Source organism: Coffea arabica, chromosome 6e (assembly GCF_036785885.1).
Source record: "Coffea arabica cultivar ET-39 chromosome 6e, Coffea Arabica ET-39 HiFi, whole genome shotgun sequence".
Taxonomy (NCBI): Eukaryota; Viridiplantae; Streptophyta; class Magnoliopsida; order Gentianales; family Rubiaceae; genus Coffea; species Coffea arabica.
Window position 1 is genome coordinate 16,074,928 of NC_092321.1, and position 72,089 is coordinate 16,147,016.

The 72,089-nt window shown below is 34.7% G+C and overlaps 5 protein-coding genes across 6 annotated transcripts; 2 read left to right on the top strand and 3 right to left on the bottom strand.

Annotated features, from left to right (window-relative positions):
• Positions 1 to 5,393: 5,393 nt before the first annotated feature.
• LOC113694842 (uncharacterized) lies at positions 5,394 to 10,054 on the bottom strand. Of its 2 annotated transcripts, none has more exons than XM_027213737.2 (9): positions 9,918 to 10,027; positions 8,154 to 8,352; positions 8,019 to 8,068; positions 7,851 to 7,920; positions 7,670 to 7,775; positions 7,217 to 7,283; positions 6,973 to 7,048; positions 5,991 to 6,289; positions 5,394 to 5,825 (listed from the first exon to the last, which is right to left on the bottom strand). In XM_027213737.2, the coding sequence occupies exons 2-9, from the start codon at positions 8,308 to 8,310 to the stop codon at positions 5,742 to 5,744; spliced, it is 909 nt and encodes a 302-aa protein (XP_027069538.1). In that variant the 5' UTR covers positions 8,311 to 8,352; positions 9,918 to 10,027; the 3' UTR covers positions 5,394 to 5,741. The 2 variants fall into 2 exon arrangements, with proteins under 2 accessions (XP_027069538.1, XP_027069537.1); XM_027213736.2 differs by having other exon boundaries at positions 5,492 to 5,825; positions 8,154 to 8,334; positions 9,918 to 10,054.
• A 1,654-nt stretch (positions 10,055 to 11,708) lies between these two features.
• LOC113695278 (dolichol-phosphate mannose synthase subunit 3-like) lies at positions 11,709 to 14,828 on the bottom strand. Its single transcript, XM_027214310.2, has 4 exons — positions 14,529 to 14,828; positions 12,658 to 12,764; positions 12,452 to 12,559; positions 11,709 to 12,155 (listed from the first exon to the last, which is right to left on the bottom strand). The coding sequence occupies exons 2-4, from the start codon at positions 12,757 to 12,759 to the stop codon at positions 12,096 to 12,098; spliced, it is 270 nt and encodes an 89-aa protein (XP_027070111.1). The 5' UTR covers positions 12,760 to 12,764; positions 14,529 to 14,828; the 3' UTR covers positions 11,709 to 12,095.
• A 20,244-nt stretch (positions 14,829 to 35,072) lies between these two features.
• LOC113695840 (uncharacterized) lies at positions 35,073 to 38,250 on the top strand. Its single transcript, XM_027215012.2, has 2 exons — positions 35,073 to 37,413; positions 37,755 to 38,250. Exons 1-2 carry the CDS (start codon positions 35,187 to 35,189, stop codon positions 38,168 to 38,170), a joined length of 2,643 nt encoding a protein of 880 aa, XP_027070813.1. The 5' UTR covers positions 35,073 to 35,186; the 3' UTR covers positions 38,171 to 38,250.
• A 7,518-nt stretch (positions 38,251 to 45,768) lies between these two features.
• On the top strand, positions 45,769 to 48,880 carry LOC113696457 (uncharacterized). Its single transcript, XM_027215867.2, has 2 exons — positions 45,769 to 48,178; positions 48,353 to 48,880. The coding sequence occupies exons 1-2, from the start codon at positions 45,769 to 45,771 to the stop codon at positions 48,742 to 48,744; spliced, it is 2,802 nt and encodes a 933-aa protein (XP_027071668.1). The 3' UTR covers positions 48,745 to 48,880.
• A 15,355-nt stretch (positions 48,881 to 64,235) lies between these two features.
• LOC113696458 (uncharacterized) lies at positions 64,236 to 66,179 on the bottom strand. Its single transcript, XM_027215868.1, has 3 exons — positions 65,232 to 66,179; positions 64,804 to 65,140; positions 64,236 to 64,642 (listed from the first exon to the last, which is right to left on the bottom strand). Exons 1-3 carry the CDS (start codon positions 66,177 to 66,179, stop codon positions 64,236 to 64,238), a joined length of 1,692 nt encoding a protein of 563 aa, XP_027071669.1.
• Positions 66,180 to 72,089: the final 5,910 nt, after the last annotated feature.

Sequence of the window (72,089 nt, forward strand, 5' to 3'; positions counted from 1 at the left end):
AGAAAATAAATTTATTAAGATTTTACCATTTTATTAAATTCATAGGCATTAATCTATGAAAATTGCGTACCATTTTATTATATTCATCGGTGTCCATATATGGAAATTGTGATGTATAGATAAGTGCAATTCTATATATAACTCAAAAGATTTTTTTTTACTGTCATCCAAACTTTTTAACCTTTTACAAATTCAAAAATAATTCAAAATTTATAATATGACAAATTATTCTTACATATTTTATAAGGTCATATGCAAAAAAAAAGTTTTCATAGTTTATTTAAAATGCTTAAAACATATAACATTTATAAATGATACGTACAATTGTGTATCATACATTTACATTACGAGTAATTACTAACTATAATACTAAGTTTCAATTATTAATAAAAAATCTTAGCATTATTTCAAATAAACTTCCTAATACTTGTTCCATATAAGTTTCTTTAAGTAAAATAGTAAATTTATGCCATAAACTAGTAAGTTTTGATGATTAACCCAAATTTACTATTCTATCAACAATATTTACTATTAGTCTATAAAAACTTACTATTATTTGAACTAAACTTACTCTCCAAAAAGTAAGTTTTAGATATAGAGTAGTTATCTACTTCAAAAAAAAAGTAAGTTCCATATTTCTTCAAATTTACTTTTTGAGACATAAAAGTTACTAATTTCTTGAGTTAACTTACTATTTTTAATGTAAAACTTACTAACCATATTTTTAGGTACTATTTTATTTAGATGACCAGTATAACAGGTAATCAAATGGTCGCTAAAAGTGTTTTTACCTGTTATATCAGGTAAAAACAGTTTCGTTATCATAACGCTCGTTACTTCAGACTTTTCCTATAGAGGTAACATTTGAACTTTGAAGGGAAGGTCTTTTTGCTTGAAAAGATTCTGATTTTTTAGTTTGTGTCCCTGCGGGAAAGTTAATTGATATTTCCCATGGGTCCAACCTTCCTAGGTCTCATGGCAGGTTAACAGTGACACGTAGAACACTAAATGCCCATAAGAAAAAGAAAAGGGTGAAAAAAAATTAAAGAAGTAGTCTTGCAATTTTTCATCCTCTTTGTTCAGTTTACCTTGCTTCCTAGTTTTGACTGCTACAAGGATACTGCTGAGAATCATAATAACGATTACTCGGTCAAGTGATAAAGAGTTTGATATAACTACTAAGCTTGGTTCAGTGACCACCATCAAAATCTGTAAGACTTGGTGGGATGGAAGGTCAAGGATTTAAACCTTAATCCTTAACCTTCCACCATCTGTTACTATATATAGCCAACCATTATAAAAGTGATTTCAAAGGAGTGTGCACTCGTCTAAGTCAGTGATGATTCAATTCCCACTAATTTAGAAAAAATAATATTGGGAGAGTTACCCCTCAGAAGGGTTCTTGATTTCAAATTAGTCGGGATTAATTTGAGCAGCGTGCTGACTTGTGGCAACCAATTGTGCAAGACAATTTATATATTAAAATAATAAATGTAGACATTAGTTGAGTGATAATTGTTGGAAATACGTCTCCGCTTGTATTTTGCATGGTGAAAATGAAAGTTAAAGAAAGTTTGAAATTATGTTGCATCCCACGAAGAAACAATACTTATTATGGCTATTTGCTATTTTAATATCAATTTATTACTTTAGAGTCTATATATAAATAATACTTCTAATTGTTGAATAAATTCGAATTAGCGTGATCGGAAACCATGGAATTGAGGTCCTTAGCAATTGTTGAAAGTAAATTTATATTGAAGATTGAAATTTGGTTGGAGAAATCATCTTTTTTTTAAGAGACTTTAAACTTTACAAGGGAGGATGTGAAGGAAATAATTTGAGAGTCAAAACAGGAATTTTATAATAACTAGATTAAAATCTCTGCCAGTCAAATTGAGTCTTGATATGCTTGCTCTTTTCTTTTTATTTCTCTTTCATTTTCAGTAACTTATTTGCATGGCAATCATTTTTTTTAAGTGAGAGTATTCGAGTTCGAAACCTCCTAAAAGAGGTAATTTTCTTTGAGAGTTTACCTAATGGATGCCCGGTGGCACTTGCTAAGAGTGTTTATTTTTAATAAGAGTATAGTTAATTTGGAAAAGTATTTATATCAAGTATGTATAAATGTAAGTATGTTCATTTGCCTGATAAGTTACGTATACTTTAAATATACTAATGCGTGCTCACTCTAGACATCTGTTAGAAAGTACCTTTGTCTAATATAACAAATAACTTTCCATAAATCTTTATTACATACTATAAATTTTGGGAGTAAGAATTTCTTCTTTTTTCTTAATTTATCATTTTATATAATTTGATTCTTAATAACTTCTTACTATGGTTTTTTTTTCACATTTTAGAATTTTTTATATTTTAAGTGACATGTATCTGAAGGTTGCTAGTATATACGATGTTGGTGTATACAAAATTAATTCATAAAAAAAAAAACCTAAAATCGTGCCCACACAAGCGCAAAACTGGACCAGTCCTTGATTGGTTTCCTTTGCAAAACTTTTTATTGGTTAAACAAATGAAAAAATCTCCTCTCAACAATTAAAGAAAATTAAAGAAACTTATAATTAGCCTATTGTAAATAAATTACTTTCTAAACAATTTCTTGACAGAGCTGTCAAGAAAAAGTTGGACCAAAGTAGTGGTGAGATTTGAATTTCTTCTTTATTCCGCGACATAGGGAACAATTTGGATTAAAAAATGCTGTCAGAGGACCATTATGTCCCATTTTCAAGATGGAGACCAAACGTAGATTAGTAAAAATGTTGAAGCACTATTTGGGGGATTTGCTCAAATTTATTCTAATGGCTTCATTATCTTTTTTTTTTTAATCACTTTTGAAAATATTTTGCGTTATGGCCAAGAAAATATAAAATATAAGAGAAATTAGCATTCTAGAACAAATTGCTCGTCTTTATATCGAATTGAATGTAAACAAAACGAGTTATTAAAAAAAAATGCAAGTCTGTTTACTGTTGTCTTTAGCTTTTTAAAGCGCCCTACATAGATTTTCCTCCAAATGCATTTAATTTAGGTCGATTCATGTCTCCTTCAATATGACAATAAAGTTTTTTTTAAAAAAAAAACTCCATACATGTTTGAATAAATCCTCAAGAAATTGTCTAGAAATATAAGCTTGATCCTGTCAACACTATGATCTTTCAACGCATTAGTTAACACTCAAAGTTTGGTCCACAAATATTGAAGGAGTTAATTTATTCATGCACTACTTTTACTTTCTTTTCTTTGGTAAAATGTACTACTACATAGGAGACCGACCATCTGTCACCCAAAATGGGGTTATCAGTATTGGAACTCGGATGCATTTCTCCATTGCTTTGCCGGCTAGTTTAGACATTTCTACCTGACATGGGTGATGTGCCGTAGGAATGATACCAAGAACACAGGAGACCATCCCCAAAGGCAAAAAAGTTTCAAGATAAACTTACAGGTGAATTAGTCCATTATCCTGTAGAATTTGACCCATACGAAATATATCAGATTGATTTTCCGATCAAAAAGTACTATGTGAAATCTTCGATTTTTCCCACCATTAACTAGCTACTTCATTTATGAATATTTATGAATTTCATAGTAATAGAAATACATGTCCTACCGAGACAGAATTTGTAACTTGCTGTCCTCTTGCCTAGCAGGCAAAGAAGGCGTCATCAAACAAAAAACTTCTACTTTGGTTCCTCCATTCACCCCAAAAAATATATATATATTTTGAGATGGGCTTCTGTTTGCAGAAGAATCAAGCATATCAACTGATCTTTTATTCCATATGCTTTTCATCAGAGAAGGAATTGGCGTCTTTGTATGGAGATGGGGGATAAATCAAAGAACAAAAGAGCAAAAGTTTTTCGAATACCATGTATATAGTTTAGTCGGGAAGAGTCACAGTTTTAACCTGCAAGGAATTGGTGTAACTAGGATTTAGACTTTGGGACTGCAAAAAATGAAATGCATGACGAAAACTAGTTGCATCCCCCATATGCCAATCTACCAAAAAAAAAAAAGGTCCATTAATTAAAAAAACAGAAATCTAGAGCTTTTTATGATAAAAATTAAGCTCAAAAACAAAATGTGGCATATGTACAGATGTGCATTTGCCGATTGAAATGTATGTATTTTGCAGGAATAGTAATGAAGCATCCTCCTGTTTTTGCATCACTGACTCAAACCCCCGGCCGTCCGCTCCCTTAACCTTTGTCTAAGCTTTCTAAGATTCATGCATGCTACGACCCCCATTTTCTCCCTTGTCCCTAACACATTTTTCAGTTTTCTTAAATTAAGGGCTAGTACCAAAATTTCTTTCTCAAGATTAGCAATTACTAAAGCTAAATTTGTACAAGTAATTGAAGGAAATACTAAGCTAAAAATATAAATATTAAAGTCAAATATATTAAATTAGTACCATAATACAGTAATACAGAACTTGAAATAATAGATATTAAATATCTCTAAAAATTTAAACTTCCAAAACAATTTTTTAGAAAATTAACCACTTAATTAATAGTGTAATTCATCCTCAAGTTTATCAAGGTTTTCGTGTGGGGGGGGGGGGGGGGGGGGGGGGGAACTTAATATTTGTACAATTTCTCAAAAAAATAGCTGTCCAAATTAAATTCTTCAAACTTTTGGGGGGCAGTTTCCCCTCCTCAACACTCCCCACCCTTACTTTTGTCGCATTGATCCAATATTTTGCGATACTTAAATTTCTAGAAAGAGAAACTTTTACATTTGTAAATTTAGAGTGTTTTAGTTAACATTCTAGAGTTGGTATATTAGTTGGTATTCTAGATTTGTCATTCAAAAAAAAAGTAAATTACAAATGAAAGAAACTTTTATATAGCTGTAAAACAAACATAATGTCCATATAGTATTTCTTTTCTTTCGATCAAGGAAAAGATAAGATTTGACTGAAGGAGGCCGGTCTCTTGACAAAAAGTTTACACAAACTTTCACCACTGCATTATCCTTTATTTGTTTGGCAGGTTTCGGGTTGGGGGAAGAAAATGCAAATGCTTCCTTACAAGATGTAAATAGAAAACACACACACCTTAGCACACACACAGAGACATGTATGTATGTAATATATGTATGTAGACAACTTAATGGTTTTGTTTGAAAAACCATGCACGATATCTCGTGAAGTTTTACCTCATTCAATAGGTATAATCCATATGCTTTTCATGAGACTAGGCATTTGGGTGGACAATATCAGAAAATTGTTACTATGCTGTAAGAACTAAAGAAAGCTGCAGTTTTCTCAAATGCTAAATGTGGATCAGTGGTTAATAATCATATTGGGCATTTCTATTGAATGCACTAAAGGGAAAAACTTAACATAATGCCAAATTTCTTCACACGTGTTTTGTGCAAAAAAAGGAAAAGGCAAACGTTCAGATTTACCATCACCGATTGCCAAATTGGGTGAATGTGTGTTATCTAAATATCAGTAAATCTGACATGAAGATAGAACAAAATTAGAAAAAGGTCAAGAAAAGTTTCAGTCACAAGGATCCTTTACAAGCTCACCATGAAATTGCTATTTGTCTAATTCCTCTCCAACTATAATCCCTGCAAAAAGATTGGCTAAAACACAGTCCTCTGTGATATTTTGCTGCTCATTTCATTCTCAACCAAGGAAGCTAAAGGGTATGAAGAAACGAATACCATTAAAACCTAGATACCGATGGATTCACAAGTTACTCCTGCTTTTAGTCCACCTCCATATCAGAAATTGCTTCATTTAAGATCTTTTGAAGTTCCTTCAGTCTCTGTCTTGTTAATGCAACGCAATCCTGCAGTTTTGAACTTCGTCAGCAGTTTCTCTTGGTATAAGGAAAGAGGATGAATATGCAGGTGGGAGGGATAGCCATAATAAATGAGTAGAAAGCTAAACATTTTTCCATGCTACAGAAACATTATGGAATCTTATTTCCCGTCTCAAGGCAATGTAGCCTAACCTGAATAGCTGACGTTTGGGCAAGAACTGGTCCACCTGGTTTGTAAAGAGAAACCAATTGACTGGAGGAATCCAATACCACAGTCACAAGTGTCTCCATTATGGATTCTTCCTCTGCTGTAGGATCTGCCAGGATGTAATTCTTGTGAAGTATGCAAGTTAAGGAAAATGGTATTGTAGCCAACTTGAGCTTCCTTTTTTCTTTATTGACTGGCTCCTTCTCCAACTTCCCTCCCCCATTATCCTCAGAAATAAGCACAATCCTTCCCTCATCATTCAGAGAAACTACAGGAATTTGCACTGCAAGCAACGGAAGTCATGTAAACAAGCAGGTAGCATGTGAACCTCAAGAATTACATAGCACAATCTTCTATAATGCAAGAATTATGATGGAATACCAGAAGCCTCAGTTTTGCCATCCAATCCAATTAAATTACAGAGATGAATAATCTCGTCTTTTAGTGAACACCAGCTCCATAAAAACCAACTTTTGTGCATATCAGAAGGTGTGAAGATGAAGAGTAGGTAAGAGCAAAAAGATTGCAGGAGACAGTGGGTGAAAACTTTCATCCCAAGGCTACTATATTTAAGGACCCTATTCAAGGTGGCAAACAAAAAATATCTAGGAGAACCAGGACTTGGCAATAAAATGTATAAAATCTGACCAACGCTGAGTGCGGGCAAGCTGGCTATATTTCAAGGAACAAAAGAATTAGAGGGATTAAAACCTACACTTATGGCAGTTCCTATCATGATTAAACTAAATTCCTCACACAGCCAATCACAAATTGAAGTTGACAAACATGAAAGACAGAAAAAAATTTAAAAAGAAAAAAAGTTGAGTGAACACATCAAGCAAGGGTTGTTTCCCATTATTACTCATTCAGATATTCTCTTGTGTCATTACTCTACTGGGAGAAAATGGGGAAGAACTGAAAATTTTTGATAAGTAATCAGGATAGGAAATCAAGAGATAAACTTACAATGTGAAAAGGCAGCAACTGCAGAAAGCAATGCAGCATCAAAAAGGGACCCATCAGCATCCAAACAATATATGTCCTGTGCCATCATAAGTTGGCAAAATAAGCGGTTATATTCGCTTAAACCACAAGTCTGAGAATACACTTCTTCGTGAAGGAAATCACAACAAAGTTCAGTTCGACACAAGACTAATTAAAGGGACTAAAAACAAAGGTTATGTAACAGTTGCAGCTCAAAATTCATTACCAGGTAAGCCATCCAAGCAGCTTTCCCACTGACCAAAGACAATTCTTTCAAATCAATCATGCCAGAACTATAAATTATTCAACCAAACAATCAGCAAAGACAAGAAAATAGATATCCAGAAACAGAATGCATGAAGATGTAAGAGGTCTGGCACTCTGTATTAGGTAGAAAATGCAAAAGTTTCTAATGTTACCAAAAGAAATGTTTAACAACGCACTGAAATACTAATCACCAAGCTTAATTGCTTGACTTTTTCCACAAATACCTAAGCTTGCAATTTACGGTGTGTAAGACCTCTTGCAATCTCTAATGGATTACAAGAGAAAATGCATTTTTACATGGGCAATTCAAAATCATTATCCAATACTACGTAAAAACTAGGTTAAAAGAGGAAGTAGTTTATCAACTAGAAAAGGAGTGGATTGCAGGTATCAAGGTGTTGCCATGACTTGCCTCAAAATAGTGTCAGATAACTGCTTTGCCACAACTGGAGCGGCCTCTGCTGGCCTCCCAGGCCGAACAATAGGAGAACATATTGGGGGCATATGAAAATCTATAGCTGTACAAAATTGCACGTTTAAGTATTCAATTAACCATTAAAGAATTATGGATGATAAGAGGCTATAAGAGGAACCTATGCATCCGTCATCTGGTGACTCCACTGTAGGTGTCATAACCTCCAATTTAATGGCAGCCAACATGGTCTAAGCATCAAACAAGTGACGTGTGTTAGATTCTACGTCAAAAGCCTAAACTGTAAGAAAATAAAATAACATGTTAGCACTGTGGCATAAGAACTTACCGTACAGCCTATCTTTGTTAGTGCAGATCCGTTTGCCGATGTAACAGCTCCTACAACAAAACCAATTGCAATTAGGTGAAAATAGTAATATCCGCAAATCTTAGAAAGCTTTACGCAAATAAAACCTGGACTGACCAAGGGATATGATTGTATCTCTAGCTTTTCCAAGGGTCCTGCCATCAGGTCTAATAGATTTAAGCAGATGGCGCTCATGAAAATTCAGAGGGAAAAGACGTCTAAAAGCATCCACCTCCATTTCTGAAGATAAATCAGAGCCACTGGCAGCAGCCATGCTCTCTCTAACCCGTCTGGTCGCCTGCAGAGAGCCTCAGCCCTTAGGAAGCTGTTAACTTATATGAAAAGACCCTACTTTTTCCCATCTATCTGTAAGTGAAAAATGCACTAACACCAATATTCTCCGAATAGGAAATAGAAAACATAAAGGATTTCAAAGGTGACAAATTATCAGCTGTTGAGTGCCGGTAATAAAATCATAATCCGTTATGAAACTTACTAGATTTATCTGGTTCTAAGGCAAAGATGAATAAAACAACAGTTCATTGAACAATCTTATCTTATAGAATCTTGTTCAATAAGAACCAATCTTCTCATGTCAAAAGCGATTAATTTTTCTAAACCAGCAAAAGATCACGCATTTGGACAGATCTTAAGAAAGAAAATAATAGTGAAGAAAACATGTTCAGATATTATTGCACTCATACCACTGCCTTCCACATGTCTAGCACTATTCTAATGATGTGACTAGCTAGCATGCAAAAATTTCTTAAATCTCCAGCCTCATGTCTGATAATGGATAATATTTGTGAATACCAAAGCCTAAAGTTTAAGCTTGGCTTTTCAACAAGATGGACAGTGCAGGTGGGAAAAAAAGTTAACCAAATTAGGACAGGTGATTATTGGAAAAAAATGCCTTCAATGTCTAAGTCTTACAGAAAACTCTAAGTTTAACATGTCATGTCAGAACAACATAACAATCATTCATCATCACCATATGATGGTTGTAGAATTCTTGAAATGGCTAGTGAGTGCATGAATTCAATTACTTCTTGGGGTATCATTTGAGCTGGATCTTAACAAATTAAAAATGATTGTGCTCTGATACAAATGGACTTAAGATCCACGTGATCACATCAGAACAAAGTAAATAATTACCTAATAATGCAAATTCAGGCAAACATACTTTAACAACTTACCATCCCTAAAAAGATTCATACTTTGGTAATGATTAGCACAATTGTCAAAAAGACATGTGCTAATGCAAATGAATGAATGAATGAAATAGAACGTGAATATTTTAGCTAAGCACAATCTGATAAGGTAACATAAAGAAAATGCAGATAGAGGATCAAATTAACATGGAAATGAATGTTCTCAGGTTAACCACAACCACAGAAAACAACCAACCGCACCCCCTCTCCCCACCACCAGAAACTTCCCAAAACCCAAATTTAAAAAAAAAAAAAAAAAAAAGGGAACAAGAAAAAACAAGCTTCCTCTGGGGAAAAAAATACAAACACAAATTAACAAGTGGGAAAAAAAAAGTAGCTACATGATTACGTGGAGAAAATCAACATACATTCAATCAAGATGGTGGTAAAGTTTAGAAATTCAAGCTCTCGAAAGGGACAGTGGCAGAAAGATAACAACCATTCACTTTATTTCTGTTAAAATTAAACAGAAAACTTAATAACATCTAGTTAACATCCAGAAAAAGCATCTTTGCTAAGAAAGACTGAATTTATCAGGGGGGTTTTCTCCTTCTTCTTTCAATTGTTTCTTTTCCCCTCTTCTTCTTCCTTTCAAGAAGCAAAGTCTTGTAAAACAAGACCAATGTTATCCTGAAAATACAGAGAGGGAAGGGGGGGGAGAGGCGGTTACCTTTTATTGAGATGTTAGACGCTGCACTGGACTGCACTGCTCAGCGGTGGCAGCTGGGAGGAGGGAGGAGGGAGGAGGAAGGGTCCACAGTCACATATTAGGACTGAACAAATAAATGCTTAGAGTCGCTACCGGACCTTGCAAAATAAATGCTAATAATAACAGTAAATAAAACAAGCACGTAGGTTTGTTTGGATAGTGTATTATTTGAAATATTATTTGGAATAATTACTGTAGCACTTTTTGTGATGTGATGTATGTGAGATAAAAAATAATTGGGAATATAAAAAGATAGGTTGGGAAATGTGTTTGTGATGCAAGCAACATATTATTTGGGATAATTTTGGTATCCAAACACTTTTACGACGAAATTTTCTTTTAAACTCTTAAAGTTGTGAACTAATTTCGTGGAACTAGAGGAGAAAAGAGCGAAAAAGTAAAGTAAAATTTAAAAAAAATTTCTTTTCAAAATCACAAAAATTATAGCAAACCTCATATTAAGAGATATAACTGGTCTGTTTTGCTGAATCTTTTGATAATTAGTGTAATTTTGTTACTTATTTGTATTGTCTAATCTATTGAATATGGACTTTTTAAATAGTAAATATATGTGTGTTAATTGTTTTTAACTTTTAATTATTTTTATTTTTTTATTAATACAACTTATATACATGGATAAGATATATTTTTGGAATGAAAGTTTCATATCTTTTTAAAGTAGTATTTTAATGTTACTTTTTTTATGACTTAAACTAATTTTGTTACTAAAATCTTAACCTCAGGAGAGGCTAGTGAAGTAATTACAAACCTCATGGAGGTTTCTAAAATTAACCCTTTTTTTTTTCCCCTTCTTTTACGAACACATCCACGTGTCAAGAAAATGTTTCACAACCAGGTTTCTTCTTGCTTTTTTTTTTTTTGGTTTTTTATCCGAAGTCCAAAGCTCCCATCTCACCCTATAAAGATCCTCAAACCCAAAATAAACGAATAAAAATTACTCCAATAAACATGAAATAAATTTAGGATCAGCGTAGCTGTTTAATTCCACCTGATCTGTATCCAGGTGGAAGACTGGGTCCATCCAAGAATTTACCGCAAACAAAGAATAGTAGTGTTTGAAAGAACATATACTTCTTGTTGTAATAAATTGTTTTTTTGGAAAAATTTAATAAATCAAGCTAGGGAATTAGTTGATGATAATTATGATAAAATGAATTTTACAATATGATTTTGTAGAATATGTGATTCCAAAGAATGTTTTGGTTTCATTGATGTAATGCTTCAGGGGCATAAAATTTGACCAACTTCAAAATTAGAGAAATAGAATAGTTCTTTTAAAGATTGATTAATATACGTATAAGCACATATGAAGTAGAAATACTCTTCTTTTGAAGTTCAACTGATATGTGTACTAGTATTTATGCACACGCATATGCATGAATTCTATTTTGTCGTGTAATGTGATTATATTTGTAGCTTAGAACTTGACCCAAATTATCAGTTTAAAAGTGAACCATCATGACAAACAACCATATTTGCCAAAAAAAAAAAAGGGCTATAGTCACAATCTTCATATTTTGTGTTAACAGTTTACAAGTCAACCTATATCAGAAGGACATGCACAATTTCCTATTGAATTTTGACGAAACTATGAGCTATATGCTTTTCAATTATTAGCAGATGAAGTACCATACAATTAGCTCTGGCAATGGCTTGATAAGTATGAAAATTTTGAGTCAATTATTTCTGTTATTGGCAATCATGATACACAGTACTCTGCCAAACAAAACATCGGCAAGGAGTAAGCATTTTATGAGAAGGAGAGTTCATGATCAACTCAAATTAGTATACAATACGGAACAAAAATCATTTTGTTACCTTGAAAAAAAAAACGTCTAACATAGAGAAGTAGCAAGAAAAGCTTCAAGTAAGGGGCAGGGGAGCCAAATGATCCATATGGGCATCTGAAAATGACCAGGCGGATCATACAAAAAGCTCAACCAAATAATGCGCTGCCAAAATCCATCATGGACCAATGCATTTAGGACAAGTCAAATATTAGAACTTGATTCAGCGAAACTCAAAAATCTCTGCTCCTTTCTTCAATTGATATGCCTGCTTACTCCTTTGAGTTAAAACTTCTCATATTTATCTGATATTAAAACTCCAGCATGATAATCAATTGGAACCAACATCTACCCCTTTGTTCTTCAGGAAGTCCTTGGCTTCAAGGATATCCTACACGAGGAAAAACTGTATATCATAAATCCGAAAAGAAAAAGAAAAGACAATTTCATTGATTTACACATCTGACTCTAAATTTGCTTGTTTTGCAGCCCCCGGAACCAAGCTTCTTCAGCCAAAAAAAAAAAAAGAGCAGATGTGTAATATTTTATTCCTCATTTAGGTTTCCTGAATGGAAAGAGGCATGTTGGGGGGATAAGCTGGCGATTTCCACCAGTTGCCAATTATAATCCACACAAGAGCAGCATGATCCGCAACTTGTCTAGTGAACATTAATAATGTAAAAGTACCTGATGTAAGAGAAGTGCCTCTTGAGGACAAGTTGGAAATTGCATCAGGCCAACTCCAACCATTAAGACGCCATAGCATCCTAGAGAGACAATGAAATAGAGCGGCAACTTGGGTACCAAAGACAATTTGTCAGCTAAATCCCATAATATGAGAAAGAGAATGAAGATATGTGAAGAAATAACCAAGATAAGAAGAAGAAGCTCACCAACCACGTATAGCTCTCTGGAATTACTGACGCTTGTAAAAGGCCAATCCAGCAGGCAGAAATAGCCACTAGCAATGCCAGAATCTTCAGAATATGCTTCATTTTAACTGTCAGAGAAAGATTCTTCACCTTAGTGATACTTCAATTGCGAAAATTCTAAACAAGTGTCTACTGCATATAGCTAGCTAGAACTCCACTTCATTGCTAAGATCTTATGCACTTTTGGCTCTTAAAAAAACATCTGTAAGGAGCTGCAGTGCCATCATTTCAATGGCAACCATTCTTGATACAATTAAGATTTTGCTGTACAACTCAAAACAAAGAATTTTAATGACCAGGAAAATGGGATGCATACACACCTGTGCAGGACATACTTATTATCTGTAGGCTAAAGATAAAAATGTTCAAAAGATAACATGTAAGTTGCTTTAGGTATGAAGTTAACAAGGGTTGTCTAGAAAACACAAATAGCCTTTTCTTCACAGTTCCATTTGTAATGCATGCATATTATAACACATACATATTACAGTATTTATCGTATAATTACATGCCAAAAAGACAAAAACGTCATAGAAACTACAAGAAGAATTTGTCTATCTCCTTAATTACAATTAAATCACAAACAATTAAAAGACGGCGGAGGAGAAACTTCTGTCATGAAATAAGAATAAAATATCACCATTTCCTGGTCAGTAGTAATGGAAAAACATGAAACACGAAATGAACAAAAAAATCGAACTCAAAACTTCTTCTGTGAGTCCAGTATCATTCTGGAAGAACAGCATTGAGTTAATAATATAACCAGATATTGATGATGCCAAAGTTGAGCAAGATATCACAATGGAAGCATAACCAACATACTTACATGAAGAGTAAATTTGCCAACTTCTCATCACCAAAATAACTTCTCAAACAAAATTCTGATAATAGCTAATTACTAATGAAATGAAGTGCTTGTGGAAGGATATACAACAAAAACAATCCTCTTTACCAATGCAATTGAGGAAAAGCCTCAAAATCAAGGGCTAGGTAGAGTCCCAAACACGATCAGCAGTTTAGGTTGTCCATCAGCTCTTGTTAAACATAGCCAGCCAAACTAATCCAAATGTAAGCTCTAGCACATAGATATTGTTTCACATTTTTACTAAGTTGCTAGTTTCCCCTACCACTAGGGGTGAGCAAACGGTGCATATTCGGTAATTCGGGTATATGAATTCGGTAAATTCGGTTATTAAACTTACAGAAATCTAAACCGCTTTCAAATTCGAATTGGTAATGAATTCGGGTTAACCGAATTCATTAAAATCAAGAATCTTCATGTGAGACTAACTCGGCATTAGATTTTCTCGAGTAGTACAGCTGTTGACCATTTCCATGGCAATCCCTTTCATCATCTAGCCTCCGGTCTTCAAAATCAAACATGCATGTTTCAACATTGACAAATTCTTTTGGCTTATTTCCAAAAGCCAAAGTAATTGCATTGTTTGAATTCGTTTCCCAGTTCAGATTCTCCACCAAAGGAGAAAACTTGCTCAGTGAATTGGTTGAGGGATCTCTAAGAGATCTCACTGTCCTAATGCTCAGTGCTACTAACGCTCTCGAGATAGGAACATCAACATAATGCCTCCTTCCATCCATCAACTCCGAAAGGCATACCACTTAAGGCACTAAAATTGTTAGCTTTCACAAGTTACAAGAGAATGCTCCATTCACAACCAGAAATTCACCCGAAAGCGACATTCAAAAGCCCATTTTCATCCCAAAAACCACTCAATCATGCATACGAGTTCAATTACACAATTCCCAGAAATTTTCTTCTCCAGAAAAGAAAACCAAAAGTACATTAAAATGCTAAAAATTACCGAACTTACCTACGTGAGCCAGCACGGCAATGAACCAGAGATGAGCAGCGATTGGCACTTGGCTTTGGCAGCGATGAACCAGCACGGCGTATGGATGCGGTAATTGAGGTCAGCTAATGGTTAAGGTGAACTGGTGAAGTAAGGACTGGAGTCGAATGAGGACTGAGGTGGAGACGTAGGGTGCGGCGGAGAAGAGACTGATTTGGGAGTGAAGCTGTGAAGGCAGAATCCCAGAGAGGAGAAGAAGAAGACTTCGTTTTTGTTTCTCAGATTGATTTGGGATTTGGGAATGAGTTAATTTGCGAGTCTCCGATCCAAATTCACCTGAAGGCAGTGATTGTGTAGTTTTTAATTTTCAAATTGGGGCTCTAAATTATTATACATTCATTATGCTCCTCAATGATTTAAAAATTATTACTGATTTGATCCCCAAATTTATTCATAATTTAATACATTACTCATGTTCTAATCATTTTGTGGTTTAATTGGTATTTATTTGATCACTTATACCTAGTTATATCTTGAATCCTTAATCAATGATTTAAGGAACAAATAAAAAGTGATTAATTTAAACTAAAATACACCTTAGACTGTACAATGATTAGTAATAATTTACAAATTTATAATTTATAATGATTAATAATAGGTAATATTAGTTACAAACTTACAAATTACGATTAGTGATAAATGATATTAGTTACAAACTTACAATTTAAAATAATTAGTGATGAGTTACTAAGTTACAAACTTATAATTTATTTCAAATCAAAATACAACTTATTTACTTACTTATGTTATTGTGTAGTTATATACACAATGTCACTTATTTACTTATAAATTACAACGTATGTAATACATTATACTTACATTTATTCTTATTTCTTATATAGATTTTTTGGAAAAATATGCAAATTTCTTAATTTGCTTTTAATAGTGAAAGCCAATACACTAATACATTGATTTGTAATTCACATGCATTCACTTAGACTGCTTAGTTGTCTTGACTATACTTAAAGCCTTAAGATTAGTGAATAGAGAATATGAATTTTTATGTTAAATATGGAATATAATTTTAGAGTACACTAATACTTGCAAGTTACAAGTTACGCATTCAAATATCAATAGTTCAAACATGAATGATATACCAAATTACCAATATCTAAATTCTAATTACTAAATATGTTTATTGTTTAATATTTAGTATTATACCTCTCCTTATTCATTAGGGTTAATCACATTTAATCCCCTTAAGGTATACCCAATTTCTCAGTTTATCCCCTAACCTTTAATTTTGTTCACTTAACCCCCTATAGGACAAAATTGTCCTTACATTATTTTGACTTTTTATTTACCTTGTTTTCCTTTCTTTTATTTCTTTTTCTCTTCCTTCTTTATTTAATTCTTCCTCTTTCCCACAAAAATCTTTACCTTAATGATTGAAATTAAAAAAGAGGAATTGCAGATATCTATCTTCTTCTTAAATGATTAAAAAAAATATTCAAATCACTTTCCTAAAATACAATTTTTTTTAGCCTTTCAATTCTTGTAATTTTGGATTTTCCTCTTTCCTTTCTAGTTTTTCATTTTATTCTCAAGAAAATATCATAAGATGAAATTTATGCATGTGTGGGCAGCCAAAAAGGCGCCTTTCATTTCAGGGTATTAGGAATTTTATAAGCGTGTTCTGAGTATTAGAAGAAGTGGGATTGTTTAATTTTCATAGTTTTATTTCATATTTTGAGGCATTAAGTTTTTTTTTGGGCAACTATAACAATTGTATAACTTATCCTATCTTAATCTACCGGGGAGAGGTGGCCAATCTTTGCGTGGTCAACTCCATTCTCTGTCTTCGAGATTTCTAAAAGAGTCCCAAATGGCCAATAAATGGAAAAGGCAAAAATACTTGAATAAACCATTTCAAAGTAGCTCCAATAGAATAAATGCTCGGAAATTAGCATAGAGAAAATCCATAGAATTTTCTAATAATCATAAATAGGAAAAGAAATCAACATCAACATCAACATCAACATCAACATTTCAGAAGAGCAAATTATTCGAATGACCACTGAACTTTTGGAATCGTTGAGTTTTAACTATTGAATTATTAAAAGTCTGGTTTTGATCACTGAACTATCTAAAGTTTAAATTTCAGGTCGTTCCGTCAAATTTAATCGTTAACTATGTCTCTTCTTTTGTCTCGTGAATCGTGCGAACACTCAAATCCGTCATGTTTAACGATTAAATCTAACGGAATAGCTCGATATCTAAACTTTACATAGTTCAGTGGTTAAAATCAAACTTTTAATTGTTCAATAATTAAAACTCAACGATTCTAAAAGTTTGGTGGTCATTCAGATAATTTGCTCTTTTCAGAATAGTAAATGACCATAAAAAAACTACGGTACCAAAGACAATGATTGACCCTAATATAGCCAATATTTACAAGTAAACCGGACCAAAAATCACCATGTCTCAACTCTCCTTTATTTTATAGTCTTATTAGTAACGAGTTTACTATGCATGAATCACCACACTTACAACATATATTATTGTTTGTTACTATATGACATAACAAAAAAGAATGGATTAATCTGTGACTGCGGTTTCTGATTTTATATCAAACCCATATTTTGTGAGCATTTGGCTATTTACTTTTTGAGGTTTTAGCCACCAAAGCTTAAAATTGTACTAGCGAACAACATTATTAGTAACAAATTACATTACTGATAATAAGATAAGGAAAAATGATCAAAATGGTCGCTGACCACGTTTAATTTGAAGTGATTCTTTCATAATCCCTCACATGAAACAGTCCTCCAAATGTATCAATTTTGACCAGAACCTATTTTTAAATAATTTTCCGACCAAAAGATGCAAGTCCAAGTAATTCTCAGGAAAAAAAAAAAAACAGGAGTAAGATTAATATTTTAGTCAAAAAAAATCCCTTTCCCCTTCGTTTCTTCCTCTAAGAAGTGGTGGGAAGGCTATTTGGAAGAAAATGTTGTACTAGTTTGTGGTTTGCTCCTAAACGCATCAACAGGGATGTTGTTTTAGACAGTCCATTTCACGTAAATTAAATGTTTCGTTTATCCAGCAAACAAGAAATTTGACTACTGGAGATTTTTAAAGTATATTAATCTGAAATTTCTTCGTTTCAAATTTTTGTTGTTACATGCAAATTCACATTTCAAACGGACCCAAGAGAAATTGGGGGGGGGGGGGGGGGGTGTTTGGGCATGAATTTCTGAACATTATTTTGTTCTTGGTCTCTAGGTTGTAAGTTGTAACCTTTCCTTTCTTTCTCTTTTTTGTCTTTTTTTTTTTTTTTGTAATGTGTATTTGTTCATTGAGGTTAAGTATAGAAGAATTTGTTCAACTTGGAGCAGCTTGAACTACTTGCTCGTAAATGTCCATAGCTGCCTTCATTTCTTTACTTTTTTCTAGCATTTATTTTAGGTCTTTTTTCTCCGGATGGTCTACATAATGTTGCACCATATTTAGGGCCCGTTTGAAAACAAGAAGTATGCATTTTACACTTTCCTTGAAGCATTCAAGTCTCGCATATGGGAAATATACGTTATTGGACATCCCCATGCAACGAACCAAAACAAGGAAATATATACAACTGATGTAGTGTAGTATAAGTTTGCACTATTCTTGAATATGCAAGTGCAACTGGCATATGCTTCTTATCTAGAGTATGCATGCATGGCAAATTATGTTCAGGAAAGACCACATTGAATCTTTCTATAAGCTAAGAATCTGTCACGAGGAAATTTGACCACTTTAATTTGTATGATGAGACAACTTTTATTGCCATATATCGTAGTAGTAGTTCCTAAGGAGGCTTACAATTGATCAGGGTAGACGAGGCAATTTGCCAATTCCCACCTGCCAATTTCTACTCTTAAACGCTTGATCATGATATCTAATCAGATTTGACTGAATGAAAAGGGCCAATTCTACTACTACGCTGAGTACAATTCTAAGTACCATCGCTCGGAAAACTGAATCACTCCTGCATCAGTCAGAGAAACTACCAGTAGCTAAAAATTAAGAGCACAGAAATCATCTTATATGTTCTTCAAAACGACATCTGCGAAGCGCTGCAGAGGTACTTTTTTGTACTTCTTGAAAAATGCATCCTTCAGTAGCTTCTCAGCTGAGGGCCTCTCCACAGGTTCAACAACTACACATCTTTTCACGAATTTAATGAACGAATTTGAAACCTGATAATTTCGCTCATCAGCGAGATCGGGTGTTCCTTCATGCGTTCCCTCTGCCTTTCCACGGCCAATGAATTTCTTGATTTTCTTGCGCAGATTCTTAAATTCTTCACTGACGGCCTCCATAACAATTTTCATCCTTCCTTGTTCTTCTTCTACTGTCGCCTCAGTCTGATCAGCAGCATTTTCTAGAGCAGTAGTGCTAGTGAAATCACTGCTTGGCTGCCGATTATTACGATGTTCAAGCAAACCATAAAGGTAGAGATCGCTCACACTCGGGATATCATAGCTGGTGTATTGCATTAATTCAACTATCGACAGGAATTCTTCTGGAGTACTGACTCTTACATTCTTTTGCTCATAAGAAGGATCCACAGGCCCCCAAGCCATTTCTATGGCTGTAACACCAAGACTGAAAATATCAGCTGCAGCAGATATGTTGGTCGTTCTCAGCTTGGGTTCAAAAAACGGTGGATATGTCCAAGTTTTATTAGTAGGATCAAGCGACACCGGAAACCTGTCCGGGTAGGCTGCTGAAGACCATCCTTCATCCCACACCTTTCTTGGGCAGTATTTTTCAGGATTGTGGAAATATTTCGTCTCCTGATTACACAGCTTGATTGATAATTTCGGAGTCTCGGCAACAAAGATGAACCCCGCATTGACTTGGGAATGGTATCTCTTAGAGCGATGGAGATTGGAGAGGCCCCGCAGAACTTCTCTCAATATGACAGCAATGCAATCTTCAGGCAATTTCTTGAGGGGAGTTCTTGAGATGATGTAGCGTAGGGAGCCCAGATTGAAGAACGGCATGACTTGACAGTGGAGATTTTTGTCATAGAATTCCCGTGTGATCCCAAAAAGGATATCATTCTCGTCGTAGGCGGGCCCTTCTCTATAGCCGCCGTCTGCAGGGACGAATGAATACGCTGGAAGGCTCAGTTTCAAAGCTACAAGAACAACTTGTCCGCTGCTATGATCGTCTTCATTGTCCTCATTCTTGATGAACTCTGCTCTGTAGACTTGTTCCAAAGGAAGCATATCTCCTATGAAAGCCTGGATTTTGTACGTTCCACCCTGGCCGTCGTTGAAAACCATCTGCTGAGATTTTTGCGGTGGAGATGGTGACGAACAAGAAGCTTCATCACTGCCTTTCTTTTCAACTCCGACTTGAACAATCTCTGGACTCTTTGAGCCAGAGCTAGGGGCTTTGTTTTCCTCTGTTTTATGTCTACCTTCTTGCTCTTTCTCCATTTTCTTGATTGACCTGAAAACTGGGTTTTTTTATTCTTGCCTATTTTCTTGAAAGGGAAAAGGGAGATAGGGAGATGATTTTAATGGGGTTCTGTTGATCTTGCAGTAAATGTAAAGTTTCATTGAGTATTATGCTATATATATATGGTTTACGAATGAAGTTCCTGGGGGAAATGAAAACCGTTAGGGCAGTTGTTCAGTTGTGCCATGGATTTGACCAATAAAATTGGTTAATTTTCGGTATAGAATTCAAGATGTGTATGTAAAAAAGTTTAACTTACAGGGACTAAACTCAAGTTGGGATTCACAAAACTAAACTCGGTTGAATTCGACTTAACCACTAAACAAATTAAGTTCACTTATCAAAAAGCTAGAATTATTTTAACTTGATTATACTCATTTATATCTTTGTTTAACATAAAATATGTATAGGATTCAGGGAAATGGTGATTATTAATGATTAGCGTAGAAAGGTGCCATGGAGAAACATGTAAACTTGCTCAGATTTATTCTTATTTTTGAAGTGAAATATGTATTTATTTAGCCTCGTGTAATTAACCAACAACTTTCCTTGCTAATGAAACTATAAGAGTCACTTCTAACTTCACAATTGTGCCATTTCTAGGTTCTAACTTCACTATCATGATTCTTAATCTTACCAGATTGTTTTGGTGGGCTCATTGTCTTACTTGACTGTCAAGACGAGTTGGGCTTTAAGGCGTGTGTTTAATTCCTCAGGCTTTTGGTCCTTGATTTTGGGGTAAATTAGTAACCTTGATGAGAAGGGTACAAAAATTTGCTTTAGAGTAGGGTAGGGGTGGCAATTTCTGACACGATCTGAAAACACGACACGAATCTAACACGAAATTAATGGATTTGGGTTGAGGTTTCGCGGGTTCGGGTCAGAATCGGATTGAACCCGATGGACTCGAAAAGAAAACGGGTCGAATTTGGGTCAACTCGTGGGTGACTTGATATGACCTGATAACCCATTTATGAATAAAAAATAATTTAATAAACATACAAATTATTTTATCTAACTAAACTAAGTTATTTTTTTTCAAAGGCATTAATCACTTAATCCTAAATGAATTTATTTAACTTGTGTGAAGTTGAAATTATTATATTTGGACAAATAATGTATTATATTATTTTTTATTTTTATACTGTTTTAATTTATTTTATATTTGGTTTGGGATAAAACACTTTTACGGTGTTTTAATTTATTTTAGATTTGGTTTGAGATTATTTATTTAAATATTTATTACTTGATTATGTAATTAGTCTTGTACGAAATTGGTTTTATTAGAAATGACAGTGGTAAATTAATAAATTAAAATTAAATTTCGGATCATTTCGGGTCGACCCCGAAATTTTCGGGTTCGTGTTAAGTATTCTGACCCCGTTTCGGGTTGACAGGTCAGGTTCGGGTCAGCGGATTTTCTGTTATACCCGAGTCTCAACCCGACCCGCCAATCCGAAACGGACCCGATTACCACCCCTAGAGTAGGATCGCAAACGAATCGAACTGCTTGCGAGCAGCTCGAGTTCGAATTTGATTCGAATTCGATCAACATCAAGTTCAAATTGATCAAGTCGAACTCGAGATCAAAGATATTCAACTCGCGAGTCGGCTCGATTATATCTACATATATATATTATTTTAATAGTAAAATTACATATATATTCATAATATTTTATTATTTGTTAAAAAAATTTATTATTTTATTTATTTTTTAAAAATAAAATAATTATTTTTAAAATTTTTTAAAGGTCGAGCTTTACATTTTGAGTTCGTTGAGTTCAAGATTCATAAAATTAAGTTGAGACTCGATTTGATTAAGCCAAAATTCGATTCGACTCGACTCGACTCGTTTATACCCCTGCTTCGAAGTAGAATGTTAAACATATTTATTTACCAAACAAAAATCTTTGAATTTCTTATGGTACTGTTTGGAGGGTTTAAATAGCATTTTATTCTTCCAACTTCTTGTCTAAAAGACTATCTAATTTTCCTGATATTCCAAAACAAGGTTCGACTTATTAAAACTAATCAAGTCAAACATAAATAGTATTTTGTGTTAGGTAAAATTTCAAACTTGGCTCGAGCGGAAATCGAATTTAGACACAACTTTAAATTCGGTAAGCTAAGCAAACAAGTTTGTGCCAGTTATCATATGTTATGATCCAGTTGCAAGGTACGAGACTTGGATTTCACGTTAGAAATATGGGATTTAGATGTGGGAATTACATAATTTTAAATTCTCTCACTTGAACAGATAGCTTTTGAGGTAAGCTCTCTCAAGACTCTACATCCAGATCAATCACTTACCCAAATATCTTATTGTCATTAGCATAATCATTACCATCACCAGTTATACCAACATCTTCACATATGCCAAATTACATCTTCAAGCCCAGTTCAAAAAGGCTTCAAAGAGCGGTTTATGTATTAGAATTCTCCGTCTAGGGACTATAAAATGGGATTCATGTATTACATATAACATTTTCTTCAGAATATTTATTGTCTCCCTTTTGCACATGTGGCATAATGAGCAATATAAAATATAAAGGTTTATGTATTAGAATGATTCTTAACACATATCAAATATTTCTTTAGTACTGGGTTTGGGTTTATGAAATGGGATTAATTTACCTTCTACTTTGAATAGTGTACAATTGTTGTCTAACCCAAAAAAAATTAGTGTACAAAATTTAGAGGTGGCAAATCAACCAACTTAACTAAATTTACTCATACCCGCTGATAGGGATATAATTATGCATTTTATTTGTGGTTATTTGGTCTTAATTTTGGCAGTTTATTATGCAAAGTATTGAATTTCTGCTCATAATGGGTATTTGTGTTACTTATAGGCAATTGGTGTTAAAAGTGATAAAAAAGGGCAAATTCCAGAAGACTTTGTCTTTTCTGGCGTGCCCACGCCAGACAACACAGAGTTGCGTGAAAAGCCGGATTGCGGGTCCTATTCCTGGGGCCACCGCCTTTCCTTGGAGCCATACTTTAAACTTACGTGGGATTAGGAAATAGAATTGGAAGATGACTTTTGGTAACAATTCAATGGGGGAAAATGAAGCAAATTGTTTGAAGAAACCCACCTATTATTTCGGCTAGCAAAAAGGAAACGGCGGCGCAAACAATAAAAAGAAGACAGCAATAGACTAGGGATGGATTTTCGTCTTGGACTTTTTTTTCTCTGCTTTTGCTTGATCATTCCTGTGGCCTTGCGGCCGCACAACTTTTCACTGCGTTTTTCATTCAGCAAAAACTCCATGAAAACTCCGAATTGCTTCATCGTTATGTGGCAAGGCTAATTTCTTTTATCTAGTTGAGGAATTAATCAAGGATCGGGGGCACCATAACTGTGAGATCGTTTTAATTGTTTATTTTTAATTTATATGTTCATGGGTATTTGATTATTTTCTATTTTTTCTTGAGTTATTTTTGTTTAGATTTATTGGATAATTAGGCCTGTTATTCGATTGTCTAAATAATTGATAGCCAATTAGGATGTTGGCGCGTCGCCTTTAAGCGTCTTGATTAGTGGCAAACGAGACAATTGCACCGCCTCGCAAGCGGTCTAATTTGGATCGTGGGGATAATTAATCTAGCCTAAATAAATTCGCATATGTGTTTGTCATCTAGAATTGGGTCTTTCTAATTCCTAATGCTGTGGCTACATTAAATTCTGTGAGCGTTTCTGGGGTTGTCTAGTCACAAGAGGGTAGTTTATGAGCGTCTCTTGACTACCATAAAATTAAGGAAAGAATTGTGGTTGGGCGCGTCGCTTGACCACTATAACCAGTTTATTCGTGAATATATGAATTGTCCCTTGTATCTGTGATCAGTTGTGTGCTTCGATGCCAAGATTAATTCCTTGACTAGGTTGTTTTAATTAATTGCTATTTGTGTAATTTGGTTCCTGCTATCTTACTCAACTTTGAATTTTCATTTTTATTCCTTTTTAATTAGTTGGTATTATTGCTAAAAATTTCTCCCCATTTTTCTGTGTGATTTGCCTACCTGTTCCCTGAGGAGACGATCCTACTTGCCCTGTTTACAAATTAAATTTGAGATTGTGTTGGTTGGCAACTAGGCTGTTATTTTTAACTTTATTTTTGGAGGTTTGACAAACACCAAATTTTGGCGCCGTTGCCGGGGAACTGGTGTTTTAAGTGACTTATTGCACAGGCTTTAGTTTTTATTTTTATTTTTTATTTTATTTTATGCCTCGATCTTCTAGTACAGGAGAATTGGAATTTGATCCAAAGATCGAGAAGACTGCAAGAAGGTTGACCAAGGAGGCAAAGTTGCGTAAGCAACAAGATTCAACGTCACCTTCAGAATCTGAGCAAGAGTTTGTTTCCAGTGATTCATCAAGTGAATCTGAAGAAGAAGAAGTGCATATTCCCCGAGTAGCAATGGCAACCCCGAAAACTTTGAGGGAGTTGGCAACCGCTAACGTGAACCAACAGCCATTATGCATTACATTTCCTAACACGAAAGAGGCATTTGAGCTTAAATCTGGTCTTATTCACTTACTTCCTACTTTTCGTGGTATTGCAGGTGAAGACCCATATAAACACTTGAAAGAATTTCATGTGGTGTGCTCCACAATGAGACCTCAAGGAGTCACTGAGAACCACATCAAGTTAAGAGCGTTCCCTTTCTCTTTGGCAGATAAGGCTAAAGATTGGTTATTTTACCTGCCATCAGGATCCATCACTACGTGGGAAGAATTGAAGAGAAGATTTCTCGAGAAATTTTTCCCTACCTCTAGAGCCGCCAATATAAGGAAAGAAATATGTGGAGTTAGGCAGGCGAATGGGAAAACTCTATATGAGTACTGGGAGTGCTTTAAACAACTGTGTGCCAGTTGCCCACATCATCAAATCCCGGACCAGTTCTTAATACAATATTTCTACGAGGGATTATCACCCATGGATAGGAGCATGTTAGATGCAGCCAGTGGCGGCGCTCTGGTGAACAAGACCACAGACGAAGCCACGTTATTGATCTCCACCATGGCTGAAAATTTCCAACAATTTGGAGTGAGAGCTGATGGAGAAATAAGAAGGGTCAATGAAGTGAATCACTCTGACTTAGAGGGTAAACTATCTGAGCTTACCTCTCTGGTGCGTCAAATGGCAAGGGGGCAATTACAATCTGTGAAGACTTGTGGTATCTGTGCTGCTCCCGGACACATGACTAACATGTGCCCAACTCTCCAGGAGGATTCACCTGAACAAGCCAACATAGTGAGAGATTTTTCTAGACCACCTCCACGAAGGAATGATATTTTTGCACCCAATTACAACCCAGGGTGGCGAAATCATCCTAATTTTAGCTATGCTTCAAAATCCCCTGATTTTCAACAACATTTCCAACCACGGTCACCAGTGCAAAACCATCCACTTCCAATTCAAACATATCTCTTGAAGATATGGTGATGTCACTGGCCCAAAGCACGAGTCAATTACAGCAAGAGGCTCAAAGATCTCAACAGGAATCTCATAGATTTCAACAAGAGACTCGTGCTAGCATTAGGAATTTGGAAGCACAAATGTCCCAATTGGCAAGTTCCATGAGCAACCTGAAAAATAGCAATAGAGGGAAATTACCATATCAAGTAATTCCTAATCCCAAGGAGAATGCCTGTGCAATGCAATTACGGAGTGGCAAGGAGGTACAGTTTCCTAGGCGTGCCCACGCCAGAGAAGAAGAAGTGCGCAGGAAGGTGGAAGAGGAAGAAGAGAAACAATCCTCTGAAATCTCAAAGAAAGTTGACATTCCTCCTCCTTTTCCTAGCAGGTTTACAAAAGCTAAAAAGGAAGAATCTGAGAAAAAGATTTTGGACACCTTCAGGAAAGTGGAGATCAATATTCCTCTGCTGGATGCTATTAGGCAATTGTCTAAATATGCTAAATTTTTGAAGGGCTTATGCACTAATCGCAATAAGTTGAGTCTGGATGACAAGGTGAAGGTGGGGGAGAATATCTCAGCGATGTTTCAAAGGAAGTTGCCCCAGAAATGCAAAGATCCAGGTATGTTTACTATACCATACATAATTGGCAATCAAAGAATTGAAAAAAGCATGCTTGACTTAGGTGCTTCAATAAATGTCATGCCTCTTTCAATTTTTAAAATTTTGAATTTAGGACCCCTCAAAGAAACTAGGATAATCATTCAACTAGCAGATAGGTCTAATGTCTACCCTGAGGGTCTAGTTGAAAATGTTCTAGTAAAGGTCAATGAATTCATTTTTCCTGTGGATTTTTACATTGTTGATATGAATGATGAATACTCTACTAATTCAGCAGTGATTCTTTTGGGTAGACCCTTCATAAGTACAACAAGGACTAAAATAGATGTACATGAAGGAACTTTATCTGTGGAATTTGATGGAGAGAATGTCACTTTCAATATTTTTGATGCAATGAAACATCCTGTGGATACTGAGTCTGTAAATTTTGTTAGCATGACTAACACCATTCTGCAAGAGAATTTTGAACAGAATTTCATGGGGGACAAGTTGGACTTTGTCTTACAACAAGGCAAGACCAATTTGGAAGTGGACGACATAGAGGAGGAGGAAGTCAAAGAAGCTATCATGTCCTTACATTCACTACATCCGCTTCCAGGCAGGTTTGAAAATTCTTTTCTACCATTACCCACTTCTAATGAAAGAATTCTACCTTCTGTTGAACAGGCACCTAATGTGGAATTAAAGGAATTGCCCGAGCGTTTGAAATATGTTTACTTGGGAGATAACAAGACTTTGCCTGTAATCATTGCCAATGATTTAACTGCGTTGCAAGAAGAGAGGCTCTTACGGGTCTTACGGGAATTTAAACCAGCAATTGGATGGACGTTAGCAGACATCAAAGGCATCAATCCATCCATTTGCATGCATCACATCCTTTTGGAGTCGGACGCAAAACCCGTGAGAGAGCATCAACGCAAGCTCAATCCCGCAATGAAGGAGGTGGTGATGAAAGAGATTCTCAAACTCTTAGAATTAGAAATTATTTTTCCTATCTCTGACAGCCAGTGGGTAAGTTCAGTCCATGTTGTTCCCAAGAAGACTGGAATCACATTGGTGAAAAATGAAAAGAATGAGTTAGTGCCAATGAGATTGCAAAATGGGTGGAGAATGTGCATTGACTTTAGGAAGTTAAATGCCGCAACTAGGAAAGATCACTTTTCACTCCCATTTATTGATGAAATGCTTGAGAGGTTGGCAGGTAAGTGTTTTTTTTACTTTTTAGATGGTTACTCTGGATATTATCAAATTATTGTTGCTCAAGAGGACCAAAATAAAACCACTTTTACCTGCTCTTTTGGAACTTTTGCATATCGCTGTATGCCTTTTGGTTTGTGTAATGCTCCTGGAACATTTCAAAGAGGCATGATGAGTATTTTCTCTGATATGATTGATAATTGCATTGAAATTTTCATGGATGATTTTACAGTATATGGTGATTCTTTTGATCAGTGCCTAGACCATTTAACAAAAGTTTTGAAAAGATGCATTGAAACAAACTTGGTTCTTAATTATGAAAAATGTCATTTCATGGTTAAGGAAGGCATAGTTTTGGGCCATGTTGTTTCATCAAGGGGTATTGAGGTAGATAAGGCTAAAATTGATTTGATCACTAGTCTACCTTGCCCTACTAATGTCAAGGATATTCGTAGTTTTCTAGACCATGCAGGTTTTTACAGGTGTTTCATAAAAGATTTTTTAAAAATTGCTCAACTGTTGTCTCGCTTGCTTCAAAAGGAGGTGCCATTCAACTTTGGAAATGATTGCAAATTGTCCTTTGACACACTCAAGGGTATGTTGACCACGGCACCAATCATCCAACCCCCAGACTAGAAGCTATCCTTTGATCTCATGTGTGACGCCAGTCAGTATGCCGTAGGAGCTGTGTTTGGACAACGGAGTGGGAAGTGTAGTCACGTGATATACTATGCGTCAAAAATATTGACACCAGCGCAATGCAACTACACCACCACGGAGAAAGAGCTTCTAGCTATTGTTTTCGCTTTTGAGAAATTTAGATCATATCTATTGGGGTCAAAAGTAACGGTTTACTCTGATCATGCAGCTTTGAAATATATCCTGTCCAAAAGGAGTCCAAGCCAAGACTCATTCTTTGGGTGCTCTTACTGCAAGAATTTGACTGGGAGATCAAGGATTGGAGAGGGGTGGATAATTCAGTAGCTGACCATTTGAGTAGATTGATAAGGGAAGAGGAAGCAGTTCTCATATCTGAGGTATTTCCTGATTAACATCTTTTCTATCACAAAGGTAAGGAACCTTGGTATGCAAATATTGTGAACTTTTTGGTCAGTCATAAATTTCCTATTGGCATGAGTAAGAGTAAGAGGGATAAGATAGTCCATGATGCTCGATACTACATTTGGGACGAGCCATATTTGTAGAAAATAGGCTCTGATCAAATTATTTGTAGATGTGTACCTGAAAGTGAAATTCCTTCTATCCTTGCTCATTGTCATAATTTTGCATATGGTGGCCATTTTGGACCTAAGAGAACTGCTAGAAAAATCCTTGATTGTGGCTTTTATTGGGAAACATTATTTCGTGATGCTTATGCATTTTGTAAAAACTGTGAAAAATGTCAAAAATTTGGAAGTTTGTCTCATAGGGATGAAATGCCTCAAGTGCCTATGTTATTTTGTGAAGTATTTGATGTTTGGGGTATGGATTTTATGGGACCTTTTCCTAGCTCTTTTGAATTTTTGTATATTCTGTTAGCAGTTGACTATGTATCGAAATGGGTAGAAGTAAAGGCTACCCAGACTAATGATTCTCAAGTTGTTGTAGGATTTCTCAAATCCGACATTTTTAGTAGGTTCGGGGTGCCGAGAGCCATCATCAGTGATCAAGGTACCCATTTCTGCAATCGCACCATTGCAACTCTCATGAAAAAATATGGAGTGCACCATCGTGTGAGTACAACATATCATCCTCAGACTAATGGGCAAGTTGAAGTCTCCAATCGAGAGATCAAGAGCATATTGGAGAAAACGGTTAACCCCAACCGTAAGGATTGGAGCTTGCGATTGGATGATGCTTTGTGGGCATATCGAACGGCGTATAAAACGCCCATTGGAATGTCCCCATATAAGTTGGTGTTTGGTAAGATGTGTCCTGTGACTATTGAGCATCGTGCATTCTGGGCAGTCAAGCAATGCAATTTGCATGCGGATAGAGATGGCAAAGAGAGAAAGCTCTAACTCCAGGAGTTGGAGGAAATTCGTCTTGAAGCATATGACAATGCACGTTTGTACAAAGAGCGTACCAAGCAGTTTCATGACCGCCTATTGCGTGCGAAACACTTTTCTCCAGGACAAAAGGTACTCTTGTTCAATTCACGGTTGAAATTCATGCCAGGTAAGTTAAAATCTCGTTGGATTGGACCATATGTGGTAGTCAATGTTTTTCCCAATGGTGTGGTTGAAATCCAGAGTTTAGAGACTAATAAGAGTTTTACAGTTAATGGTCATCGTTTAAAACTGTTTGTTGATGTTTCAGACATTGGCACTGTGGAAGAGATACACTTGATAGATCCTATCTATGCCTAATTGCTCACTGTGGAGTCGTCTAGCCAAAGACGTTAAAGAAAGGAGTTTCTTGGGAGGCAACTCAAGACCTCCATTTTTTGTTATAGTTCTCTTTCATTTTTCGTTGATTTTGGGTTGTTTTGTTTCATTGCCAGTGTTTTTTTTTCTTTTTTTTTTTGTGTTGGGCAGGAGACTTGGATTTACAAGGCATGCCCACGCCCTATAAGTGATGCTCTTGAACACCGTAGAAATGCTTGGGCAGAAGACTCTGCCTTATAAGGCGTGGTCACGCCCTATAGCAACGCTAGTCCACTCTGGGGACACAGGCTTGGATTGAAGACTTCCTCTTCCATCTGAGGCAACGCTACACCACACCACCGTCGGAGGCTCCACGTTACCAGTCCCTGACACCTCCTCTACCATGGTGTTTTGCTGCAGTTTTTATTCATTCAGGGAAGTTTTTTGCTCCCTTCACTTGATTTCAACTTTTCATTCTTACATTGAGGACAATGTAGACCTTAGGTGTGGAGGGAGTAGTCTAGCTTTTCCTTCTTACTGCTTTTCCTTCTTAAAAAAAAAAAAAAAAAAAAACTTTTACCATGCCTTTTGGATTTTTATGGTTACCCCTGCTAAGCAATGGCTAGATTTTCAAATTTAACTATTGTTACGGTTTTAGATGATAATATGTTAAGTATGATATGTTAAAATTTTAGGATGACTCTCTGGTAAATATTTGAGATTTGGTGACTCTTGCAATTTCTCTTGATTAACTTTTCTAGGCATTGTAAATATTTTTCTGATATTTTTGTGTGAACTGGTTCAACTATTAATCTTAGTTCTCCATGTTAAGGAAATGAAGCAGGCTTGCATGGTTTTAATTTTACTTGGGTCTTTATTTGTGAATAACATTCGGCTATACTCCGCTGGTTATCATTGACTAGTAACCGGGGGTCTTCACCTAAAGTGTCGATTTTCGAGTCAAAAAGCAGCGATAACTATGAGTATGTGGTCTTTAAGCAGTTAAAGTTGAGTAACCGGGCTCCTTCATTGGAGAGATGTCGGAGTTCGCGTCAAAAAGACTTGAATGGCTCAAGACTTAACACTTCCTTCAAGAAGAAAAAAGAAACAGAAAAAAATGAAAATGATGAAAAAAAAAAGAGTATACGAGCATGAAAGTATGTGAATAATTGTATTGCCTGCGGATCCATGAGTCTTTATGTTGAGATTTTGCTTAATAGTTGGACCAGTTATTAAAGAATGTTGGTTGGATATTTTCTATTCTTAGATTAGTTAGTCTGGATTTGAAAGAGTCATTGGTTTTAAAAGCTAGTTGGAGACTTATCTCGTAAAATTTGTCATCAGTACTTGACAGTTATCTAAATCATACATTGGCAATAGTTGCTTTGATTAATAGCCATTGTTTTGAATTCAACTGCTGCAAAAATGTTTGCTCGTTGGGTTGTGTATTTAAAGTTTGAAATGCTTGAGGACAAGCATTGGCTTGGTGTGGGGGAATTTGATAGGGATATAATTATGCATTTTATTTGTGGTTATTTGGTCTTAATTTTGGCAGTTTATTATGCAAAGTATTGAATTTCTGCTCATAATGGGTATTTGTGTTACTTATAGGCAATTGGTGTTAAAAGTGATAAAAAAAGGGCAAATTCCAGAAGACTGTGCCTTCTCTGGCGTGCCCACGCCAGACAACGCAGAGTTGCGTGAAAAAGCCGGATTGCGGGTCCTATTCCTGGGGCCACCGCCTTTCCTTGGAGCCATACTTTAAACTTACGTGGGATTAGGAAATAGAATTGGAAGATGACTTTTGGTAACAATCCAATGGGGGAAAAGGAAGCAAATTGTTTGAAGAAACCCACCTATTATTTCGGCTAGCAAAAAGGAAACGGCGGCGCAAACAATAAAAAGAAGACAGCAATAGACTAGGGATGGATCTTCGTCTTGGACTTTTTTTTCTCTGCTTTTGCTTGATCATTCCTGTGGCCTAGCGGCCGCACAACTTTTCACTGCGTTTTTCATTCAGCAAAAACTCCATGAAAACTCTGAATTGCTTCATCGTTATGTGGCAAGGCTAATTTCTTTTATCTAGTTGAGGAATAAATCAAGGATCAGGGGCACCATAACTGTGAGATCGTTTTAATTGTTTATTTTTAATTTATATGTTCATGGGTATTTGATTATTCTCTATTTTTTCCTGAGTTATTTTTGTTTAGATTTATTGGATAATTAGGCTTGTTATTCGATTGTCTAAATAATTGATAGCCAATTAGGATGTTGGCGCGTCGCCTTTAAGCGTCTTGATTAGTGGCAAACGAGACAATTGCACCGCCTCGCAAGCGGTCTAATTTGGATCGTGGGGATAATTAATCTAGCCTAAATAAATCCGCATATGTGTTTGTCATCTAGAATTGGGTCTTTCTAATTCCTAATGCTGTGGCTACATTAAATTCTGTGAGCGTTTCTGGGGTTGTCTAGTCACAAGAGGGTAGTTTATGAGCGTCTCTTGACTACCATAAAATTAAGGAAAGATTGGTGGTTGGGCGCGTCGCTTGACCACTATAACCAGTTTATTCGTGAGTATATGAATTGTCCCTTGTATCTGTGATCAGTTGTGTGCTTCGATGCCAAGATTAATTCCTTGACTAGGTTGTTTTAATTAATTGCTATTTGTGTAATTTGGTTCCTGCTATCTTACTCAACTTTGAATTTCCGTTTTTATTCCTTTTTAATTAGTTGGTCCTATTGCTAAAAATTTCCCCCCATTTTCCTGTATGATTTGCCTACCTGTTCCCTGAGGAGACGACCCTACTTGCCCTGTTTACAAATTAAATTTGAGATTGTGTTGGTTGGCAACTAAGCTGTTATTTTTAACTTTATTTTTGGAGGTTTGACAAACACCACCCGCCCATGAATAGATGGGTATGGGTATCTTAAATTTTTGTATATGGGTATAAATGGGTTACCCAATAATACCAATTTAATAAATGAGTATTATTGGGTAACCCATCAAATCTAATTAACCCATTTAAAATTCTCTTCCCCTAAATCTCTTCTTTTCCCCCACCCATTTTTTTTTCAAATTTTTCATTTTGTCATGATGTTAACTACTTTTGTTTCATTATTATTATTGTTTGTTGGTTTTATTTTTTTATTTTGTTTTCTCTTAGTTTGTTAATTTGCTCATTTTTCGGCATTACCAATTTATGATAAATTTGAGCCTCTTTTCTTATCTTTCTAAAATGAAAATTTAAATTTATATATGGAAAAAATGTTAGGGGTTAAAAATTTTTGGATTAACTTTTATAGTACTTAGTTCAAATTTTTATATTCTTATTATTCAATTATTAAATAATTTGTAATTTTGTGAAATAGAGTATAAATGAAAAAAATTTGGTAATTAGGCTTATTGAACATTATAAGTAAATATTTAAAACTAATGATGGGTACAAAAAGCGGTATAAATTGATAACTTAGTTTGCAAAAATGAATTTAAATGAATTTACAAAAAATTAAAATAAATGGGTTATAAATGGGTAATTGGGTTACCCAATTCATTTTTGACTTACCCATTTATACCCATCTAATTAAATGGGTATAAATGGGTTGACTCACTTATACCCATTACCCATTTTACCCAACCCAAACCCGCCTAAGTCACCCATTTTGACACCTCTAACAAAATTCATGGTGAGATATATGATATTGACAATCGATTCTAGAAATTATATTGAACAAATTATGATGAACTATTGCATATATTTATATTTAAAAATTTTAATACAACTAGAGGTGGTAAAATAGGTGATTCGGATGGATTTGGACAAGTCATAATTGGATAATGGATATAATTAGGTCAACTTATTTATACCCATTTAATAAATGGGTTAAAATGAGTCAACCTATGTACCCTTTTAAGAAATGGGTATAGATATACCCAATTACCCTATACCCATTTATGACTCAATTGAAATTCTATTTTTTTTCTACATGTTGTTTGACAAGAAATAATATTTTATTGTCATTAGATTGGCAGGAAATTTAAATTTACTTGCTTAACAGCCAATAAAAATTGAGTTCAAATATATAATTATTTTGAATGGATATAAATGGATGAGTCGAGTCAACTTATTATGCATCAAATAAATGGGTTTAATTGGATATTTATTTAGTCCCATTCAAAATTTATTGCATACCCAAATTCACTTGCTAATGGATGGGTTTGGGCGGATCAATTTAATTAGATTGTAGTTGACTGCTCTAAATATAACCTATGTTATACTATCTTTACAATATATAATGCTAGAGGACCATTTTGTGGTGTAACTACACACTGTCATTTTGTGAGGTTCCTATTTTACTCTTAATTATAAGGGTAAAGTAGTCCCAATATATTGCAAGACAACCCCACAATTACCACATAATTACCAATTCACATTATCCACTAATTACCACTCTCTCACTCCAACTCCCACGTTTATTTATTCCACTCAACTTCCTTTTTTTTTTCCTCCTAAAGCAACTTCTTCTTCCTATGCCATTACCCGGAGGAGAACTCCACTAATTCCTTTGTAGATATTGATATAGTTTGATACCAATATTTCAAATATTAATAAAGGACTGTGATAGAAAATAAAAACTTTATAAGGACATAATTTTTATATATGTAATTTTTATTAATTGTACACCCATTAGGGTATGCCTTAATCACTAGTATAAATAGAGCCAGTTATTATACTCCGAACTAATAACATATATTGGCTAATGAGTTTACCCAATCTGTTAGGTTACACTTTATTATTATTTGGATAAACTACATATAACTCCCCACAGTTTCAGCTATTGGCATATAACCCCCTTAACATTTCAAAATATCCACTTCACCCCTTATGATTTTTTGTAAAGTAGAAACTTGATGGAAAGTAACTTACATGACATCGTTGGTTGAAATATTAGTAGTACCCTTATTTAAATGTTAAATCAATCGATGGTTTGACTAGCTTGTATAAAAACATAAGGAGATTATGTAGATAAATGCAAAAATCACAGGGAGGTAAAGTAGATATTTATACAAAATATAAGGAAAGTTACATGGATATTAAAATTTTATTATACGCGCTTTTAAAGAGCGTTTGGTATAGATGTTATAATTGATTATGCATTCTGTCCATTTTCTACTTTACATAAGATCACGGGGAGTTATGTGGCTATTTTAAAACCTTTGGGGGTCACCTGACATTACATAAAATTACAGGGTGGTAATAAGTAATTTTTCGTAATTATTTGAATTCCGCATGTGAATTAGTTCTTAACCAAGTTCTAGACCATAGACTTGGTTGCCTCCAAATTTCTAGACCATAGATTTGGTTGCCTCCAAATTCCAACAAGACTCCAAGGCTCGAAGACTTGCAGAAAAGACTTACGCGTAACTGTACGTTCCAGTCAAAGACTCGAACATAAGCCAGTCATCAAAACTAATTGCCTTTAATCTCAAATCGTAACTCTATCATATTGCTTGATCCTATTCAGGGAACATTTTGGACAAGTATATTTGTGCTCTATTAACAAATGGTTGCTCATTCCTACCAGTTCTTAGCCATCCACCGTGCTATAACTGCAGCAATTATAACTGCATGCAGCTTGGTGGCTGTAGTGAAGTTATCAGCAGCTGCAAATGCAGAAGCAGCAGCAGCCATGGCTGTCAAGAATCTAGAATCCGAGGCACTGCTCAATAGTGGCTGGTGGCCGGACACCATCACATCAAGAAATATTTCCGGCCATTGCAAGTGGCCTGGAGTTGTATGCAATGATGCCGGCAGTGTAACAGCGATACTCTTACCCGCAGGCTACACTATAGGAGACAAACTGAGCAATTTCAGCTTCAGCTCTTTTCCGAACCTCTTTAGACTTGATCTCATTGGAGCAGGAGTCACTGGAATCATACCACCTGAAATAGGTGCACTGTCAAAACTCACTTACCTCGATCTGTCTTCCAACCAACTCACCGGTGAGCTTCCTAATACAATCTCAAACCTTACCAAATTGGCCTATCTTTACATTTCTCAGAATAATTTGTGCGGCGTTGTTTCACAGAATATTGGTAACTTGGTCAATTTGGTCGCCTTGGATTTGAGCGATAACAATTTTTCTGGTAGTTTTCCTCCAGCCATTGGTAGCATGAAAAAATTAGAATATCTTTCAGGTGCTCGGAATCAATTTGACGGTTCCATTCCCCCTGAAATAGTGAACTTGAAAAGCTTGAATCATCTAAATCTTAGCTTCAACAGCCTCACAGGTCGGATCCCTACAAACCTGGGCAATCTGACAAGTCTAGTTTCTTTGCATCTCCAAGTCAACCAAATCAATGGTTTAATACCATCCCCTCTCTTTCATTTGACTAATTTGACCTCTTTGGACCTCTCTTCTAACCAAATCGGTAGTTCCCTCCTCCCAGACATTGGAGAAATGAAATGTCTAACCTTACTAAACTTTTCAAACAACCAGATTCATGGTACCATACCTCTGGAGATTGGCTCTTTAACTCTTCTAGAAAATCTAGACCTCTCTTCAAACCAACTTACAGGTGAAATTCCAGTTCAAATAGGATCACTATCAATGTTGTCTCTGCTGGACCTCTCTAACAACAGGTTGGCTGGAAGCATCCCATCAAATGTGGGCACTTGGTCAAAATTGAAGTACTTGTATCTGCAAAAGAACTCTTTGAGTGGTTCCATTAATTTCAAAATTGCAAACCTGCCTTCGATAATTATAATTGACTTAAGTAGTAACCAGATAACAGGAAAGATACCCACAGAATTTGGGAATGGTCCATATCCCAACACAATGAATTTGAATCTTTCCCATAATAATATTTCTGGCGTTGTTCCCCGTTCTCTTAAACAATTGCGGGATATCGACCTATCCCATAATGATTTGGAAGGTCAATTTCCGGATGATCTCCTATTGAAGTTTCCTCCGACCAGGTTTGTTGGCAATCTGCATTTGGGCGGCAATGCTTCCTATTTTCATATTCGCCTTGAATCTTTTTCTGCAACAAAAGGAGATGGACATCAGTTCAAGTACTACGTGCTTATTAGTCTTAGCATATTACTTCCGTTATTCTTAATTGGTGTATTACTATATGTAATCTTCTCTAGAACCAAGATTAGGAAAGAGGAAGTTGAGCTGGTAGGCAAGAAACATGGAGACATTTTTAGAATCTGGAACTATGATGGAAATATGGCATATGAAGACATCATTAAGGCAACAAAGAACTTTGATGTTTGGTATTGCATTGGAAGAGGAAGCTATGGCACTGTTTACAGAGCCAGGTTGTCAAGTGGGAAAGTGGTGGCTGTGAAAAAGCTTCACGACATGGAAAGCGAGAATCCAACCTATGTGAAGAGCTTTAGGAACGAAGCCCAAATGTTATCCAACATTAGGCATCGAAACATTGTAAAGCTCTATGGGTTCTGTTTACACAGGAGAGGTATGTTTCTGGTTTATGCCTACATGAAGAGGGGAAGTTTGTTTGGTGCCTTGAGGAATAGAAATGCAGCTACACAATTGGATTGGATTAAGAGGATGAATTTGATCAAGGGGATTGCAAATGCATTGTCATACCTGCACCATGATTGCAGACCACCTATGATTCATAGGGATGTATCAAGTAAGAATATTCTTCTGAATTCAGAGCTTGAAGCAAGTCTCTCCGACTTTGGTACAGCAAGACTGCTGGAGCTTGATTCATCAAATCAGACAATAGTGGCAGGCACTTATGGCTACATAGCACCAGGTAGTTTGCCTTATTATTTCAACTATAGTTTCTTTCACATTATCTCCATCATATTGTTTGTACACGTCTGAGCTAGAATTTCATCCAGAAGCTTCAATCTTCAAGTAAAGAAAAGAAGACTTTCTCGTACAAAAATTAATAGCACGATGATTAGATGTTCTGCTTTTCTGTACTACGTATGCCCAAGTAATCTAGCTTTGAAGACTCAAAGTGAATTAAATTTATGATATTTGCTTAAGAGCGATTTCAAAGTTATGACAAATATACATTAGGGTCAATGTCAATGCAAAATTGCCAATCAGGATATGTATCAATTAATTACCTGTTAATTTCTATTGCAGAGCTAGCCTATACAATGGTGGTAACTGAAAAGGTTGATGTTTATAGCTTTGGCATTGTGGTCTTGGAGACATTGTTTGGAAAACATCCAGGAGAGTTTCTCTCCTCCTTGTCACCAGAATCTGCTAAACAAACAAAGCTGAAGGATCTACTAGATGCGCGTTTATTCCCTCCTGTAAATCGCTTGGTTGCTTGCGATGTGGTTCTTGCTGTAACATTGGCAATGGCTTGCTTAGATCCCAACCCAAAATCTCGACCAACAATGCAGCAGGTAGTGCTGCAATTTATTTTCCCCACTAGAAACTCAACCATTCCTCTGCATGCCATCACCGTGGACCAGTTGATGCCTCCACGATTTAGTGCGCAATACGTTGTGAGGACTTTACCAGTACAAATAAAGGAGAGGGCAGAAAAGTAGCATTAGTAATTACAAATAACATTACTAATTAGTTGTCATATTAGTAATTACTTGTATTATTAGTTTATCCTCTTAGTACAGTAGTTTGCATTACTATAGTGTATTATCATGCTAAATCTATTACTAAAAGAACATTGGTAATGGTATAGTATACTATACTATTGCTAATATATTAGTATTAGTATATATATTAATAGTACAACATTCTATAATAGCATATATGTACGTATGTGGATATGTTACCCGGAAGCAAGATTCTTGATAGGCTTAATAAGGATTTTAAAAAGTCAGTTAATCAAAATCAGTAAAGATTTAATATTGAAAGACTATATTGTGACACTTTATTAAATCTAACACGTAAAATATTTCAACCGCCTTCAAATTTAAGTAATATATTACAGGAATAAATATTGTCGAAATTCTGGTGTTTATATAATTTGTTTTAGTGTAAGATTAAACCCGCATTCAATTAATCGATTTAAAACAACTCTATTTTTAAAAGCAATACAAAAATTGATACCGGGTGCAACCCTATTTTCAATAACTATAAGGGTTGCTACTTTTTATAAAAAATAAAATAAAAACTACCTAGAAATGGTGGGGGTTAGGCATAGATCCCGACCTGTTTATTAAGAATTTTCGAAAAAAAATACATGATAAAGAGGGTATGACTCTTAATTTTGACTAAACAAAAATTTTACAATCTTTTAAATGATCTCAACATCATGCTGGACATTTGTGATACCGTGAAGGTACTTGAGTTTTTAGTTTGAAATCTTGGGAGAGGGGTGAGTTGAATGGCGAAATGGGAGAGATTGTATTTCCAACAAAAGGGGAGGAGGGGTAGCTAATTAAATATTTAAAATCTAGTGGGGGTCTGTATAATTTGTAGTATTTTAAAAGGGATAATTTCAGAAACCTCCCCTGAGGTTTCTGACGGTCTCATTCACCTCCCCTAAACTTTACAAAATATCAGATACCTCCCCTGTCAGGTTATTGGACCCTATTTGTGATATCATTGATGATGAATTAATAGATATACCCTCATAACTTATGATATATTTCGAAATTATTTTGACAGAATTAGTTAAATGAGTAATGCGAATGATTAACCAAGTTAACTACAATTTGGATGCAAAACTAATAGCGAATGATTAACCAACATAACTACTATTTGCTCTTTATCGTTGGTTTAGCTGTGCACAAAGAGCTATTGGCTTCTACCTTCCAAAATGCAATAGGCACCTTGCCTTTTCCATCAATTTCAGATACACCACCTGAAATTTCATTGTTGTTAGATGGTTTGTACTGTTCAACAAAAATTAAGGCCTCGTTTGACAAGTGAGTTTTTTAAGTATTTGTGTAAAATTTTACTGTATCTTACTGTAGAAATTTTTTTAAAATTTTTTGAAATATGCAAATTTTTGAATATTTTGAAATGTATAGTTTAAAAACTTGAGAAGTTTTTTAAGATTACTGTAGTTAAAGTTTTTAAAAAACTTGTAGCAGACAAACTTCGCAAAAAACTCAAGTGCCACATAAGGCCTAAGTCACTAATGATAATCTTGAGGGCAGATGTGGGATGAAGTGTTTTTCTCTCTTGTGATACATATTTAAAATTGTTTATGCATTTGAATTGGGTAAGATTTGATACACTCTACTTAGTTTTAGGGGAGGTAACTGATATTTTACAAAGTTCAGTGGAGGTGAGTGAGATTGTCAGAAACTCAGGGGAGGTTTCTGAAATTATCCCATTTTAAAAAAGCAAACGCTTTTGAGTTTTCACTTGGGAATTGAAATCCAAAAGCACGCCATCATCCACTTCAGTTACGTACACTCTAGTACTCTACACTCTACTGTACAGCGATCAACCCACAGCCATCTGAATTGGTGAAAAATTGCATGTAAGTCCTATAAATTCTGAATTTCAACGTGTTTCCATTGCTCGGCCTAGAATGGATGTCGATTCTGGCTGTTCTTCAACTGAACGATGAGTTAATTACCAAAATTCAAGCACTCTTTGATATAGAGTTTTTTTTATTACCAAATTCAACTGAATGGTGGGTTTGATTCGATTTTTAATCACATGGGACAAGTGCCGGCGGAAATAGAATCACATTAATAGAATTAATTTTGACTAATGATGTATTGTTGGCACACCAAAAAAACCTCCAGGTACTCCTCTTTTTATTCAAATTCAATTTTATAATAAAATGGAAAAATAAATAAACAATTATTATGTAGTTAGCTAATTTGGAAAAATATAATTGTATCAACCACTTTAATTAAATATTTATACCATAATCCTACCAAGTATGTTAAAACTAAACAATTAAAACAACTGAACTTCATTTTTTATTAGAAGTCATACATTAAAGATTTAGATATCAAGTTGTAGGTCATATCAACTGAGGTAGGATATTAAAGATAGTTTTTCCAAATACCATTATTTCTTAGATAATAAAAGATATTTCTTCATAAAACATTCTGTCTTAGATATCAATTAATTTTCTTTCTTAATTCGAGTGGCATGGTTTTGATCATAATTGGTGCATTACATCATATATATATATATTGATAATTTCATGCAATTAGCCTTTGAATTAGTTATTCATGCATATACTCATCTGTATGCATTTCAAATGTGTCAGTTTTACAATTCTTAGTATATAATTCTTAGGCATGCTTTGATCCACAATATTATTAAAAAAATCTTTCAACGTAATAGATGCAATCTCGTTAAAGAAACGGGTTAAGAGCTAGTTTAAATAAAGGGCAAATTACATTTTATCCCCCTGTGGTTTAGCTTTTTTTTTACATAACTCCCCCTATGGTTTCAAAAGTTATACATAACCCCCTCATAGTTTAGATTAAAGTGTCAAAGTGATGGAAATTGTCATTCGTAACAGAACTTCTAAAAATGTCAAAATTACCCGTATAAATACATGACACACTAACCCCCTTATGATTTAATATTTTACCATATAAACCCCTTATGGTTTAATATTTTACTATATAACCCCCTTATGGTTTTCAAAATATACACATAACCCCCCTTGGTTAATAAATAATTTTCAACTTTACATAGGGTATTTTTGACATTTTGGTGACTCCGTTACGAATGATCATTTCCATCATTTTGACACTTTAATCCAAATCATGAGGTCATTATATATAGCTTTTAAAACTATAGGAGAGTTATGTAAAAAAACGCTAAACCACAGGAGGTTAAAGTGGAATTTGTCCTTAAATAAAAGTCAAATCATAAAAGAATATTTCATTTAATAGGCTTGACTAACGAGCGTCCTGAATCACACGTTATTGGTTTAGAGGATATTAGCTGTTAATACTTTGGCAGAAGTGTAACTATTTTTGAAAAGTGACTGTTTGTATTTATATTGAAAATTGGGTGCGCTTTAAGTGTTTTAACGAGTTTTAGCACTCATTAAAAAAATCATTAAAATAGTCATCCTTGAGAGTGCAACTCCCTTTAAATTATCAAAAGGGCAAAGTACACATTACCCTCCTGTGGTTTAGCGCTTTTTTACATTACTCTCTTGTGATTTGCAAAACTATATATAATTCCCTTATAAATTGCACTAAAGTGTCAAAGTCACGAAATTTGCATTCTATAACGAAATCAACTAAAATGTCAAAAATATGTACCTTTTGTGAAGTTGGAAATTATTAATTAACCTCAAGGGGGTTATATATATTTTTTGAAAACTATAAAGGAGTTATGTGATAAAGCACTAAACGATAAGAAAGTTATATAGTAAAACATAAATTGATAAGGGGTTAAAATGCCATACATATTAAGTTTATGTATTTTGGTCACTTCAACCAATTTAGTTTTTAAGCAAGGATATTCTCGACATTTCTTTGGGTTCCATTATAGAGAATCATTTCCGTCATTTTGATACTTTAATCCAAATTTTGAGAAGATTATATATAAATTTTAAAACTATGATGAAATTATATGAAAAATTATTAAATCACAGTTTACCCTTATCGAAAAGAAAACGTAAAACAAAGCCTGGTCGAGAAACGAAAAAGTCCTCCACGTGTTTAAGCCCCGCAGAAAAGTCTTCCAAAATATTTTGCACAGCAATCGCAGTGAAGTTGACTCTCAAATGTGAAACCAAATCAAGGCCAGAAAGAACACGTTACAAGCCTTCCTTGGTCGCCCTAAGATGCAGATTGGAAAGGCCTTGACTTAAGACTTTAAATGCAGGCCTTTAAATTCATGCTAGCATTGGTAACGTAGTTGGTTGAAATATCAATGTCACTGTTACTTAAGCACTAAAACAAATAATGGCCTAATTATCTTGCATAAAACCATAAAGAAATTATGTAAATAAATGTAAATTTCACATGAGAATAAAGTGAATATTCATGCAAATTATAGATGGTTTAGTGGACATTATGATTTTATCTCACACATTTTGAGTGCATCTAGTTCAATTGCCATTGCTGATGGTGTTTTTCATCTATTGTTCACTTTACAGAGAACTACAAAAGAATTATGTGGATATTTTAAAACTTTGAGAGGTCATGTGGCAATATACAAAACTACAAGGGGGTTAGATATAATTTGTCATAAAAATAATTATCAAAATTCCAAGATCCAAAATAAGAAGCCAAGAAGGATAAATTATTGATTACCCTCATGTGCATTTGCATAATATCATTTGATCCCCCTAAGATTTTAATATATCCACATAACCCCTTTATAATTTTATGTAAAGTGGAAGTTTGATGAAAAATAGTCTTCATAACATGTGATGACAATATTGTCCTTATTTCAAGCACTAAATTGAATAAGGGCCTAATCACTTTTGATAAAATTACAGGAGGATTATGCAGATAGATACGAAACTATAGAGGAGTTAAGTGGATATTATAATTTATTATCAGACATACTTTCGAAATACGTCTCGGTCAATCTTCGTAAACGAAGATATTTTCCATCCATTTTTCATTGTGCATGTCATCGGAGATTATGTGAGTATTTTGAAACTCAATGGCATAAAGGAATTAGCCTCTTCATTTCGAAATACCTCTTCATTGCTCAGCTGACTCCTAAAGTCATCCATCACTTTTATACACTTTTAACCCCCAAATTATATTGTATATTATTTAAACCCTTAGACAAGTTAATGTGTAAGTTTTTGGTCATTTTTATCAATTTTTGCTATTTGACCTGACAGAATGGAGAGGCAAAGGGGCAAAATTATCCGTTCACATATTTGAGCAGAAGAATATACTTTAAGACCATCATATATGTTATATACTACTCATATTTAGAATTGTAAACGAGTCGAATCGAGTTGAGTCGAGTATCTTGTGTTTAAACTCTATTTGTTAAGCTATTCAAATAAGATTAATGTTCCTTCGATAATATTCGAGATCCAAATCTGTGTTCGTTCAATTTATTAAGCAAAATCCTAGTTCGAATTCGAGTTTAAGGTCGACTGGTTTAACATAAACGAGCCGTTCGCAAACAATTAGACCCATATTTGTGAATAAATAAGCTTGGAAATAAGAATTAGGAATACGATATTAACCATAAATTTTGTGAAATGACAATTAGGTCCATGTTTGCAAACGAACTCGTGTTCGTTCAATTACTTATCGAGTCAAAATATTTGTTCAAACTCGACTCATATAAAATTTCGAACAAGTCTAAATAAGCCGAGCTAACGAACAGTTATGTTCATTTAACAGCTATACTCATATTTCTCTTCCTGTCACGAGACTGTCAAAACAACGTCAAAGAAAGTGCTAGTATTTCTCTCCTTTCTTGTTTCTTTTTCGCTCCTAAATTCACAAACTAAGCCTTGCATGCTAAAATTTACTATTAATCACATTTTCAAAATTTGCCCTTAGATTTCCCCTTTAGCACGAAAGAGGACACCCATTGGATTTGAGAAGCATATGAGGATGATGGAGGATGTTCTTAATCAAGAAAAAGGTTATGAGTAATTTCCTATTAATTGTACCACTTTTTCTTAAAATTTGGCAAAGGTTACCAATTTATTCAAATTTCAATTTGGTAGAATTGTATACGTATCTGGTAAAAGTCGTTTTCTAAAAAGAAATATGTTAGTTCAAAGAAATAATTGAGTTATTGAATCATTCTCAACTGCGTTTGCCTTTTAAGAATAATCAACATAGTTGGACAGAAACCTTTCAGCCCGATAAATTTGACTGGTTTTTGAAGCCTGAAAGATGTGACTTTGAGCAATGCCCATTAACCAGTAATTAATGCTAAACAATCTCTCCAAATCACAGCTTTAAGCTAATGAATTGTGAACAAAGATGAGTATATCTTATGAGTTACTAATTATTCAAATAAATAAAAAAAATAATGCATTATTGGGACCAAAATATCGAGGAGACAAAAAAATCCTGATCAACAAGATTATTAATACGCGTATGTCATGGTGCCCAAGCCATTAACTCCAGACCGACTACCACAGAATAACTCAAATTGTTCTTCCTTCTTTCTTGTTAATGTCCTAGATTGACATGCTAAGCCTTATATCTAAGGTTTACAATTTTTTTTTTTGGGTATAAGAAATCTGCTCTTAGAAGTTAGAATTTATTCTTTAGCACAAAGAGAGCAATAATTAGATTTGAGAACCATATGAGGATTGTGGAGTAAGTTTTTAAACTTTTTTGTAAAAAAAAAAAAAAAAGGAGGCTGCAAGTAATTTCCTTTTAACTGTACCGCTTTTGTTGAATTTGGTCAAAATTTACCAGTTTAGTTGAAGTTGACTTTATTATCTGTGCCTGTTAAACGAATAACCGTGTAATTAAAATTTCAAAATTGGCGTCTAAATTTTATCAACAAAAGAATCACTGACAAAATATCAAGATTGTGCTGGTCTACACATTATACCAATAATTACATCATTTATGACATCAAATGTTGTATTTCATGTTGCACATTTTAACTAATTATACTAAGAAACATTTAACCGTACACTTGTTACTAAGTTAAATGCCTATGACCAGATATGTCCTGACTGAATCTATAGAAATGCAAAGAAGGATCACTACAGTTTAATTAAACTCATATGTCTTAGTGTTCACGTGTACGCAAATGCCTTGAACAAAGATATGTCATGAATTTGATCACCTTTGTTTTTAAAATTTTTTTTTTTCAAAAAAAAAAGGGTTGTGAGTAATTTCTTTCTGATTGAACCGCTTTTGGCAAAGGTTACCAATTCTAACTCTGATGTTGGCTCAGAGTAATAATGGAAGAGTTCTTGGAATCAACTCAAGACCACAAACACTGCTGACTGCACTGCATTGCGAGTCTTCCAAATTAAAATGCTTTTAACAATCAGTGTGAATGATACAGATTGAACTAAAATATTAAGTGCGACTCTTTCAATCCAGACTACTTGCTCAGGGCTGGCGCTTACATTTCATCTATCTTACCTTAATTACGGTCTTTCATGGTTATTCACGGTCCTGCTACTTAAATTGTTTTCTATTTAGTAGAACCGTATACTTGTTAGGAGTCCAATTCTATCTTACATTTCGTCTATCTTATCTTAATTACGGCCTTTCATGGTGATAGAGCATCGATGGATGTTGGATGCAGCGGAGTTGTTGTTCTCATGATACTGGCAGTAGCAATAGCAGGAGCAGCAAAGGAGTCTGCTGTGAATTTATTAGAAGCTGAGGCACTGCACAAGAGTGGCTGGTGGGGAGACGGCAGTACTACTGCAACAAACATCTCTGCCCACTGCCATTGGTCTGGTATCATTTGCAACACTGCTGGTAGTGTTACCGAAATACTACTTCCAAACTGCGGAATTCAAGATGACTTGGCAAATTTCAGCTTCTCTTCTTTTCCGAACCTGGTTAGTCTAGATCTCAGTCGAAATGAACTTTACGGAGCCATCCCACATCAAATAGGTGCACTCTCCAAACTCACCTATCTCAATTTGTCTTCCAACTATCTTTATGGTGAGCTCCCGTCTTCTCTAGTAAACCTTACGCAACTAGCACAACTCGATGTTTCTTGGAATTCGATTGACAGCTTAATTCCTACCGGGATCGAAAACTTGACAGGTTTGGTTACTCTAGATTTGAGCTACAATTCGCTTTTTGGTCCCATCCCTCCCACTCTTGGCCAATTGTCTAATTTAGATTCCCTTGATCTCAGCAATAATCACTTCAGTGAGACAATTCCTTCAGCTCTTTTTAATTTGACAAATCTTTCCCAACTAGACATTCACTCGAATCCCGCAATGGGAGGAATTCTCTTTAAAGAAATAGGAAATTTGAAGTGTTTAGTTAAATTAGACTTGAGTCACTGTGGATTTTCTGGTAGCATCCCTCCAAGTCTTGGCCAGCTGTCCAATCTACACTCCCTTGACCTCAGCACTAACCACTTTAGCGGGACAATTCCTTCAGCTCTTTTTAATTTGACAAATCTTTTCCGACTAGACATTCACTCGAATCCCGCAATGAGAGGATTTCTCTCAGAAGAAATAGGAAATTTGAAGAGTTTAGTTGAATTAGACTTGAGTTACGGTGCATTTTCTGGCAGCATCCCTCCAAGTCTTGGCCAGCTGTCCAATCTACGCTCCCTTGACCTCAACACTAACCACTTCAGCGGGACAATTCCTTCAGCTCTTTTTAATTTGACAAATCTTTTCCGACTAGACATTCACTCGAATCCCGTAATGAGAGGATTTCTCTCAGAAGAAATAGGAAATTTGAAAAGTTTAGGTGAATTAGACTTCAGTGGCCTTAATCTTTCAGGTGCCCTTCCTTCATCTCTTTGCGACCTAACCAAACTAGTATCTCTTTCAGGTGCTGAGAATCAAATTTATGGTTCCATTCCCTCTGAAATAGGAAATTTGAAATATTTGGAATATCTCCATCTTGGGTCCAACCGGCTGACTGGTCAAATCCCTCCGACCCTTGGCAATCTGCCTTTTCTACAAATTCTAAATCTTTCCTCAAACCAACTTACAGGCCCAATTCCTACCCAATTTGGGGATAATATTAAATCCAAGTGGTACCTTTCGACTTTGGATCTTTCCCACAATATTCTCTCTGGCACTGTCCCCTCGTCTCTTCTGCAACTGGGGGACGTCGACCTGTCCTATAATGCTTTGGAAGGTGAACTTCCGTGCAAGCTTGTCATTCAGTTTGGTTCAGAAAGATTTGTCGGCAATCCACACTTGCGTCACGATTCCACTCTTTGTGGAGTATCTCCTCTTGTTATGGGAAATCACACTCCTGTTATTGTGGGAAATCATAGACATCGCACCCTATACTACATCATAGGTCTTGGCGTAACCTTGTTGGTGTTCGCAATAACTGGCGGATTAGTAATTTATATCCGCTGCTTCAAGAAAGTTAAAGTCGAGCTCATGGACAATAAACATGGAGACATTTTCAGAATATGGAACTATGATGGACATATGGCTTACGAAGACATAATTAAAGCAACCAACGATTTTGATGTCTGTTACTGCATCGGGACAGGAGGGTATGGCTCTGTATACAGAGCACGGTTGCCAAGTGGGAAAGTAGTGGCTTTGAAAAAGCTTCACCGTTTGGAAGGCGAGAATCCAAATTTTGACAAGAGCTTTAGGAATGAAGCCGACATGCTATCTAAAATCAGGCACAGGAACATTGTAAAGCTCTTCGGATTCTGCCTGCACAAGCGATGCATGTTTCTGATTTATGAGTATATGGACAGAGGAAGCTTGTTTTGTATCTTGAGAGATGAAACCGAAGCTGTGGAGCTGGATTGGATTAAAAGAGTGAATTTGATCAAGGGCATTGCCAGTGCATTGTCCTACTTGCATTACGATTGTGATCCGCCAATCATTCACAGGGATGTGTCAAGCAACAACATTCTTTTGAATTCACAGCTCGAAGCAACTCTTTCTGACTTTGGAACTGCGAGGATTTTGGAACTTGATTCATCAAATCAAACAGTCATTGCAGGCACCTTTGGCTACATGGCACCAGGTAGGTTACCTTTTCACCTTGTTTTTCATATTTTCTTGATGCACATATTAGGCTTAACTTTCAAGGACAGAAAAGAAAAATTCTTCCAACTGAAACGATTATTTTGTTGAATAGCAAGTCTATAGTTGTCCAGTTGAGATTAATTTTATTTTATCTAATTACTTATCCATGCAGAGCTAGCCTATACCATGGTGGTCACCGAAAAGTCTGATGTGTATAGCTTTGGTGTTGTGGTGCTGGAAACATTGTTTGGAAAGCATCCACAAGATTTCCTTTCTTGCATATCATCACAACCCAATGAACCAATAATGCTGAAGGATCTTCTAGATGCCCGTCTGCCCCCTCCGACTAACCCTTTGGTCGTTCGTAATGTGGTTCTTGCGACTGCGTTAGCCCTGGATTGCGTCAACGCAAACCCGAAATGTCGACCAACAATGCAGCAAGTGGTGAACCGATTTGAAGTGGGCAGGCGAGAACCAACTAGGCCTTTGCACACTATTGCTGTGAATCAGCTTGTTAGTCCACCATTGCTTTCACTGCCTGACCAAACCTACACAGTAGTTTAAGCACCATGAATGACTTTCATGAATGAATTCCGTGTGGATATCTCTGCCATCATCCAATTTTTCTATCGATGTTTCTACCTACCTATAATATTTACACCAAAGGAGAATTTAATTACTACTTGTCTTTATTTATCAATCTCTAGTTTGTCACATAAACATAGAATGATTTTCAATATGAATTTATTATATCACCTATTAGTTTTAATACACTAAACTCAACCACAGAAAAAAAAAAAACACAAACACCAAGTTTCGAAATGTGGAACCTACATTCAGCGGGGTACTATTTTGGTGCTTACGACCCTATAAGTCCATTGCTGCAATTTTTACTTCCTCCTAGGATGCCCAAAAAAAAAAGAGTTTCCTGGTTGCTTCCTTTTTTTTTTTTTTTGAGGAAAATGCTGGTGATTCCTTATTGCTTCCTGGATTTTTAACCTAATGTGTATAATAGCTTAAGAAAATGTTGTAGTCTTACAAGAAATTCTGGAGCACATCGAGTACCCATAGAATCCGAGGAAAAGACCGAGTAGATATGTATAGGAGGCAGGGGAGGTGGCTGTTGGGTTGGAGTGGATTGGATTTTTGCGTTGGGCTAGTGGGCTTAAGTTGTTTATTGAATGGTTGGTAAAAAGGATTATTTGATGCGTTTTCACAATTGGGTGAACTGAGTGACTCTTCTTTTTTTAATTATTTTTGGGCAAATTACACTTTATCCCCTTGTGGTTTAGTATTTTTGTACATAATTTCCCTATAATTTTAAAAACTATACATAACCCCTTCATAGTTTGGATTAAAGTGTCAAAATAATGAAATTTGCAATCCATAACGGAGTCACCTAAAATGTCAAAAATATCCCTATGTAAAGTTGAAAATTATTTATTAACCACATGGGGGTTATGTGTATATTTTGAAAATAATAAGAGAGTTATATAGTAAAGAATTAAACCATAAGGGGTTATATGGTAAAATATAAAACCATATGGGGTTAATGCGCCATGTATATTATGTTTATATATTTTGGTCATTTCATCCATTTTAATTTTTAAATAAGGGTGATTTTGACATATTTAAAGGTTCCATTATGAATGATCATTTTCATCACTTTGACACTTTAATCCAAACCATAGGGGGTTATGTATAGCTTTTTAAACTATAGGAATGCTATATACAAAAATACTAAACCATATGGGGGTTAAATGTAATTTCCTCTAGTAGTAGAGAGGATTACTAAACTTGGATGAATAATTAATTAAAAGATTCAGACTACATCGTCACGAAGTCTTCTCTCTACTTTTTTTTTGAGTTTATTAGAAATTTATCCTTAATTCTTAGTTTTCATGTGATAAATTATATTACATTTTATGCCGTTTGATACAATGCAATATGTAATACTCCTATTATTTATATCACAAACACTAGAGAGAAGGCCCATGCAAGCATGGGAATTTATATTTGTGGTGTTGTTAAATAATTTGGTGATGTTGGACAATTTGTTTTTACCTTAGGCAAGGCATACTATTAATGGTAGCCAAAAATACCATACCATGTGTAGATAAAACATTACGCACTATTATGGTAGATAATCAGTTGAGAGAATTATAAAAGTTTACACAACCATAGTAAAGAGATAATAGATATAGTTGTAGTTCAGATTGAGGATTGGTGATGCATGGTTCTACTATTCAACCTCATATTATTCACATAGATGGATAGATAAAGTAGTAGTCCTGAAATGTAAGTAAGTAAATAGCTGAGGTGGTAGTCTCGCAATCCTTTCTATTGAAGAGTAGGTGATATAACAATAAGAAAGGACACAATTAGATTTCTACTTCTCTAGGTACAACTTCTTGGTTGGTGGCTAAGCGCCTTCTGCAGAGTTTTGAGTTTTAGTAATTGTGGTCGGAGCTTCTGGAGTGGAGCTTGCTTTTGTTGTTACTTCTGAAGACTTCTTTTCATGAGTTCAACTAAATTCAATAAGAAAATAACATAGCATATGAATATAGAGACTTGTCTATTCAAACAGGAATTTCATTCCATACGTACACAACTCATGCACTTAAGTATTGAAATAAAAAATTGCATCACCTGTAATATAATTTTAAAATTGGATCAATCATTCACGCACTTGTTAAAGACGTCACATAGTTGTAATCAATGCAATGAAATTGTAATCACATTTAAACAACATGTGACATGCATCAAGTGGAAATACACAATTACCTTGTACCTTGAGGAACCAATTGTAATCGAACAAGAAAATCTACCCACACTTCACCCACCTATAATAGCGATGACAAAAGCTAATACATGAATTTTATTGTGCAAACAAAGGTATACAATTCGCAAAGCGAGAAACATGAGTGAAAATGAGCATGTCTTTGCAAATTTGACTTTAATGGTGTGAAATAGAAACATCTGAACCCGTAATTTTATATATTAATGACTACCAATATTGCCACTTAGTTCAGAAACTAATCTACAAATGGTGGAGAAGATGGTCTTTAATGACGTTGCGCTCAAATGATTCTTAATCTCCTACACTTTAATGAGCTCTTCAACATGCAATTACTGGTTCAAATGAGTGTGTTTTGGAAGAACTCAATTAATGTTTCTTGATCTTTAACGATGAAGAGCAAAAAGCTTCCTACAGTTACAATTCACAAATAGTTTTCAAATGGTTCTTCTACTTAGGCCCATTAATATTATCTTAAATACATTTAATTCAATTGGGTGGCTTTACCCCAATTCATTCCACTACCTTTCTGTCTTACCATTGGTACTAAACGGATAGTTAAAAGGGTGAAACTGTCACTAACAACACATAAGTTCCATTTGCAAGTGTAATCATCATCTCACAAAAGAGCACTTTAGTAAACTCGTACTCCAATGAGCATGGCCTGTGTGTACTCTAAGGTGGATTACTTGTATGATACTTATACAATCCCTAAATTGCCCCTTAAAATATCAGATGAAAATCACCCAATAGATAAACTACAACTCATTTTTATATATATTACATAGGATACATATAACTTTTGTTGCTTTTAGTTCTCTAGATTATTAGAGACACTCTTACATACCTACTTCTACTTCTACGGTTTGATAATCATCGTCATATCAATTCAGTTGAAGTGTAACAATAATGTCGGCAACTTCTTTCTTTTCCCCAGCTAATTTCTCTCCCTTACTTTTCCTCGTCATCGTTACTCTTAATTCTTCCTCACATCCCTCTGTCTTGCTTCAATTTTCTCCCATCCCCAAGTTCCTCCTTCAAGTTTTTTTCAATCACTTAGTCTAATTATTTGGCTAGGTAAGTTGTTCAACTGGACATCTTTTTACATGTTCAGTAATGATATTCCGAAAATTTTGAGGTATTATTAGACTAAAAAGAACTTACAGATTTATGTCTTGTTTGATAATCGAATTCATAACTTAAATATTTTTTATTAAATGTAAGTGGAAAGGTTCGAACCTGTGATTTCTTACTTGCACTGCCTCCACCCGAACCACCCAATCTTTCCCTCCTCCCAACACTTAAATTTAATGGTTTAGATATTAACATATTTAGAGACGTTTGATAACAAAAAATAAAATATCCAAATTAATTAAGTGATGCTGAATTTTTTAAACAAAACTTACTCTAAAAAATAAATAATAAGCTATTCACTTATCACTTAATGTGATATACAATCAAATGCATCAGTTTTTTTATAAGTGAAAAAGTGTATCAAATTCAGTATTTAACAATTCAACAATTTAATAGAGTCAAATTTCAAATTTCAAATTTCAAATTTCTGTTTTCAAACTTCAATTTTATCAAATGCATACTTAGTCTATGAAAGTTTTGTCTCCAAATTAGAGCTGCAAACGAGTCGAGTCGAGTCGAGTTTTGGCCTTATCGAGTCGAGTTTTGACTTAATTTTATTGAACTCGAACTCGAACGCGACGAGCTAACAATTTAAAGCTCGAGCTGAGCCCGAGCTCGAGCTCAAACTCGAAATAAATAAAAAATAATTATTTTATTTTTTAAAAAATAAATAAAAATAATATTTTTTTCTTAATAAATAATAAAATATTAAGAATATATATGTAATTTTACTATTAAAATAAATATATATATATACTTAAAATAAAAAAATAAAAAATATACATATACTTAAAATAATATATATATATATATATATATATATATATATATATATATATATACTCGAGCTCGCAACGAGCTTAATATTTTGAGCTCGAGTTCGAGCTTGACTCGCGAGCGGCTCGGTTCGTTTGCAGGCCTACTCCAAATATATCCTCTTTCTTTAGGGATTAATTTTGTTAAGTGAAGTTAGATAAATATATGGGTTAATCTTATATACATTATTATTGTCGCGCCCCATTTTTTTAAATAATGAAAAATAAATGGTTTAAAAAGTAAATTTTAATTCAATTTTTTTTGAAAATGATGTTTGATTTAAAAAAGAAAAAGGGCCTAAATGGGGTTTGAAAGATGCGACGATTTAGGCCCAGATTATAGTTTAAAAAGGGTTTTTGAATAAAAAATCGAAATCGCCACTTGGTATAGAGTTAAGGTGTACCAAGTCACCTAAAAATAAATTTTTAGAGAAAATTATGGAAAACCCCTTTTAAACGACTCCTAAGTCTACGAAAATCAGAGAAAGTGTTTGGGAGTCACATTTGAAGAAAGGAAAGGCAAGGATAAAGATCCCTTTCAACCTAACTAAGGCTAGTTGCGTGACTTAGTCAAAGATTTTCTTATTTTAACCTAAAGATTTATCACATTTGGATGTACTATATGCATGCAAACCCTAAATCTAGGAGGGTATCGGAGGGTCGGAATTTATCTTCAAAACTCAATTGGTGCAAATCACATTAATTATGATGCCCAATAGTGACTCTTTGGAGAGGTCACGAATAATGTGAAAATATGAGACTCTAAGAAAAGAAAAGAAAAGAAAATAATAATAGACAAATATACATGACTTAAAGGAATGCATCATATCGGGTACGGGGGACTAATGTTCGTGACTCAATTTTCCCTTTAATAGAGGGAATACGAGCGTGCTAAGGTTAGAAAGCCAAACTCGTCCATATCCCATACTTAAGGGGTATTCCCTAATCTAATTAAGCAAATGTACTAACCTATCTCTAATTTTCCTTATATGAAATGCAAATCTAATATCATGTTCTCATACAAAGGGGTGAGGAATATACAATATAAGGGAAAATATAGGATAATGGATATACATATAACGGGGAACATGGGATAAGGAATATACGTATAGAGAGAGGGTCATGCAAAAATGATAAAAGACCCTAGAAAGTGAAAAATATGCATGAAAATGTAATGTAGTCATACAAACATGATCTAACGCGCAAAGGGCTCTTAAGGGTCTAGCATTGGACTAGCCCATGTCTATGAATTCTCACTAGCATTGGACTAGTGAGAAAAATCGGAATAAAGGGCCACAACTAGCGTTGGACTAGTGTGGATTCGGGAAATGGACCACAACTAGCGTTGGACTAGTGTGGTAACGTCACACATTGATTATAACTAATTAATCGTGTAAAACATAATAAAAGCATGTAAACACATAATATCACATAAACACATAACACATAATCATGATATATAGATGCAAGACCCTAGAAAAGCAAGTAACACATAACACGTAAGCATGCAAATTACACCAAGCAAATAAAGCACGTAAAGCCCTAACTATTACATTAAGAGGGGGGCCCTAACTACAATCTAATGGGGAAAATGAAATAAAATAAACCTAACTATTACAACTTGGCATTTACACGCCTTTTTAAATAATCAAAATTGAACTAAAATAAATATTCATAATTTAACTAAATAAAGCAAATAAATAAATGAAATAAAAACATTCAAAAGACATTTAACTAAACACATAAAATCACATAAATGCACATAGGATTAAATAAAGTGAAAATAAGGGATAGAGTGTACCTCCCTTGAATCGATGCCCTAATGAAATGAAATTACTTATTTACCCTTTTTCTCAGATTTTTCTTCCCTTCCTTTCTTGCTTTGATTCCTTTCCTACAGCTTCTCCTCTTTCTTGCTACTGCCCGAAGCTCTTTGTTCCTCCGTGGGTTTTCTTTCTTCCGCGGTTCCCCCTTTTTCTTTCCTTTCCAATCTGCCCGAAACCCTCTCTCTCACTCAATCTCTCTAACCCTAGCCGCCTCTTAGTCCCTCTCTTTGTTCAGCCGAAGACCTCTCTCAATCCCAGCCCGTAACTTCCCCTTTCTCCCCTCGGTTTTCCTTTCCAGCCGCCAACTCTTTTGTTTTGTTGCTTTTCTCTAAACCTAGTCGTCCCTCCTATCTGCTCTTTTTTCCTCTCAGCCATCACACACTATCTGCTCTCCTCTTCTCTCCTCTAAAACCCTCAGCTTTCTTTTGCCTTTTAAACCCCCCAACCCTTGGCTGGATGATGGGGATGAAGCTCCTTTTTCATTTGATTTTAGAACCGTTTGATGGTTCTTGATGCCCAAGACAATTGAGTTTTCTAGATTAAAGCCAGATGGCTTGTACTACAACAATCCAACGGAGCCAAAAATGAGAAAAATTGATGAGAAAGAGCTGGAGAAAAACGTAGCTGCAATTCTATTTCAGTACTGGCCGAAGTCAAAAATTGAAGGAAATGGCGCGCGTGGACTCCCATTTTTTTAAAATTTAATTAATAATGAAGTAATTTTAACAACAAAATAGAAATTAAACAAGATTAACCAAATTAAATGAAATGCTAAAAAATTTTTTTTGATTTTGATTGATGATTTTTCCTTACTTGATTTAGGTATATAAACAACAAATTTTCATAAATTGAATCTAAAAGAATTAAAGCCTATTTTTGTGAACAATTTTCTTTTTCGATAAATTTTAATGCTAAAAGTTAAGAAACTAATGAGCAAAAATGAATAATTATTATCATTAATCCATAAAAATAATAAATAATAAATAAAGCTAAATTAAAAATTTGGTATCTAAAATGCTAAAAAATGTCTAAAAACAAATCATGAGATTAATAAATAAAAATAGATAATAATTATCAATAAAAATAAAAAGAAGTAAAAAAAAATAAGTTAAAAAATTTGGTGTCTACAATTATGGTTGAATATATGACACATATGCAAAATATGGATTTCAAATTCAAATTTAAATTATGTATCATGTATCTAATGGTGAAAGTATATACATTACCAGTATATAAAAGATTAATCCTAAATATACCGCATCTTTTTAGAATTAAGTGGTCTTTCTATAACACACCTAAATTTTTTATTTTGCATATGTTAATTATTGCATTTGGTGGAACCTACTTCTTAAACATAGGGTACATTTTTGAAAAGCCCCCTCAAGATTAAAAAGGGAAAATGTGTTAATGAGTTTTACAATGGAAGAATCAATCTAATTTATTTATTTAAGTTTGAACTCTATTTATTGATTCTAATTTGACTAGCTGTTGCCGTGACTTTAATCAAGGCATATCGGTTGAAAGTGATTATAATATTGCATGTAGTTGAAAGTGATTGCCAATTGTATTGGTTGAAAGTGATTGTCATGTGTTTCACGTGTAGTTGAAAGTAATTGTTGATGTGTATTATGTATATTTTTGTGTGAATATTTTATATTATTAATTTTATAATCTTGCACGTTGTTGTAAATAATTTTCTTGGATTAGGGAGTACAAAATGGGATTAATGCATCACATAAAAAATTTTCTTCAGAATATTCATTGTCTTCTTTTTGCATATGCGGCATGATGAGCAATAGAAAATAAAAAGGTTTATGTATTAGAATGATTCTTAACACATATCAAATATTTCTTGAGTACTGGGTTTAGGTTTATGAAATGGGATTAATTGCCTTCTACTTTGGATGGTGTATAATTATTGTCTTAAAAAAAAAAAAAGTAGCGTACAAAATTCGTGGTGAGACATATGACATTGACAAGCAATTTTGCAAACTTTGAAATTATATTGATCAAATCATGATGAACTATTGCATATACTTATCTTTCAAAAATTTTAATATAGCCTATTTTATACAATATAAATAAAGCGAGTTATTATACTCCGAACTAATAAAATATATTGGCTGACGAGTTTGCCCTATCCGTCAGGTTACACTTTATAAGTATTTGAACACGTGAATTAGTTGTGATACTGCGAACCAAGTTCTATACCATACACTTGGTTGACTCCAAACTCCAACAGGACTCGAAGACTTACGGGAAAGACTTACGCGAACTCTACATTCGAATCAAGACTCAAATAATATTTCGCTTACATCATAAATATATTTTTTAACTTATTTTTTTATATTCTAAAATATTTTTTTATCTTATATATATTATATTACGAAAAGTGTTATAGTAATTATTTCAAAAAATATCTCAAATAATACTCTGTCCAAACACAATGGAAGAGTTCTTGTATTTTTTTCCCTCTTGTTGAAGATTGACTATAATTCTTTTACTTTTTTTTCCTATGGTCACAAGAACAACCGTATATTTTGATAATTTGGTCCAAGAGAAATTGTAATCAAAGAATGCGGTGCCTCTTTTCATCTTCAAGCAAAGGCAAAGAAAAAGGAGAAAAACGACAATTTTGTTAAGTTGCAAACCATACGAGGATAATGAAGTATGTTTTTAAATTGAAAAGAAATGGTTATGAGTACTTTCCTTTTAATTGTACCACATTTGTTGAGTTTTGGCAAATCATATCAATTCAGTTGAGATTCAATTAATTAGTAAAATTCTATACTTGTTAAAAGTCCTATTCTGACTCTCATATTAGTTCAAAGTAATAATGGCAGTGTGACGCCCCCACTTCTCCCTAAAGCGAACCAAAGGGTATCCGCGGGACGCCTGTCCAATTCTCGACAGAACTCGGTACAATCCATAATCGAAACTAGGAATATTTCAAATAATTTCAATATATATATATTTAAAGTACTCCAGAACATTTCATACTTACAATTAATCAGTTCTCAAACTTAATACAACTCAAAAGAATATTTACTACAGTCATCTGCTGTAATACAATTTAAAGTTTTTCCCAAAAGAAAACAATCTAACACTATTCACGAGTATTCTTGGTTTCGAACCCTGTTAAGGAAAAGAAAAACGTGGAATGAGCTACACAGCCCGGTGAGATTCCAAAATACTCTAACAGTTCTAATAAATCAAGTAATTTGAGCATACCACAATGTATGATTCAAGGTTGCACATTGACACATTAATATGAAACAGTTATCATTATATAGAAATAAATACATTTTGAAGGATACGGTGTTCCAGTGGAACCATTTCGGTCAATTTCACCTTATAACTTCCGGTCCCCTCGGTATTGTTTGGCCATCACCTTATCCCTTCAGTAGTAGTACTCGAGTATACCGAAATGGTGTTCCAGTGGAACCAACCTACCCGACCGAGCCTAATCCTAGCTCGAGTAGGTCAGTAATCAAGGGCAGGGCCCAGTTCAGCTTAGAGCTTACAACATGTACAAGTAATCAAATAAAACGGTAAACGATAAACGGTAAAAATCTGTCATTTTAGTAGGTCAAGTGAGACAAAGTACACACTCGCCTTAAAACGGTGGCAAAGTTCATGTGAGCAATTATCAGTAACATTTAACACGTAAACACGTAAGCAATATGCAGTAATTTCATATGGACATGTAATTTACGGTAATCAAGTAAACAGGTAATCAAGTAGATCGGTAAACGATGAACGATAAATGGTAAACGGTAGACAGTAAATAATCTCGGTTAACGGTAAGATTTATCATTTTAATAAGCCGCCCATTGGCCGTCCTTATTTTTACCACTTAAGAGTCGTGGAGATTCACTCCAATCGACTTATGCAGCCATAGCATAATCAATCATTGAAACACTTCACTTAACAAGTCTCCTCAAGCAATTCACTTCAAATAATTCAAATACACTTCACGTAAATATGCACTTCAAATATTTCATACCGGGTAATTCAAGTACACCTTACTTAAATTAGACCGAGTACAGTAAACACTTAACATGTAATGACCATGGCATAATCATGTCATATACTATTCAAATTACCTACTCCTATATGGAACACTCACCTATTCAAAACAAGTAAGTAAGGGGTCAGATAAGTGTTTAGGCGCCCGCTTCGAGTTCCTCTTGAAGGTCTTCTTGAGTGTCTGAGCAGTTAATAATGAACTATCACTCAATATCACTTAAAACCCCTAATTATCAAGAAAGATTGCACACTTGTACAATCTAAGAAAATGTCACGAAAACGAGTCTTATTTTCTCGAAAATCGAGATTCAAGAGTGAGACATAAATATTCAAGGAAAATTCAATTTTCATCTTTGAAATCATTGGATAGGAGCAAGTAGGTATGAAATCATGTAAATAATTTTCTAAACAAACGATCGAAGACGGATTTAGAAGAGCCACGTCACAATCCGGCCAAGAATTATCTAATTTAGGAGTATTTTTAAAAAAATCATAACTCACTCTTTATGAGTCCAAAATTGGAAAACTTGGTACCATTGGAAACTACTTCCAAAGTGCTAAAAGTTCCTAGAAGACATTTTTCCATGATTCCAAATGGAAGACATTCAATTTTTGGCTTCAAGTTGCTGTTTTGGGTTATCAAGACAGTTTTGAGGTTGATTTTTGGCCAATTTTGAAAATTCAGCAAAATTCACACAATGTGAAATAGCCTTACAAATTTGAAACTTAATTAGAGTTATAATCAAAGTTTAAAATACAACAAGCAAAACAAGATTCGGAGTTTTAAGCACTAAGATATGGTGACTCAAAGTTGCTTAAAAATGAAGACTGTTGGCCAATTTTCCAGATTTGAATAGCAAACTTTGGCACATCATTTGTATATCGAAATGATCTTTGATGGACACCAAAATTAGTAAAATTCTACTTCCATATGAGGACTACTCTTTTATCAAATTTCACTTTAAAATTCACAAGGAAAGATAGTTTACCAAACTACCAAAGTTCAAGAAAATCTCAAGACCAATCTGTCTTTTGCTTTCTTCTTCTCTTTCAGACATTTTGCTCAATGAAAACAATTCAAATCTGGTTCACTTATAAAACAAAGGTCTAGGAAACATCCAAAATACATTTGGTAGGTTATTAACACCAAGAATTTCGAAACAACAAGTCTCAATCAAGGTTAGGGCATCAACTAGCCAAAAGAGGGTTTTCAATCCTTGAATCAGTTTCGAACATCAGCCACAACTCACTCAATTCAATTTGGAATTGAGCGTGGTTGGTGGCGTTGAAAACTAGATTCATAAAGCTACAATTTCTTAGAAGAAATTATTTTCAAAATCTATCCACAGCTAGCTCATATTTGAGCATCAATTCGCTGCTCAAAACAGAGCTCCCAGGGTAGACGCGAAACAGGACAGTCATGTTCAAACTATTGGTATGGACTACTTAGGTGGAATCAGAATGTGTATTTTATACCATTGGAAAGCTGAGAATGTCTAGTTTCCAGTTCCACAAACGGCACTCAATTTTGACGTCGGAGAAAAAAGTTATAGCTGTTTGAAAAGCACCAGTGTAATACAGAAAAAATTCCAGTTTTGGATGAACTTTTGAAATCACCACATTTGGCCAACCAAATCACGTAATTTTTTGATAAAACTTTCTACAAAACCCACACAACATGTATACATCATAAATAAGTCATTAGAACCACAAAAATTTGCTCTAAGGGCCACGGCATGTATAGGGGCAGAAATGGAAAAATTTCCTTCTTCACTTCCTTTGAGTTTCTATCCAAAATATCACACATTTCTACTAATTTAAATACTAATCCAACATTAATACCATCAAAACTCATCACATCAGTATATCCAACCATAGTAGAAGTTCATAGAGCCCACACACCAAATTTTCAACATGAATCAAGCTACCCACATGAATATATATGCTTATACGTGCAATATAACTTCCATAAAGCAAGATTTGAGGGGTTGATCGTTCATTACCTTCTTAGATGATCAAGGCAAAAATTTTCGGTCCAATGAAGCTCAAGAAAATCATGCAAATGAAGCCCCTTTCCTAGCATGAGATGCTCTCCAAGTGATTAGCAAAGTGCGGTTAAAGTTTGAGATGATTTGGTGGAGGATTGAAGCAAGATTTGATGAAGAAAAATGAAGAACTTTAGTTGTTCTTCAAGCTTAGGATGGCCGGCTGTCTTGGAGCAAAAGAGAGAGAGTGTGTGATGCAAATAAAGCTTCCAAGAGAAGCTAAAATGTCTGGCTCAAAATTGTGCAAAAGTCAACTCTCTCTCCTGCTCGCACGCGCGCGTTTTGTACTCGATTCCTCTCGAATTTGTTGCACTAGTGCACTAAACCTATGCACTTACATTCATATCATTATTATTCACTCTTAATGGTCTAAAAACAAAGGTCTAAAGTTTCTCAATTAATCGCGCGCGTAAAAACGAGTACTTGTGATTTGTGTGCGATAAAGTGAAATTTTCAATAAATTCTTATAACGATAGTATAACTAACTATCACTTGAGTACTTAAACATAAAAATATCTATTTCAAGACTAATGTACAAGTCTCCAATTTTTTAAATTTATTGTATTCTCGAATCGATTATTATTTCCAAACGTGCATCCACTATTCACTCTAATCAAGCTTTCAAAAATAAATTTTCGAATCAAGGTACTTTTAAAATACTTGTAGGTCATAGTTCCATCTAATTGAGTATAAAGAGGTTAGAATAAAATATTCAGAAAAAACGGGTGAGTAAATAATTAATTAAACCAGTAAAATGAAATAAAAAAGTTCGGGTCCTCACAGGAAAAGTTCTGTATTTTTTTTTTTGAGTGAACGACCATAAAGTTCACTAAACTACTAAATATGGCACGGGTCAGTCATCAAACTTTTTTTGTGACCACAAAAGTCATTAAACTGGCAAAAAAGAGCCACTAAGGTCATTTTGTCAAATTTTACCAATAAAACAACCGATGAATCATTGAAATTCAACGACCTTTTTGGTAAAATGAGTTTTGACAGTCGGTTATTATACCGATAAATTTTGGCAAAATTACCTTGGTGGCCTATTTTTGTCAATTTAGTGACCTTTGTAGACACAAAAAAGGTTGGGTAAATTCCCTTTTGACCCCCTAAACTATACCCTGTTTCCCACTTCAATTCTTAAACATCTAAATGGGACACTTAAGTCCCCAAACTACTGAATCCGTCCCAATTAAGTATAACTATTGACGGACTCGACAGAATCATTAGGGTTTTCTGAGCGTGCAAAACAAACGCCACTAACCAAGGGCAGGGATGGAAATTCAGAGAAAAGATATAAAAAGAAATAACCATATTTAGCACAAAGGAGGGAAACTTTCCCTCCTTTTATCAAGCACAATCGGGGTCAAATAATTGACCCAATCCAATTCATAAAAAGGACGGATTGTGCCCTAATTACCGAAATGAGGGGTAAGAACTTCTTAGTCGAAAGCTGGCGGAAATCTGAAGATAACAAAGAAGACAAAGGAGAGATGGTTAGTGACACATGTAACTGTGGAAAACAAGCATTGATGATGACATCATAGACTGATTTAAACCCAAGAAGAAGGTTTTGTCGATGTCCAAATTACAGGGTGATTCCATTTCCATTATATCTGTTTGCATTTCTTCCCCTATGGTTTTGATTTGTATGCAATGCACCTAAGTAAACTTGTATTTACTCTGTCAATGGTGTTGTTAATGCAGGAATCGGAGGGATGCAGGTATTGGAATTGGGTGGATCCTGAGATGTGTCGAAGGTCGAAGGATATAATCCCTGGACTGATAAGAACAAAAAACAAATTGGAGGTTGAGATTGAGAGGTTGCAAGAGAACTCAAAGTTGCAGGAAGCAAAACTCAGAAAGTTGTTCACTGGGTTGTTGCTGTTGTATGGATCCTTTTGTTCAACTTTGGGCCATAAAGGTCATCATTAGAGTTTGACAAGAAAATGTTCATCTATGTGGGAAAAGAAGCAATGCTGTAGTAGAGGGAAAATGGTGCTATGTAATTGGGATGGAAAAGATGTAATTTTGTCTCTCTGTATAAGCTGCGGTTTTTGGTGTAATGTAGCTATGCTTGAAGAAGCAGTAGGGACTGACATGCTCTTTTGTTTGAACTTTAGGGATCTAAGTGTCCCTATGTAATGAAGTGTTGTTTATAAATCATCCGTTTTATGTAGTTGAGGGACTAAAGTGTCCCAACTTATTGAACTACTTTTGTCAGTGGATGATACACCTGTAAACAATTGTAACACCATCAACTGTTTGACACAATAAATGCAATTGAAAATGGACTGAATTTGATCATTTAAGAAGAAAGCATGTTTAGCCTTACACCAAAAGACCAGAAGTTTCACAAATTTACAAAACAACAGTTGAAATTTCTTGGCCTTAACAACATCATTTGCCATTTACAAAACATCAGCTCCCTACAAAGCAACAAAAATTCACAAAACTCAGCTAAACATAGAGCTGCACATTGCCATTTACAAAACACAACTATTTTGGAGGCTGATTTAAATTTCCTAACTTTGCAGCTTTATTTGCATTCCCATGGAACTGTACATTGGCAATGGTAGTTGAATGATTCACGTGACCTGCTGCTGCCTGTAATGTAGACAGATTTACACACATGTTTCCCCTCCAAGTGAAGGGGGTTGGTTGAAGTCGTCCGGTGACAAGGCTAGTTGAACCAAGCTCTTCTGTCTGCCTAGCATCAATGTATGAGTCTGGTGGTTTCATTGTTATCCCTGGACTGTGTGAATAAAATTTGTCACCAGTATTGGAGTTCAGCTACATGTCACGAGATAAGTAGTAGTTAATAGGAGAGTGAACATTTTCGCATCTCACACAGCATAAAAACTGAAATTTCAAAGCACTTACATGTCCAGATTCAGTATTGTTTAAAGCTGTCTCATATGGGTTAATCAGAGAATCAGTTGCAGCTCTGTTGAGTCCAAGTTCTCCAATCATGTCCAGTGAGTTTCTAAAGGTCCATTGCCTCAGCATGCAACCTTTTTTTGAATGACCAGGTTTCCAGCAAAATGAGCATTTTCTTGTGCCCTTGACTGGTTGTTCTCCACCAATTTTCTGTTGAGTCTGACTTTGAGGAGCAGCCGCGCAGCTCTCTTGTGTACTTAAGTGAGTGACATTAGAAGTAGTTGGACCTGTACTGGTATGCCTTGTTTCATTTCTGATGGCATCTATTTGTTGTGTGCTGGTCCCACTAGTTTCCTTATTCATATACCCATCTCCTCCCTTTTCTACTGGAGCAGTTTCCTGATTTTTTTTAAGGCAGCTCCTCCTATTATGGCCATATTTCTTGCACAGACTACAGCTCATCTTAGTGCTAACCTTGCTAACTTTGTGAAGTTTAAATGGATTCACATATGACTGTCTGTTCCTATCTTCATCTGGTCCCTTTTTCCTCGCCTTTTGTTGGCCTTCCAGGTGTTTTCCTATATTTTGGAGGCTTCATTGGTGGTAAATCTACTGGGACCCACAGATTAGGTCTATAGATTGGATTCAACATAGGTTCATAACTCTTCATGTATGTACTCTTCCAGTAGATGGGTGCCACATTTTTTTCTGGCTTGTCACGTCTCTTATAAATAGCAGCCACTGCATGACCATATGGGGTTCCCCTCAGTTGCCATTTTCTACAAGTGCAGGTCTTGCTCCCCAAATCAACGACAAACTGGTCACCAAAAGGATAACATATCTGATACTTCATTGTGCCAGCGTAATAGCAGATGCATATGCATTGCTCTTTCTTGGCCTTCTCAAGAATGTCAAAAATTGCTGGACATAAGAGACCTGACAAATAAAAGGACAAATTAGATATTGAACATAGGGTAACTAGAAAGAAATGCTGATAAAAAACAGTAAGCAAGTAGCTTAACCTTCATGTTTGGACGTTGTCTCTCAATTCTTCTCCATTCTCTTCAACAAATATAAGTAAATAGTTTGCAACATGCCTATGATAGGCAGTGATCGTGCCTTTAAAATAACTGAATTAAAAGATTCACACATATTATTAACCAGTATATTGCAATCCAATCCAATCTTGAAATGAGCCATTGACCAAGTATTGGGGTCCTTTTCATCCAACCATGCATATGCATCCTTTGATTCTTGATTCATTATCTCCATTTTTGCTTTGAATTGAGTCATATATGAAACCCTTGCACATCTCCAAAGCCTGTCTTTAAGAGCAAGACCTCTATGCATTTGCTTGAAGTTAGTGTAAAGGTGTTGGACACAATACCTATGCTCAGCTTGTGGAAGTTTGTCTCTAACAGCCTGAAGTAGACCCTGTGCAACACAGCACAACAATCACATATGCCACATTAATATTAATAGTATAACATAAATAGTTAATAGATAACAAATTAATAAATACTACCTTTTGTTTGTCAGTCATAATGCACCAGCAACTAGAGTCTTCAATTTTTAAATCTTGTACAAGCAATCCTAAAAACCAATTCCAGTTATCATAATTCTCTGCCCCAACAACTGACATTGCCAAGGGAAACATTTTGTTATCATCGTCCATTCCAACTGCTGACAAAAGCTGCCCACCATATGGACCTTTTAGGAAGCAACCATCTAACCCAATCCACTTTCTACAACCAGCTAAAAAATCTCTCTTTATTGGTTCTAAGCACATATACAGCTTTCTAAACCTAGAAACACCATCTTCATCTATATCAATCTCAATAAACACAGTAAATCCCGGATTTGCCCTCCTCAATTCACCACAAAATGATTCCAACATGGTGTACTGTTTGTCATAGGACCCCTGAATAGTGTCTCTAACTTTTCTAAGTGTTCTATACTCTTGCTTAAGGCTGAAATCAACATTTAACTCCTCATTTACTTTGGTCATCAACTCATGCACTGTCATAGATGGCGTTTTCCTTACTTTATCAACAAATAGTTTGCTAGCCAACCTAGATATCATGTTTTTATTGTGGAACACTCTTTCACAAGTGTGCTCATCACTAACTATTTTTATCTGAAAGGTATTTTCATCTTGCATTTTAGATCCAAATAGCTGCCAGTCACAACTTCTGTATTTCACTTTCACCCTCCGTGTATCATTTTTCTTGAAATACACATCTCTCCCATCCATAATTGCTTGGATTCTTACAGCCAACCGGAATATAATGACTGATGTGAACTTCAGACCAATTTCAAACTTTGATTTCTTCATGTCTGTTTGCTCATTAAAAACTGAAAATCTAGGCCTCCTTGTCTTATTATTCCCATCTTCATTGGATTGACTTTGACTCTTCAATTCAAATGAACCATCCGAGTCATATTTGGATTCAATGTCATCAATGTTAATCATATCCGGGTCATCACAGCAGTTAATTTTAATGGGTGGGTCTCTTTTCCTTCCTGCTTCTTCTTTCTTTGCTCACTGCAATGAGAAGGATCAGGTTTATTGCAATGCGAAGGGCCAGCTGAATGTTCACCTAGGTCTCCTCCAAATGTTTGACCAATTTTGATGGCTCCATCTAATATGTTATTGTCTCTCCCTTGATCCTCATAGTCTGAATCTGCCATCTTCTCATCAACAGTGACTCCATTTTCTTCTTCTTCTTGTCTGGCAGTATCACATTCTGTTTCCCCTATACCACCTTTATTGCTGACTGTGTTTTGTGCATTTTCATTACAATTTTTACTTTGGTCATCTTCTTCTCTGACTTGTGCATTTGAAGCTTCATCATAGCCTTCAACATCTTTTGGTTCCTTTGCAGCATCACTCCTATTATCAGCTTTCTTTTCTATCAAATTTTCAGTTTCAGTCGCTTTGCTATTCACGTCTTCATGTTTTGCTTCATCTTCAGCAGCAACACTATAAAATTCCTCACTTTTTGGTTCAACATCAGCACTTTTTGTGTACTTGCCTGCAGTTTTTGGTGCTACTTCAATACTTTTTGGTTCAACATCAAGACCTTTTGCTTGCTTGTCTGTAGTTTCTGGTGCTACTTCTGACCCAGTACTACTGTCTAAACCTTTAGAAAACAGATTCGGTATTCTAGATGTCCAGTTGCTACTGCACACTTTTGTAGTGTCTAAATTTGCTGGTTCAATGTCAACATTTTCTCTACCATCTTGTTTCACTTCATCAGTGTCTATACTCTTGTCTATGATTATAATATCACTGTCTCTATCCATTTCGGCTTCATCTCCCTTAGCTTGACTACAGGGTGTTACAGCCTGTGAACAACCTTCTGACAAAACTCTAAGAAACACTTCTGCCACCCTATGTGGTAGTAATATGTTCACCATCATCTCACAATCCCTATCACACATACAAAAGACCAAGCCTGTATCCAATGTCATCCCTGGTAGCAGATAATACCACCTAAAACGATCTTCTGCATCATACCCAAGGCAGAATCCACATTTGTCTAGAGCTACTAATGACCACATTTTTGGGTTGCATCTATCTATAAAATCAACCCGTCCCCCTATATACTGTTTGTTAGGAGAGTCAGTGAAGGTCCCTTGATGGTGTATCTTTAAGGAGAAAGGTTCAGGCCAAATTCCACTATCACCATTTCCTGGTTCAAAGAAAAAAAATTTTAATTCAATAATTAATTTTTTTACACCTTTTATAGTGGATCGGGGACCACAATGTCTGAAATACAGGGAACATTACGGTTTGGACAGCATAAACATTGCCTTAAAAAATACCCCAAATCATCAAATTGCCCATACATTCGACATTAAACAATTTTGTCTACCATAATTTATCACAAACAGGGTATAACATACAGCGGTCAATTTGGCCCTTTTTACATTACACAATATCACTACAAAACCTAACCGACAACACAGCACAATAAGCCAACTACTATATACGCTATTATCCAACATGCACACAATGACATTTTAATATCATTTCTCTTGTCGGGAGCGGTGCTTCTCTTCTTGTTCTTCACTTGTGACCTCATTTCTCCATCAGCCCTCTTCAATGTCGATCTTGACTTTCCTATTTTACAATGCCAGTCACCTCTAACTCACGGTCACAAGAATGTCAAGGGTATAGAGATTAGTAGAAATCTGCTAACTTCGTTCACACCCACACACACACTCTCTCTCTCTCTGTTCAAATCCACGGTGAAGATGATAGAAACAAAGCTGTTTCCCTCTATTTTCTTTTCCCCTTATACCTAACGGGCAAAATTACAATTATGTCCTGGCTATTTTAGTTTTCATGGAGTATCTAGTCTCACTAACGGCGCTTGTTTTGCACGCTCGGAAAACCCTGATGATTCTGTCGAGTCCGTCAATGGTTATACTTAATTGGGACGGATTCAGTAGTTTGGGGATTTAAATATCCCATTTAGAAGTTTAGGAATTGAAGTGGGAAACAGGGTATAGTTTAAGGGGTCAAAAGGGAATTTACCCAAAAAGGTTTAATGAACCATATTTAATAATTGAAAAAGAAAAGTCCGTGAGTAATTTCCTTTTAATTATACCACATTTATTGATTTTTGGCAAACCATACCAATTCAGTTTAAATTCAATTTAGTAAAATTATGTACTTGTTAAAAGCCCTATTCTAACTCTTATATTAGTTCAAAGTAATACTTTTTGGATAGCTAATTTTTGGATAGTTCAAAGTTATATTAATGGACGTGTTTGGATAGCTAAGTTATTCTAAATAATATTTCGCTTGCATCATAAACACATTTTTCAACTCATTTTTTTATATTCTCAATTATCTTTTAATCTCATATATATCACATTACGAAAAATGTTACAATAATTATTTCAAATAATATCTCAAATAATTCTCTATCCAAATACGATGGAAGAGTTCTTGTATTTTTTCCCCCTCTTGTTGAAGATTGTCTATAATTCTTTTGCTTTATAAGAACAGTCAATCTAGTTAATGGCATTTTTAAGAAATTCCACACAACGTACACTTCAAGTTTGAAGACGGACCAGAAAAGCGGTGTTGCGAGTCTTCAAGTTTTGAGTTAATGGCATTTCTAAGAAATTTCACACAACAATTCTAGCGGAAGACGGATCTTTGGCTTTCGAAAGCGGAATCAAATCAATTCCAAGTCATACACAATAAAACGCGTATGTCATGGTGCTTGTTTAACTCTCCATGTGTTGTAGTCTTTAAATCCAGACTATCCCTGAATATTCAAGTTGTTCTTTCTTCTTTCTTTTTAATCTCCTAAATTGACAAGCTAAGTCTTGTAATCTACAATTTATGATTTTTTTTTTGTTTTTAGAAATCTGCCCTTAGAATTTAGCATTTACTCTTTAGCATAAAGAGTGCAATGACTAGATTTGATTACCATGTGAGGATCATGGAGCATGTTTTAAATTTATTTAAAAAAAAAAGGTTGCGAGTATTTCCTTTTTAACTGTACAACTATTGTTGAATTTGGGCAAAATTTACCAATTTAGTTGAAGTTGAATTTAGTATTTGCGCTTGTTAAAAGTCCTATTCTAACTCTTATATTAGCTCAAAGTTATAATGGGAGAGTTTTTTTTTTCCCCCTTTTTGCTCTTATTGACGATTGTCTACAATTCTTTTGATGTATAAGGATAGTCAATATCTAAAAGCAACATCACAGATTGTCTAAACTATGAGTTTTTTTTTTCGACAGAGGGATATCCGGACCTTGGGCCCGACTAATCCCCTGTGATCCGAGAGGAGAGACTCATTCCTCTCGAACACGTTGACCCCGGACTCGATCCTTGATGGCCATATTCAAAAGAGGAGTAACACACCACACCAGTTACCCGGGTTGGGCTGTCTACACTTCGAGTTTGAAGATGTATGGACATTGACTCTTAAAAGTAATCAATTAATCAAGACACAAACACTACATTGCGTGACTTCCAAATCAAACCGCGTGCTTTAACTATCCATATCACTGTCACTGATTTTAAATGCAGAGTCTTTCAATCCGGACTACTGTACTTAGAGTGCTGATACATTTCATCTACCTTATGGTCTTACATTTATTTTTGATGTGCGAACTTTAAATGTTTAGTCCTACGGGCGGCCTGATGTTCCCTGATGTATTGTAAGGCTTGTAGTATCGGTAAGGTTTTGATCATGGTTTGTAGTTTAACCATGAGTTTAACTTGAAGGCATGATACCAAAAGAGATTGTAGAATCTCTCACAATTATACTAGCATAAGTTTACAATGTGTTATAGATTTTCAGAATAGCTAAATGTCTACAATGAGTAGACCACTTTATTCGATGTTAAAACAATTTAAAGAAGAATTATCTACAATTTGTTTTTAATTGCAATAATTATAAGGTCATCTAATGGTATAAACTAACATAATGATTAAAACTATACATAAAAATTATATAAAAGTGCACAATAATAAATTATGCATTGAGTGCTAGATGTATATTTTCATATACGCAATAGGCAAATAATGTATACACAATTTAACTATCAAATGATGGTGATAACTGTATAAAATTTTAAAACTTTTGAGAGGCAATTGTGGGGTTAGAGGAAATATTACCAAATTTCAAGGGGTGCAAAAGTGAGGCAACAATAGAAGAACCTTTTTATGGACTATTCTAAAATTTCTAAAAAATTGAGGAGGTGCAATTGCGCTGGCTATGGCTCCACCAATATACATATATATATATATATATATATATATATATTCTCATATTTTGTCTAGTGGATTTTCGTCTTTTTACCATGTGGCAAAACAAATTATAAATAAATTGTTTTTTATTTTTTTGTGGATTTTATTTTTGTCTTTTTTTCTTCGCAACCAATCTATTAATTACTTATCGTATATAAGTTTGTATGTTTGTACCTTCTTTATTTTTTTTTGTTAATCAACTCATATCTTTTCTCTTTTTAATCCTCTTCAAGTACATTTTCTATTTTTATTATTGGTTTGATCATTCATCATCATTAATTTGGACAAATTATGCCACGTCAATGTTGACGTAATAGTATCTATTTTCTCTCTTTACCTTCCTCTCTAATAATTCTTTTTTCTTCTAATAATTCTTATTCTAATAATAATGAGTGTGTTTGGATAGAGATAATTTGAAAAAAAAATAATTTGTCTTACAAATCCCAATCACCTTTTTATCTTCCCAATCATCTTTTTATCTCACATACATCAAATCACAAAAAGTGCCACAGTAATTATCTCAAATAAATTATCCAAATAAACTCTTATCCAAACAAACTCAATGTTATTTAATAGATTTCCTAAAATTATTTCATCATTTGTCTTTTGTTATCTACAGCATATATGTCTTGCATATTTCACAAGGAAGTTTTTGATTGATGGTCAAGTCAAGTGTTCTCCAATTTTCTTATTAATCAACCCTGAATCTCTCTTAATTAATTTTCTCAATTAATTGACCCAGAGTTAAATATTTATACCTTTTAACCATCTACTTTTTTAACATCATATAACTATGTATATCACATGATACTGATGATATTGAATAGCTGAATATATATGATATATGAATTGACAGGTATAATTTTGGTATGTTTCATCATTTTTCTTAACAAACTCAAATAATTGCTTTTTCTTTGATCCCTATAAAGTAAAGGGAAATGTTATATGCACTCCATTTTTTGCTATTAGCGCTTCCACTATTTGTTTTATCATATAATCTAATAAATAAAAATTATATGATTAAAATGATAGTGAGTGTGTGATCGACAAAAATAGGAGTGCAAATAATATTTTTCATAAGTAAATTATATTTATGTTTCCCTTTAACATCAGAATTTTCCTTTTTAACATTCAATATACTCCATTCGTCCCATTAAAAGTGTCATGTTTTCTATTTTGGAATGTCCTAAAATGTTTGTAATCTTACCAAAATTAAAGTTACTTTGATCACTTTTTTCAATGTTATCCCCTCCATTTACTACATTTCATATTAAATTCAAATTTGAATTTTGAATTTTTATGGGCTATTTTGAAAATAAATCCACTAACATCATCATCAAGCCACTAATTTTAAAAGTTAGAATCTCGAAATGCGACAATTTGGACAGAGGCAATAACTCTTAATTTTTTCCTTTTTTTTATCTCAAAATGAAACTATAAGTTCAATGTTAATATTTTTTCTTTTTTTTTTCATTTCAGAATAAAACTGTAAGATCACTCTTAAATTTTTCTCTTTTATCATCTCAAAACAAAACTTTAAGATCACTCTTAATTTTCCCCCTCTCATCTCAAAACAAAACTTTGCGTAAGTTTTCAATTAATT

Coding starts and splice junctions, on each gene's coding strand:
- LOC113694842 (XM_027213737.2), bottom strand. CDS start 8,310: ATGGCTGCTGCCAGTGGCTCTGATTTATCTTCAGAAATGGAGGTGGAT. Junction 7,776..7,850: donor ACCAGATGACGGATGCATAG/GTTCCTCTTATA, acceptor AATTTTGTACAG/CTATAGATTTTCATATGCCC. Junction 5,826..5,990: donor CCCAAACGTCAGCTATTCAG/GTTAGGCTACAT, acceptor TCAAAACTGCAG/GATTGCGTTGCATTAACAAG.
- LOC113695278 (XM_027214310.2), bottom strand. CDS start 12,759: ATGAAGCATATTCTGAAGATTCTGGCATTGCTAGTGGCTATTTCTGCC. Junction 12,560..12,657: donor CAGAGAGCTATACGTGGTTG/GTGAGCTTCTTC, acceptor TTGGTACCCAAG/TTGCCGCTCTATTTCATTGT. Junction 12,156..12,451: donor AGGCACTTCTCTTACATCAG/GTACTTTTACAT, acceptor TTCCTCGTGTAG/GATATCCTTGAAGCCAAGGA.
- LOC113695840 (XM_027215012.2), top strand. CDS start 35,187: ATGGTTGCTCATTCCTACCAGTTCTTAGCCATCCACCGTGCTATAACT. Junction 37,414..37,754: donor TTATGGCTACATAGCACCAG/GTAGTTTGCCTT, acceptor TTTCTATTGCAG/AGCTAGCCTATACAATGGTG.
- LOC113696457 (XM_027215867.2), top strand. CDS start 45,769: ATGGATGTTGGATGCAGCGGAGTTGTTGTTCTCATGATACTGGCAGTA. Junction 48,179..48,352: donor CTTTGGCTACATGGCACCAG/GTAGGTTACCTT, acceptor TTATCCATGCAG/AGCTAGCCTATACCATGGTG.
- LOC113696458 (XM_027215868.1), bottom strand. CDS start 66,179: ATGATTAACATTGATGACATTGAATCCAAATATGACTCGGATGGTTCA. Junction 65,141..65,231: donor TTATGACTGACAAACAAAAG/GTAGTATTTATT, acceptor TGTGTTGCACAG/GGTCTACTTCAGGCTGTTAG. Junction 64,643..64,803: donor ACGATCACTGCCTATCATAG/GCATGTTGCAAA, acceptor TTTATTTGTCAG/GTCTCTTATGTCCAGCAATT.